We start from the raw sequence: 71,769 nt of genomic DNA, 5'->3' as shown, positions 1-71,769 counted from the left end.
CCTAATGTTGACTCTGGCAGGACTTGGGATGGTCCTCTGCGTATCTGAGTTCCGGCTCCCTATACCAAAGCCTCCGAGTCTCTGAGACCCAGATGTTGTCGTCATCCCGCCCTGGGTGGGATGATTCTGTTCTAGGGTCCAGGGTCCCTCCCACCTCCCTCATGTTCCTGACCTTGAGCCCTGGCAGGTCCTGGGATCCTTTCTCTTTTGACACAAGGCCAGACTCCTCAGATCAAGGCCTCACTGCCCTGAGTCCTCTGCAAGAAGTTAGTGTACTTCACATCCGGTACTAAGCCCGGCAATTCCAAAGCCTGACGGCAGGGGCTGAAATGGATTCATAGTGTCCTTTAGCCTTGCCTTAGCCATACTTTGACCGGGTCTGGGCCTCCTGTGCTCTATGAACCTGAGTCTTCAATCCTCAGACTAAGGGTCTGACTCTCCGAGTTCCCTGAGGAGGTGGGTCGAGGGGAGGTGCAGTTTTCAACATACAAACAGAAAACCCAACTTCAGGAATTCCTGTGTCATTCACCTTATACTGTTAAACCCCAAATCTAGATACTATACCTACTATGATCACCCCTAAGATTTTAAACAAAGCTAAGATAACCAGTTGAGCAACTCTATTCATTAAAGACAGCCTAAAGGCAATGATTTCAACCTTGAAAAAAGAAAGCTGGGGAGAACCACATGGACAGTGGAAAAAGGGGGGTGAGATGGAAAATTTTTCTGCTAGTAGCCAAGATGTGAATGGTTTTCAAGGTGCATAAGAGAAACCGGTACTAGGGAAGCAGGATGATTCACATCTCCACAGAGACAGTCACATTACCTTGAAAAGATTTTAGGTAAATCTATGAAAACTAGCTAATGGTGAAGGATGAGAAAGAACAATGAACCACTGAAATGGGTGGCCTAGGGAAACGTTTCGAGAAAGCATCATCTCCCTACCATGTGACCCCTCAGAATTGAACATGTGGTCCATAAGTTTGAGAAGGCTTAGGAGTGCTAAAGAAATGCCCCCTTTCTCTTACCGAAGCATCTTGGCCACCTCACCCTTCCCCATGGAAGTGTCAGGATGGTGCTTTATGATGTCTAAGTTTCTCTCCCAGAGCTACCATTAGCTGGAGGAGAGGCTTCTTGATTAATTAAAGCCTAGGGGGTGTGGTCCCTCATTGTCCTAGAGAAAAGCATATGTACAGGAGGCCTGGGGTAGGGACCTGGGAAATTTTGACATGGTGAAGATGACCAGGAAACCACAAACTCCTAGCACAGCTATGCAACAACCATTCACCAAAAGAAGGTAAAGGAGGAAGAAGCCCTGTTAACCCAGGTCCAGTGTCCAGGATGAAAGGACCACACCCAAACTTCTCCTCCTCTTCTTTATTGGCATATGCTCAAGACACCCTGGTCTTGCCTAGCAGATTCCATCCTCAACCCATACTTTTTCTCATGAAGACTTCTTTCCCTTTCATCCCAGCCATTTCCACACAAACCAATGTCCTTCTGTGCTCACTCTGTTGTCCTTCCAGGTACTAAAGACATCCATGGGTGTGAAAAGACGTCTTTAAGGGAGTTCAAGGAAAGGAGCCTTTCCAAAAATTCCTACCCCTTCAAGAAAACCTCCGAAAGCTATAAAGCCAACAATATGTGGCCATTATCACAGGCCAAATGAACTGAAAAAAAAAAAAATCCAGAAAAAGACTAAGACAATGTAGAAAAATTCACCACCTCAAGTGGTAACTTGGGCAGCCAGTCACTTCAGAGCAAGGCGAAAGACCTCAGAACTTTCTATGAAGTCTCCGAAGTCTGGCCCCCAACAGAAATGCTGACAGTGTGGAAGCCAAATTTTATACCTACAGGGTACACCAATAGTGATGATTAAAATAAAATTGATAAGAGGTTCACTTTCTGTGTAAGCATAATCTGCAGACAATTTTTATTAAATTTATTGGGATAACATCTACATTTAAAAGACCAGGGGCCATCACGTTCTAAAGGACCAGATGGATGACCCGTCACTAGGTGGGAGAGAGGGGGCGCAGGGGGGGAGTGCAACAGGGCGGGGCGAGGCAGGCGTTGCAAAGTTGTTAGTCTCTGGCCAAGGCCGGGTGGAGGCCTAACAACCTCGCCACTGCCTCAGCGGCTACGGATCAGGCCTGGAGAAAGGCCTGGAGAGAGAGAGGCAGGGCCTAATCAGCAACCACCATGGCTGCTGGTGAGGCCCAGAGAGAGAGAGGCAAGGGCTTATCAGCAGCTACACGAAGGCTGCGGATCAGGCCCGAAGGGAGACCTGGAGGCAGAGGCAGGCAGAGGGGTTAGGGGCAATCAGGCAGGCAGGCAGAGGCAGTTAGGGGTGATCAGGCAGGCAGGCAGGTAAGCAGTTAGGAGCCAGCGGTCCCAGATTGCAAGAAGGATGTCTGAACGTTGGTTTAGGGATCAGGCCTAAACCAGCAGTTGGACATTCCCTGAGGAGTCCCAGATTGGAGAGGATGCAGGCTGGGCAGAGGGAACTCCCCTCTCCTCCCTGTGCACAAATATCGTGCACTGGGCCTCTAGTTCAGCTATAAAAAGGAAGGAAATTCTGACACGTGCTACAACATGGATGAACCACGAGGACATTATGCTCAGTGAAATAAACCAGACACGAAAGAACAAATACTATGTGATCCTACTTATATAATGTCTGTAGAGGAGTCAGAACCATAGAGACAGAAAGTAGAGGTAGGAGACAGGGTCTGGGACAGAGGGATGGGAAGTTATTGTTTAATGGTGACAGAGTTTCAGTTTGGAAAGAGAAATGATTCCTAGAGACCTAGTATGCAGCATAAGACATATAGTAAACAAAACTGTATTATATACTTACATTTTTAAAAGAAGACCAATCTTTAAAAAAAGGGAAGGGTAATCTTAGATTATATGTTCTTATCACACACAAAATAGAAGGAAAGAGGAAAATTTGTAGAGATGATGGTTAATCTGATAACATTGATTATGGTGACAGTTTTACAGGTGTTTGCTTATCTTTAAATTCCTTGAGATATATACATTAAATTGTTTAGTTTTTTATTTTAAAATTACAGTTGACATTCAATATTATTTTAGAGACCCAGTGCATGACATTTGTGCACCGGGGGTTGGGGTGGGGGGAGCCCTCAGCCTGGCCTGTGCCTTTTCCCAGTCCCAGAGCCCTCTGGGGATGTCTGACTGAGGGCCTAGGCCTGCAGTCGGACATCCTTAGCGCTGCCACAGAGGTAGCCTTCAGCCCAGCTTCTGGCTGAGCAGCATTCCCCCTGTGGGAGCGCACTGACCACCAGGGGGCAGCTCCTGCATTGAGCATTTGCTCACTGGTGGTCAGTATGCATCAGAGTGACCAGCTGTTCCACTGTTCAGTCATTTTGCATATTACCCTTTTATTATATAGGATTAGTTTTAGGTGTATAGCATAGTCATTAGATATTTATACAATTTATGAAGTGATCGCCCCAAAAATTCTAGTATCCACTTGGTACCATAATTATAGTACATAGGTATTACAATATTATTGACTATATTCCCTATGCTGTTATGTCAGTCATGCCTCAATAAACAAATAAATATAGGATGTTTTAACCACTAAAAATAAATTGATTTCACAATCCTTTCAAATTTCATGATACTGGAATTGTTTTATTCCTTTTGCTTAGTAATTTTCATTTTGGGAAGAGTGTATGAAAATATATTTTATTCTAAAAATTTCTTTGGTCAAACAGACGTTGCCTAAGATTATGTATGATCTTAAATAAGTGTGATATGTTTTAAAAAAAATGTGTAACCACACAGGCCAGTGTGTTCAGTGGTTAGAGTGTTGACCCTCCATCTAAAGGATCGTGGGTTTGATTCCCAGTCAAGGGCACCTACCTGAAATGCAAGTTCAATCCCCAGCTCTGGTCGGGGCACATGCTGAGGCAACCAATTGATGTGTCTCTCTCATATCTATGTTTCTCTCTCTTTCTCCCTCTTTATCCTTCCCTCTACTCACTCTAAAAATCAGTGGAAAAAAATATTCTGGGGTGTGGATTAACAACAACAAAATGTCTAATCAAAATCTCAATTGGACCAGTGCGTGGAGAACCGCCTGTAGGGGGTGCGAGTGGATACAGAAAGACCATTCTAGAGGCTTTGGAACAGAAAAAGACTGAACAGCATGAGATTTTGATAGATTAAATTTATAAATTAAAGTATCTCTGGAAGTGTCCAAAAGGATAGGAATAAGGTGGGGTCATTTCCCTACTAAGAAGAAGAAGAGACTGGAATGAGAAAAAGGAATAATTGAAAACAAGGCAAGGAGGGCGGGAAATGCAAGTTGGAAGAGAAGAAACAATCAGAAAGCACAAAATCAATCCATACATATCAATAATTGAAATTAACTGATCATCTAAATCTACACTGTTCCATACAGTGGCCGCGAGCCTATGTGGTCATGGAGTACCTGAAATGTGAATGGTCTGAACTTTGAAGTTTTAACATTTTGGATATGTTGTTAAACAAAACATATTATTAAATTTAATTTCAACATTTTTAAAAACCTTTTGGCTGCTAGGAAATTTCAAATTACAGAGATGGCTCACAGTACAATCCTGTTGGACAGCATTGGTCTAAAAACTCAAATGAAAAGACAAATATTGTCATGCTGGATAAAAAAATTTAGAATCCAGTAACATGTTTACATCTATCCCAATGATAAAGAGGTAATATGCAAATTGACCATCACTCCAACACACAAGATGGCCACCCCCATGTGGACACAAGCTGGCCGCCACAAGATGGCCATCATGGAGGGCAGTTGTGGGCCATCAGGCCTGCAGGGGAGGGCAATTAGGAGTGACCATGCCGGCAGAGGAGCGCAGTTGGGGCGACCAGGCCTGCAGGGGAGGGAAGTTGGGGGGACCAGGCCTGCAGGAGAAGGAAGTTGGGGGGGGTCCAGGCTTGCAGGGTAGGGCAGTAGGGGGAAACCAGGCATCCAGGGGAGGGCATTGGGGGCGACCAGACAAGCAGGGTGGGCAGTTAGGGACAACCAGGCCTGCAGGGGGGAGTAAATGGGGGGACCAGGCCTGCAGGGGAAGGCAGTTAGGGGTGACCAGTCCTGCAGTGGAGGGCAGTTAGGGGCAATCGTGCTGGCAGGGGAGCAGTTAGGCGTCGATCAGGCTGGCAGGGCAGTGGTTAGGGAGTGATCAGGCAGGCAGAATCGGTTATTGGTAATCAGGCAGGCAGTCAGGTGAGCAGTTGTGAGCCAGCAGTCCTGGATTATGAGAGGGATGTGGGCCTAAACGGGCAGTCAGTCATCCCTCAAGAGGTCCCAGATTAGAGAGGGTGCAGGCTGGGCTGAGGGACACACATACCCCCCTTCCTGCTGTGCACAAATTTCGTGCACTGGGCTTCTAGTATATATATAAAGAGCCAGGGTCAGGCTTGACCAAAACCAGAAGGCAGTGCTGGGTTGCCGTGGCCCAGTTACCCAGCACTGACTGCCAAGGGAGGGTGTTGATCCAGCCCTGAGAGAGGACTGTAGAAAGAGAGAAGCAGGGTCTGATCTGCAGCCTCCTTCTCAGCTGTTGATCAACTGTTGCCTCTCTCTTTCTCTGCCAGCTTGGTCAGCAGCCTGCCTCTGTTTCTCTCCAGACTCCTGGGGCTGCAGATCACACCCCACCTCTTTTATCAGGCTCAGTGATAGGCTCAGAGATACTGACTGGCATAGAAACCGACCAATCAGAATCAAATCTGGGTGAATTTCCAAAAGCTGCATAGGAGGGGGAGCTTTTGATGTTGACTGTCATAGGAAACGACCAATCAGAACCAAATCTGGGTGAAGTGCCAGGAGCCAATGGCTGCCTAGGAGGCAGAGCTTTTGATGCTGACTGGCATAGGAACTGACCAATCAGAACCAAATCTGGGTGAAGTGCCAGGAGCCTATGACTGCCTAGGAGGTGGAGATTTCTTATAAATTTATAAATATATATTTTTTATTATTTAAAATATTACAAATAGTAGTACACATGTCTCATTTTTCCCTCCATTGACCTTCCCCTGGTCTCCCCTACCCCCTGGCACATGCCCTCACCCCATCCCCAGTGTCTTGTGTCTTTTGGCCATGCTTATATGAATGCGTACAAGTCCTTCAGTTGATCTCTTACCCTCCCAACTCCCCGCAACACTCCTGAGCCTTCCTGCTGTAATTTGAAAGTCTGTTTGATGCTTTTCTACCTCTGTATCCAACTTTTTGTTCATCAGGTTATAAAGTTCTTTATTATCCATAAATGAATGAGATCATGTGGTATTTTTCTTTCACTGCCTGGCTTATTTCACTTAGCATAATGCTCTCCAGATCCATCCATGCTGCTGCAAATGGTAAGAATTCCTCCTTCTTTATAGCAGTGTAGTATTCCATTGTGTAGATGTACCATAGTTTTCAAGTCCACTCATCTGCTGATGGGCATTTAGGCTGTTTGCAAATCTTAACTATTGTAAACTGTGCTGCTATGAACATAGGGGTGCATACATCCTTTCTGACTGGTGTTTCTGTTTTCTTGGGATATATTCCTAGAAGTGGTATTACTGGGTCAACTGGCTGTTCCATTTTTAAATTTGAGGAAATGCCATACTGTTTTCCACAATGGCTGCACCAGAGTGCATTCCCACCAGCAGTGAGGAAGGGTTCTTTTTTCTCCACATCCTCTCCAGCACCTGTCATTTGTTGATTTGTTGATGATAGATAGCTATTCTGACAGGTGTGAGATGGTACATCATTGTCGTTTTGATTTGCATCTCTCAGATGATCAGTGACTTTGAGCGTGTTTTCATGTGTCTCTAGGCTTTCTGAATGTCCTCTTTAGAAAAGTGTCTATTTAGGTCTTTTGCCCATTTTTTGATTGGGTAGTTTATCTTCCTTTTGTTAAGTTGTATGAGTTCCCTGTAAATGTTGGAGATTAAACACTTACCGGAGATAACATTGGCAAATATGTTCTCCCATGCAGTGGGCTTTCTTGTTGTTTTCTTGATGGTTTCTCTTGCTGTGCAGAAGCTTTTTCTTTTGATGTAGTCCCATTTGTTGGATTTTTTTTAGTCTCTCTTGCCCTAGGTTCTTTGTCTATAAAGATATTGCTATGACATATGTCTGCAATTTTGCTGCCTGTGGAGTCTTGTAGGATTTTTATGGTTTCCATTCTTATGTTCAAGTCCTTTAGCCATTTTGAGTTAGTTTTTGTGTATGGTGTAAGTTGGTGATCTAGTTTCATTTTTTTTGCATGTATCTGACTAAATTTCCCAGCACCATTTATTAAAGAGGCTGTTTTGACTCCATTGTATGGTCTTGCCTCTTTTGTCAAAAATTAATTGAGCATAATGGCTTGGGTCAATTTCTGGGTTCTTTATTCTGTCCCATTGGTCCATATGTCTGTTCTTGTGCCAGTACTAGGCAGTTTTGAGAACTGTGGCTTGGTAATATAGTTCCAGTATTGTGATACCTTCAACTTTGTTCTTTTTTCTCAGGATAGCTGTGGATATATGGGGTCTTTATTATTATAATTATTCCAGATGAATTTTTGAAGAGTTTGTTCTAGATCTTTGAAATATGCCATTGGTATTTTAATAGGTATTGCATTGAATCTATAGATTGCTTTAGGTAATATGGACATTTTAATGATGTTGATTCTATCAATCCATGAACATGGTATGTTCTTCCATTTGTTTATATCTTACTCTATCTCTTTTTTTAATGTCCTGTAGTTTTCAAAGTACAGGTCCTTTAAGTCCTTGGTTAAGTTTATTGCTAGGTATCTTAATTTTTTTGGTGCAATGGCAAATGGGATTGTTTTTGTTTTTTCATTTCTATTTTTGTGAGTTCATTATTGGTGTATAAAAAGGCCATAGATTTCTGGGCATTAATTTTGTATCCTGATACATTGCCAAATTCATTTATTAGGTCTAGTAGTTTTTTGATGGAACCTTTGGTATTTTCTATGTATAGTATCATGTCATCTGCAAATAAGGACAGTATTACTTCTTCTTTTCCAATTTGGATGCCTTTTATTTCTTCTTCTTGTCTGATCGCTATGGCTAGTACTTCTAATACTATGTCAAACAGGAGTGGTGAAAGTGGGCATCCCTGTCTTGTTCCTCTTCTTAGGAGAAATGAGTTTAGTTTTTGCCCATTGAGACTGATTTTGGCTGTAGTTTTGACATATAAGGCTTTTATTATGTTGAGGTATGATCCCTCTATCCCCACTTTGCTGAGAGTTTTTATCAAGAAAGGGTGTTGGATTTTGTCAAATGCTTTTTCTGCATCAATTGATATGATTATGTGATTTTTGTCTCTCAGTTTGTTTATATGATGTGTCACATTTATTGATTTGTGGATATTGTACCATCTTTGCATACCCAGAATAAATCCCACTTGGTCATGGTATACAATCTTTCTAATGTACTGCTTAATCCATTTTGCTAGAATTTTGTTGAGGATTTTAGCATCTATATTCACCAAGGATATTGGCCTGTAGTTCTCTTTTTTGTGTGGTATCTTTATCTAGTTTTGGGATTAGGGTAATGCTGGCTTCATAGAAAGAGCTTGGAAGTGTCCCTTCCTCTTGAATTTTTTGGAATAGTCTGAGGAGGATAGGTTTTAGTTCTTCTTTGAATGCTTGCTAGAACTCCCCTGTAAAGCTGTCCGGACCAGGACTTGTTTGCTGGAAGATTTTTAATCACTGTTTCAATTTCTTCAGAAGTTACTGACCGATTCAGATTTTTTTATCCTTCTTGGTTGAGTTTTTGGAGCTTGTATTTTTCTAGGAATATGTCCACTTCATCTAGGTTGTTCATTTTGTTGGAAAAGAGTTGTTCATACTCCTTTTTCATAATCATTTGTATTTCTGTGGGGTCGGTTGTTATTTCACATCTTTCATTTCTGATTTTGTTTATTTGGGTCCTCTCTCTTTGCTTCCCTGTGAGCCTGGCTAGAGGTTCATCAATCTTGTTTATCCTTTCAAAGAACCAGCTCCTGGTTTTGTTAATCTATTGTATTATTGGTTGTTTTTTTTTTTTTTTTTTTTGTCTCTATTTCATTTATCTCCACTCTGATCTCTATTATTTCCTTTCTTCTGCTTATGCTGGGCTTTTCTTGTTGCTTTCTTTCTAACTTTTGAGTTGTAGAGTTAGGTAATTTATGACCATTGTTTCTTGGGTTTTTTGTTTGTTTGTTTGTTTTTTGCTGTAGCCTTGTAGAGCTATGAAAATCCCTCTTAAGATTGCTTTCATCGTGTCCCATAGATTTTGGATTGTTGTGTTTTCATTGTTTGTTGACATGATGCGTTCTATTTCTTCTTTGATCTCCTCTGGTAACCCAGTCATTGTTTAATAGTGTGCTGTTTAGTCTCCAGGTGTTTGATTTATTTTATTGTTTTTAATGTATTTGATTTCTAGTTTTATGCCATTGTGAACTGAGAAGATGCTTGATATGATTTCTATCTTCTTGAATTTGAAGAGACTTTGCCTGTGACCCAATATATGGTCTATCTTTGAAAATGTCCCATGAGCACTTGTGAAGAGTGTATATTCTGTGGCTTTGGGGTGAAACGTTCAGAAGATGTCAATTAATTCCATTTGATCTAGTGAGTCATTTAGGATTGATGTTTCTTTGCTGATTTTTTGTTTAGAGGATTTGTCCAATGATGATAGTGGGGTATTAAAATCACCTACTATGACTGTATTGCAGTCAATCTCTCCCTTGATAGCCTCCAGAAGTTTTTAATGTATTTGGGTGATCCTGTATTGGGTGTGTATATGTCTACCAGAGTTATTTCTTCTTGTTGGATTGCTCTCTTTAGTATTATGAAGTGACTTTCCTTATCTCTTGTTATGTCCTTCACTTTGAGATCTAATTTGTCAAATATAAGTATTGCTACCCCAGCTTTATTTTCATTTCCATTTGCCTGAAAAACATTTTTCCATCACTTCACCATCAGTCTGTGTGATTTTTTTTTTTTTCCTGAGGTGGGTTTCCTGTAGACAGCAGATATATGGATCATGTTTTCTTACCCACTCAGCTACCCTAGGTCTTTTGATTGGGGCATTTAATCCATTTACATTTAAAGTTATTATTGATAGGGACTTGTTTGTCACCATTTTTTTTTTCTCTTTACGCCTGTGTTCCTTCTTTGCTTTGTATTTCTTCTTTTCACAGCAGACCCTTTAGCATTTCTTGCATTGCTGGTTTAATGGTAATAAACTCCCATAGTTCTTTTTTGTCTGTGAATCTCCTGATTTCCCCTCAATTTTGATTGATAGCCTTACTGGGTACAGTATTCTTGGATTCAGACCCTTTCTTTGCATGACTTTGTATATTTCATTCCATTCCCTTCTGGCTTGATGTGTTTCTGTTGATAAATCAGTCACTAGTCTGATGGGGGATCCTTTGAGGTAACTTTCTGTCTCTCTCTGTCCACTTTTAAGATTCTTTCTTTGTTGTTGGTGTTAACGAATTTAATTATAATGAGCCTTGGCATCGGTCTTTTGGAGTTTATTTTGTTTGGGACTCTGTGAGCTTCTTGGATTTGTGTGAGGTTTTTCTTCCCTATATCAGGGAAGTTTTCTGTCATTATTTCTTTAAACAGGTTTTCTATTCCTTGCTCAGTTTCCTCTCCTTCTGGCTCCCCTATTTGTAGATGTTGTTTCGGTTCGTGTTCTCCCAAAGTTCCCTTTGGCTCTCCTCCTATTTTTTAAGTTTTTTCCCTAGATGCTGCTCTACTTGGGTATTTTTTTCTACCTTGTCTTCTAGCTCACTGCTGTGGTCCTCTGCTTCTTCTAGTCTACGGTTGATGCTTTCTATTGAGTTCTTTATAGCAGCGATGTCATTTTTCATTTCTTCTTGGTTCTTCTTCATTTCCTTTTGGTTCTTACACATATTGTTGAATTTGTCTTCCATTCTTTTCAGTGACCTTATGACCATTTATCTAAATTCTTTCTCTGACATATTCCTTGCCTCCATTTTGTTTACTTCCTTTTTTGGTGATGCCTCCTTTTCTTTCATATGTGGGCTGTTTCTTTGTCTCCCCATGATCTCTCTTCTCCGGATGTCTGGTTATGTAGCTCTCTCTCTCCTTTCCATTAGAAGGTGCAGAGCTTCTCCAAATCCCCGTATTCACGCTGCTTGAGATCTGGTGTTCCTGGGTTCACAACCATTCCCTGGGTATTGTTGTTGTAGATTTCTGGGATGTATAGGCTTCCGATAACAGCCACTCTCCCTTTAAAGATGGAGTGGTCCTCCCCTGAAGTCAGCAGTGGCTTTTGAAAGTCAAAGTGTTCCTGGTGTTATCCATTGGATTACCTAGACATATTTGCAGTGTATCTAATTCTTTTTATCCCACTCTCTCCAGCATACACTCTGTCAAGTTCATTCTCCCAGCCCTGGGACCATTTCCTCATCACTTCTTTTCATCTTTTCCTCCTTCAAGAACTAGCACAAATCTAGGAGGTGGAGCTTTTGACACTGACTAGCATAGAAATTGACAAATCAAAACCTTATCTGGGTGAAGTGGCAGGAGCCAATGTCTGCCTAGGAGGCAGAGCTTTTGATGCTGACTGGCATTGAAATCAACCAATCAGAACCTAATCTGGGACCGCTTTGACAGTATTGTACATATGGCTGGCAATCAGTCCAGATATAGGGATTATGTGTTTTTGTCTGCCAAGAGCATCTCCTCCTGCTGAAAAAGGCTCCCCCCAACCATTTAAGCAATCCTATCCTATATAATCCATTGACTTCCTTCCAGACAAAGCCATCTTGGTAGGGGCCGAGTTAGAGGCCTTTAGAGGCAATCAGGTCTTCAGGGGAGTTTAGTTGGGGGCAATATCAGGCCAGCAGGGGACGGCCATTGGGGGGTGAGACCAGGCTGGCAGGGGAGGGCATTGGGGGTGACCAGGCTGGAAGAGGAGAGAACTTGGGGTAGAGATCATGCCGGCAGGGGAGGTAGTTGGGGGCAATTGGGCTGGCAGGAGAGCAGTTAGGCATTGATCAGGCTCGTAGGGGCGTGGTTAGGGGGTGATCATGATGGCAGGCAGAAGTTGTTAAGGGAAATCAGGCAGGCAGTCAGGCGAGTGGTTGGGAGCCAGCAGTTCTGGATTATGAGAGGGATGTGGGCCTAAATGGGCTGTCGGACATCCCTAAAGGGGTCCCAGTTTGGAGAGGGCGCAGGCTGAGCTGAGAGACACCCCCTCTAATGCACAAATTTCATGCACTGAGCCTCCAGTTTAAATATAAACAGTGCAACAAGTTGCCAATTGAAGGGTGTAAATAGCCAGAAAGAACATTGGATTAACCCTGTTAGTATCAGACAACGTAGACTTTAATGTGGAAAGCATTACTAGAGATAGCTAAGTCTCTGTCATAAAAATATAACAATTCTAAATGTGTATGGACTTAAAAACATAGTCTAACAATCAATGAAGGGGAAAAAAGACAGAACTACTCAAACATGCGATGGTAAGAGCTGAGATGTGCTATTGGTGTAAAATGCTGTGTAGAATTTGAAGACATGGAATGGGGGGAAATGAAAAGAATGTAAAATACTACCCTGGCCAGATGGCTCAATTGGGTGGAGCGTCATCCTATGGACCAAAAGGTTTCAGGATTGATCCCCCAATGGGGCACATACAGGAGGCAACTGATGGATGTTTCTCTCACCTCTCCTAATCAATTAAATGAAAACACATATCTTCAGGTGAGGATTTTTAAAAAACACACAATGTAAAGTATCTTTCATTAGATAATGATAGCAACAAAGAGAGATATTTTTAAAGCATCCCTCTTGAGCTTGATAGCTTAAGCAGACAAAAAAGCAAAGATACTGATTTCAACAATATATGAACAAGCTTGATCTCTTGGTCTCATACATGAAACATGCACAGACCCAGTGCAAAATACGCAATAAAGAAGGCTTGGGGAGCTGTTAGGAATGTAAAATAGTGCAGCCTCAATGAAACACAGCATGGTGATTCCTCAAAAAATTGAAAATAGAATTATTATATGATCCAGAAATTCCACTTCTGGTTCAATATCCAGAAGAATGGAAAGCAGGGATTCAAAGTGATATTTGCATGCCCATGTTCAGAGCAGGATTATTCACAACAGCATAAAAGTGAAAATCTTTTCTTCAAGAAGACAAGAAGCAAGGTCTTGTAGGCTCCTTGATAACATGACCACCAGAGCTATTAGTAAGTGCTATGGACTGAATGTGTGTGTCCCTCAACATTCATATTTGGGAGTCCTATCCCCATTCCCCCCAGTGTGATGGTATCTGGAAGTGGAACTTTTGGGATAATATTAGGTCATGAAGGTAAAATCCTAGAGATGGGATTAGGGACCTTATAAGATGACACTCCAGAGAGATTCTCTCTCCCATGTGAGCACACAGTGAGCAGGTGCCATCTGCAAGCCAGGAAGAGAGCTCTCTCCAGAACCCCACCAAGCTGGCATCCTCATCTTGGCTTCCAGATCCCAGACTGTGGGAGATAAAGGTCTGTGGTTTAAACCATTCAGTCTAGGGTATGTTGTTCTAGTAGCCCGAATGGACTGACACATTAAGGCACCCATCATTTCTTGCGTGGTTGGTTGCAGTAGCTTTCCAGCTGAAGGTCTTGCTTTACCACCTGTCACCTTACAATTCAACCTCTATCCTCTAGTTAGTGTGACCTTCCTTAGTTATTTATATTTTATTGAGGTAAAATTCATATATCTTAAAACTAGCCATTGCAAAGCAGTTGCTCAGTGGCATTTAATACATTGACAATGTTGTGCAACTCTATCTAGTTCCAAGACATTTTCAATGCCCCCAAAGGAAACTCCAGAGCCATTAAGCAGTTACTTCCCATTCCCCAATCTTCCCAGCCCCAGGCAACCACTACTCTTTGTTCTTGCTCTATCTAATTACCTGTTCTGAATATTTCATAAAAATGGAAATATGCGATGTGTGGTCTTTGTTCACTGAGTATAAATGTTCTCAAGGTTCATCCACATCATAGTGAGTGTCAGTGCTTTGATCCTTTGTTATGGCTGAAGAGTATTCCATTGTGTGGAAGGACCACATTTATGAATCCATTCATCTGTTGATGTGCATTAAGTTGTTTCCACCTTTTGACTACTGTGCATTATGCTGTTGTGAGCCTGCATGCACTTATATTTGTCAGGATATCAGGTTTCAATTGTTTGGGGTACATAACTAGAATGGAAATGGCCTGCATTATATTTTTTAACATTTAAGGCACCTCTCATCTCCCCCCCTGTTTATATTTTTCAGTGGCCCTTCCAGTGTGGTTCAGTGGCTGAGCGTCGACCTATGAACCAGGAGGTCATGGTTCAATTTCCAGTCAAGGTCACATGCCCAGGTTGCAGGGTCCATCCCCAGTGGGGGTATGCTGGTGTTATCGGTCAATGATTCTCTCTCATCATTGATATATCTATCACTCTGTCTCCCTCTCCCTCCCTCTCTGAAATCAATAAAAATATATTTACAAAATTAAAAAATATATAAAATCTTCCAATGGCCTCCCATGGAGCTTATTAGTAAAAATAAGCAGGCCAAATCCAGTGGACCTCCTGCTTCTGTACAGCTACAGGAGCAGTTCAGGGATGGGACTTTAGTGAGCTGTAGAGACACAGCTGGGTGTTCTCCTCTGCCCCTAAATCCCACTCTGCCTCCTTGACCAGCAGCCCACACGTGACCACTGTCGATGCTCTGTGATGGTCACACTGATCACCCCAACATGTTGGAATGTCCTCTGTTTGTGACTGAGTGCGTGAATCTCATTCTGGGTGTGGGTGACTCAACATGTCACCTTGTGCCTGGCCAGTGATCCAGATGAGAGAGCTGGGCCTTTAAGGGACAGGCTGGCTGAGATCTGGAGCACAGAGAGAAACTGGCCTTGGAGGTCACCACCACTCTTGCCCCTGCTTAGATTGCCAAGCCTCAGATTGATCACTCCTCATCCAGAGAATATCGCCAGCAGTGGGCCTCAAGTCATGCTATCACTCCAGTGGCCCATCCCAAGCAAACAGGGCATGGCAGGGTGGAAGTGCCTGAATAATAGCATCCATTTTACCTCTCACCCCTCAAAGCCTGAGATATTGACTATCTTGCCCTTTAGAGAAAAAACTTGCCATCCCCTGAGCTTAGACACTAAGTGGGTGTCACTATCTTGAAGCCATTGTGACCTTGCTCACCTTGCAACAGGTATGTCAGGGCCTTTGCATGTATTGTTCCCTCTGCCTGAAACAGTCTTTCCCACGTCCTCCTTGTCATCTATGTCTTTACTCAAGAACCCCCTTCACAGAAGACTTCCCTGTCTATCTGCATTAGGCAGGGGTTTCTGTATCAGATTTATATCTATATTTAATCTGTACCATCTATCTATTTGTATACGGGGAGACAGAGAAACAGAGGTTTATTTTAAGGAGTTGGCTCATGCAATTGTGTGGCTCGGCAAGTTCGAAAACTCCAGTGGGCTTAAAATTTAATTGAGTTGATGCAGCATTTAGTCTGAAGGCTAGAAACTCAGGCAGAATTTCAACACTGCTGTCTTGAATTCCTTTTTCTTCAGGAAACCTGATATTTTTTGGTCTTCATCCCTTCAATTGATTGGGTGAGACACACCCACATTATCAAAGGTAAACTGGTTTTTCAAATATATGTATATTTATTTATTTATTTCAGAGAGAAAGGGAGGAGAAATAAATAGAAACATCAATGATGAGAATTATTGATCAGCTGCCTCCCGCACCCCCCTACTGGGAATTGAGCTGCATGTGTCTTGACTGGAATCAAGCTGTGACTTCCTGGTTCAAAGGGCAATGCCCAAGCACTGAGCCACACTGACTGGGCTAAGATAAACTGCTTTTAAAGTCAACTGACAATAGATGTAAATCCCGTTTTTAAAATACCTTCCTAGCTACATTTAGCTGGTGTTTCACCAAACAGCTGGTCTCCACGGCCTGGCTAAGTTCACACAGGACATGATCCATCCCTCATGTAAAGGACCTTTACTGGTGGCCCCATCACAGGCAGGCCTGCTCAGGTTGCCCTGCTCTCCTTTCCTCGCTGTCTGAAATCAACCCTCTGCTGTCTTCAGAATGTTCACAGCTTAGAACCATAGGTGTTCAAGCAACACCAAACCCCAGGTGTTAAAGAAATGAGGACAATGGACTCAGGGCAGGAGAAAGGGGAAAGAGGCAAGAAAAGAAATGAGAAGATGAACATCGGGGGAGCGGGCAGCAGGCCGATGTCAGCTGGGACACCTAGTGAGTGATGAGGGTCTTCCCTCCATAGAAGTCTCTGGCAAGTGGGGGCTGGAGGAAGCAGGGCTGGGCTGTGAATGTGTTCCCCCACAATCCTGGAACTGGGAGGTGGTTTCTAGGACCAGGGGCTCTAGGGCCAGGGGGCTGTGCTGGGGTGACTTCCAGGCTGTAGGGTTTTTTCCATGAAGACCTGATCCAGAACCCTGTGCTTGGGTCTCACCCTCAACAGTCTTCGAGGATCTAGAGCAGGCATCCTCAAACTACGGCCCGCGGGCCACATGCGGGTGTTTTTGCCATTTTGTTTTTTTACCTCAAAATAAGATATGCAGTGTGCATAGAAATTTGTTCATAGTTTTTTTAAAACTATAGTCCAGCCCTCCAACGGTCTGAGGGACAGTGAACTGGCCCCCTGTTTAAAAAGTTTGAGGACCCCTGGTCTAGAGACTAGATGAGGCCTTTGGAGTTCCAGTTTCACTTTGCAACCAGTAGTTCCACTCAGCCTGGTGGCTGTCATCCCCATCCCCCGCCTCTCAGTTCTGGTGATGCTGTGACCCCAACAGCCCCAGCACTCTCTCCTCAACTGCTGACTCTTGCCTTCCCCTCACTCACTCAGGATCCCCCAATGGAAATATCACCCTGCATGCCCCTTACTGCCCCCTCCTGGGCACAGCCTCCTCACTGGTTCCTACAGAAGCCTCTAGGAGTCTACTCAGGCCCATCTAGAAAGTGGTTACTGGAAGGGTGAGCCTAGAGAACAAAAGGGAATGCAGGTGAGAATGCCATTGGAGATAGTGAGCTGTGAATGAAGAATATGAGAACAGAGGAGGCTGCAGGTGAGGATGCAGGTGAGAAAGGAGAGGATACTATAAGATTATGATGCTGAAGAGGACATAGGTTAAGATGCAGAAGGTGCAGGTGAAAAGGCACGTAACTGAGTAGGTAGAATGTAGGTAAGGATGCTGATAAGAAGACAGGAAGAGATCCAGATTAGGATTTAAAGATGCAGGTGAGGTTCACGATGAGGATTCAGGGGGAAAGACAGGTGAAAATATAAGTAAAGATACAGGTAAGTTTACGGACAGACATGTAGGTGGGGGGCCAGGTGAGGATGCAAAAATGCAGGTGGTAGTAGTCAAGGATGCAGGGATGAGAGGAGGTACAGATTCCAATGAGAATGTGGAAAATATTCTGGATGCAGTAAGAAGTCAAGTAAGCAAGTAGGTGAGAACCCAGGTGAGGGGGCAGGGAGCTGCAGGTGAGGATGGTGAGGGCATCAGTGCACAGGAAAGAATGCAAGATTCTTGGGGATTTCAAGTAAGGATGGAGCTCAGATGCAGGTGAGGCAGCTAGGGACCATAACTGTCGCTTTCCCTCTGGCACAGACCTCCAGACTTTGGGAGATCACACGGAATACAACTTATGGATGAAAAAGAAAAAAAGGCCACATGCTAACCTGACTAGTTCAGGGAAGACCTGCATGGCAGTTTTGCAAACTCAAAGACGTAAAGTAGCCACATAGGATAGTCTGAAATGAAACCTTTAACTAAAAGCAGTTGATAGTGAATAGTCATGTCCTAGGCCAGTATAATCCCTGACAAAGGTCCATTTTTACCTTAAATGAGTCTATTGTCTTTTTACATCTACGATAATATATTATGGGAATGTCAAAATAATTTCCCTTTTCCCCGGCCTCCTGAAAGTATAAGCACCACTCTGCCGAGACCAGAAATTCCCTCATTGTTATGGAGTTAATTGTTGACTGTTAACTATCTTGCACCGACTTAAGTAAAAGAAGTGTTTGTCTATCATTTTACTTTTTATCCAATCCCAGAGGTTTCCCTGCTTTGCTTTCTCCCACCTCCCTTATCTATCACTCATGGATTTCATATAAACCACTTATGTCTCCTGCTTTGGCTGGAAAGTATACAACAAGGTGAAAAACGGCCATTTGCTGGAGCATTATCCCAATACCCAATACGATGAGATCCTGCTTCCCTGCAATTGTGGACAGTTTGGCTCAAATAAACTCACAAAAATTCTTTGCAGCTTTCAATGTTTTTATGTTAACAAACTGAAGCTTTATTAGGGGAGGGGCCCTAGGAGGGCTCAGTTGGGACAACCAAAGACGACCATGCTCTCTGTGAAGCTGGCCAGGTCCCTGCACAGCTTCTTGTTCTCATCGTCTTGGCACTCGTCTGCTTCAGGCCACAGCTCTACCCAGGTGTCCTTCCCAATGATGTACTTGATGCTGGGGAGGAGGGACACATGGCAGGTCAGGAAGGGGTCCTGGAAGGTGGGGTGGGGCAAATACACGCATGTGCAGAGTGGGCACTCACTTGGATTTCTCTCCCCACAGGTCCGAGGAGAGGCCCCACATGAGGTAGTGTTTCCCCTCCTGCATCTTCAGGGCTGCTCTGCACTTGACGTGGCTGATGAACCTGCGCTCCTGTTCAGGCTGCACCTCGTCGGTGCCTGGAGGGGAGAGAAGGACGCTGAGCTGGGGTGGAGGAGGCAGGAGAAGGGAGGGGAAGGCAGCAAGACAGAAGGCAGCCCAGGGCTGACCTGATTTGATGATCTGCTTGATGACCATTATGTACTCGTCAAAATCATCCGACAGCTCCTTTCTGAGCAGGCTGGTCTTGTACACTGTGGAAAAGGGGACAGGGGTGGGGGGCGTGTAGGAGGGCCAGCATGGGTCATGGGCAGGCTTGACAGCAGGGCAGCCTACCTTCAAGGTACCTGGGCACATGGCTTCCCAAGCAGCCACATGCAGCCACACAGGGTCATATAACCACCATCTCACATAGTCACCCACAGCCATGTGCACAGTTATAGCTGCCCACAACTCATCCCATACACAAGGACAGTTACTCCTGTCCACTGTCACCTGAAAGCACCATCTCCTACACACAGCCACATATGGTCACTCACAACCCCATCTCACACATAGTCACCTACTGCCATGCACAGAATTATAGCCACTCACAATTCATCATATACACAGGGACAGCTATGCCTATCCACTGTCACCATCTCACACAATCATAGCTATTTATAGCCACACTCTCACAGACACACACAACCACATCTACTCACAACCACATTTTTTCACACTCTTGCACATACCCAGCCTAGTCATAATCATGATTCCCCAGCAATCATGGCCTCTAGTAACACACACACTAGTCACCCACAACCATAGCCCGAAACACATGAACCTGTGGCCACTCACAGCCAGTCACACACACAACCATGACCACACCTGCCATCACATTGTCTCACCCACACAACCACAGCCACACACACCATCACTCACACACATTCACACTTGTACTTGTGTCTCTCCACCCCCTCCTCACCATAGTCCACTCCTGGCTCGCAGGCCTTGTCCAGCCGGTCTTCTGGGGTGACCTGGTCCTCTGAATGGTGCATGAAGCAGCTCTCTGCGGGGTGGGTGGGCAGGGGACATGATATAAGCTCCACTTCTCACCCAGGACCCACCACCCATGCGTGTGGTCAGCCCCAGGCCCATCCCTCTTGGTGTCCCCTGGGTGTGGGCTTTTGGGGCTGCTTACATCAACATTGTGGAAAGGGGTGGGGTGTAGGGGAAGGGTATCAAGTGGGCCTGGCCTGCCACTTCCTGGCTCCTGTGCACCCACCCTCAGCACAGCGGCATATTTCATTGTGGCAGATTTTGCTCAGCAGTCCATCTTCCTTCTCTGGGTGGTAGAACCGGGTACAAGTCTCATCTGTGGGCAGAGGGGGTGGGAGGTGTCAGAGAGCTAAGGCCTCCACCCAAGTTCATGCCTGTGGGGCTCAGGTTCCCAACTCCAGTCCCTCAGACCTGGAGATGCTAGGTCCTGGACCCTGGGACTCCCAGGTTCCCAATCACCAAACCCTGGGACCCCATCTTATAGAACCTTGGGACCCTCAGGCCCGAGGTTGGCTGCTCACCCAGGTTGTAATAGGAGTACACCTTGACTGCCCCTGGCTGGATAAGCCCCACATTAAAGTATTGGTGAACTTTGAAGGAAATACAGTCCTCTTGATCGTGTGAGATCTGGGAAAAGGAGGAGGTAAGTCAGTGGGGTGACATGGGAGAGAGTCTAGCATAAGGAGAAATGGGGGACCAAGGAGGGATCTGCGTGGAGAGTATGGGTGGGGTTGAGGAATGGCAAAGATTGAGCAGGTCAACAAATCTGTTTTCCTTTTCTCCAAGGCTCATGGCTAGATTATACTTCTCAGCCTCCCTTTCCATTTGGTGTGACCATGAATTTGAATTCTGGCCAATGAATTGCTATCTCTGCCCCTATAAACATCCCATGGTTATCAATACTGCACTGTGTATTTGAAAGCTGCTAAGATAGTAAATCTTAAAAAAATTTTTTTTATTGATTTCAGAAAGGAAGGGTGAAGAAGAGAGAGATAGAAACATCAATGATGAGAGAGCATCACTAATTGGCTGCCTCCTGCACACCCCACACGTGGGACTGAGCTCGCAACCTAGGCATGTACCCCTGACTGGAATTGAACCTGGGACCCTTCAGTCCCAGGCTGACACTCTTTCCACTGAGCCAAACTGGCCAGGGCATAAGATAGTAAATCTTAAAAGTTCTCTCCACACACACACACACACACATACACACACACACACACGTTATAACTGTGAGGTGGTATATGTGCTAACTAAACTTACTCATCCCATACACAAGGACAGTTACTCCTGTCCACTGTCACCTGCAAGCACCATCTACATATATCTAATCATTAGATTGTATACCTCAAACTTACACAGTGTTATATACCAATTATATCGCAATAAAGCTGGGAAAACAAATGAGAAAGAAAAAAGAAAGGAAGAAAAACAGACATGTATGTATATGTGATAGACATGTACTAGTATATTTGGAGGTAATTGCTAACAATTAATGAATCTGGGTAAAGGGTATATGGAACTTTTTATACTGTTCTACAGTTTCTCTGTAAAGTTGGAATTATATAAAAAAATTAAAAGTACAAAAATTAAAACACTTAAAAAACCCATCTCATGCACAACCAATCCTCTTTTCTTCTAGAAGGAATGGATCAAGCAGAGGACTCTAAGACAAAGACCAATAGAGAAGGAAAATGCCAGCCACATATGTGTCAAGGTCCCAATGGAAGCCTCACCTTGTTCAGGTAGATGATGAGGGTGTTCTTGTTGGAGAAGGCCTTGTTGTCCAACTCGAACTTCGAGATGTACCTGTCAGTGCCACTGCTCAGCTGGAGGAGGGAAGAGCTTGTGAAAATCCCTTCCTTCCCTCAGCCTCTTCCAGACCCCAGGCTCCTTCCCCCTAATCCTAGCCCCTGAGCCCAGGATTTTCACACCTGCTTGAGGTCAGCAGTGTCGGGAGCAAAGCCAGTCATCATGGATATATCCAGGATGGACATAATGGCATCATGGTCTCCCAGGTACCTGGATGGGGCACAGAGAGAGGGTTTGAGTCCCAGGTGGGACAAGGGGGTCTGATCAGTGACTGAGGATTCTGGTTCCCACACAGCAGCACAGAGGATGTCAGATCTTAGGAAACACCCCCCATAAGGGGAATAAAGGAAAGGTGTGTAATGGTTAAGGTGATGAACTGCTCAGCCTCTAAAGCCCAACTACATGGGTTCACATCCCAGCTCTATGTGACATTTGATGAGTCACTTCACCTCTTTTGGCCTCAGTTTTTCTAGAAAATGAAGACAAGAGTACAGCAGGTCTCGCTTTGCTTGATTCCATTATCACTGTCTCAGTAATACCAGTCCCTCAGCAACATGGTCTAATTCCAGTACCACAATATATTAATGACAAATCTAATTGCCAGCTCTTCAGTCCACCTATCACTAGGTGATGAGCATTACAATCAATGACCAATCATTCTTTCAAAGTCTGTCAGTGATGGGTCACTGAGCACCCATCATTCAAGCCACGTGTGTGGCTGTGTTACTTCCTTCTCTCTCGGTAAAAAAAACAACCATGTGAGATTTTACGAAAATGGAGAATTGAAAGGGAATCACCAGCAAAGATGAAAGTGCAGAACAGAAATGAGAGTGGTAACACCGGGAGTGAAATTTCAGCAGCACCTAAATGGAGCCAGAGAAGAAACAGCAGATGGAGGCAATGTGGACCTGCTGCCCTTGGAGAGATCATCATGGGGCCAGAGGCACTTAGTGAAGGCAAGGGCATCAACATCAATGAAGAAAGTGGCTGTGGCCAAAAATGATGTCCCGGAGGAAGTGACACTGACAAAACACTTCACCGTGAAGGAACTCTTAAATACCTGGTGACAACGAAAGCTCAGAGGATTACATGTGGGAAGTTGCCCTAAACTTAGAAGGGAACATGACACTTCACAGCGTCACAGAGCAGATGTGACTCCATATCGTAAGTGCTACAGAGAAGAAAGGAGGCACTGTTCAAACTGCAGGGCTTTGGATAAGTGCTTCACAAAAAATCAAAACCAACTTCAATCTCAATGTTCTGATGTTTTAAATTACAGTGTACTAAACAAATACTCGTCTCAACTATACTTTTCATTACTCTATACTTTTATAACTGGCAATATGAGAGTTTTCCATGTTGTGATAAAAAAAAAAAAAAGTAAGCCTGGCCAGTGTGGCTCAACCAGGAAGTCAAAGTTTGATTCCCAGTCAGGGCACAAGCCCTGGTTGAGGGCTCTATCCCCAGTAGGAGGCAGCCAATCAATTATTCTCATCATTGATGTTTATATCTCTCTCCCCCTCTCCCTTCCTCCCTGAAAGAAATAAAAATTTAAAAATAATAATAATGTAAAATTCCTGTAACACTTGTAATCTCCCTCGTTGATTATCAATATCACTTTTCATAGTCTCAGCTTATGTGGTCACAGCTAGTCTCACACCACCATGCCGTGCTGTCTACCTCCTGGAGGGTCAGCACAGCACTACGCACACAACACATTCCCAGAGAGTGGTAGGTACCTCGGATGTTATTTACAGGAAGTCTTGCTAGAGAGAGGGATGAGCGAGATGAACCCCAGTGACCCATCTCTTACCTGGCACAGATGTCGAGGTACATGGTGCGTGTGGCTTCCTGAGGCTTCTTTGCTAGAAACACAGAAGATAGAAGGATGGCGGGCTGGGTACTGATTCAGGAGCTGGGAAGACACTAGAATGGCAGTGTGGGAAGGTTGACAGATAGGGTCTTTATTCCTTCTACCTTCAGGGGCTGGTCGCAGGGTAACACTGAGGCTGAACTTATTGCAAGTGGTTCTGCCTTTGATCTTGGCGTGGTACGATGTCACCACCTGGAGAGATGGGAGGAGAGATGAGGTGTCAGCAAACTTGACTTGGGAAGGAGATGGTCCCTCTGGGGCAGCGGGGCTGAGAGAAGGTGGTGAGCAGGTGTGGGCTCTGGTCCTTACCGACAAGGTGCCTTGTCCTTTCCCTTTAGCTGTTAATGTGAAGTTCTCATTTTCCTTGGTCTGCAGGGAGTGGGGAGAGAAGAGAAGGTATTTGGAGCCAAGCCTTCCCCCGGCTGCAATGGTCACCAGCCCTCCCTCCTGCCTCCTGCAGACTCTGACTGGCATGGAGGATGAGAGCGAGGAGGGTTTGGCCAAGTATCTGTACCGTTTCTGATCTCAGGAGGCTAGCGGATTCCCAGAGGATGCGGTGTGTGACTGCAGAGCTGCGGCTGGGCAGGTTAATGGACACATCCAGATTCAGATCCTCATGGTCAGGGACATCCCTCTGGTATTGGGCCAAGGCTTGGAACACCATGAAAGTGGCCTAGAACCCATGAGAGAAAAAGAAGGTCATTTGAGAGACTAAGAAAGCAGTCAGAACCTCTTGGGGAATGAAAAGTTTCAGCTTCGAGCTGGGACACTGAGACTGTGGCCTAAAATGCACCAGAGGGGGTGAGGATAAGAATGGGGGTTGTTATATACTGAGGACATGTTCTAGAACTCTCTCAGTGAGAAAGGCTCAGTCTAGGGCTTGCTGACACTAAGACTGTGACCTAGAAGGGACCAGAGGGCACAACACTAAGACTGGGAGTCATGAGACACTGAGGAAATCTAGAATTCTCCAAGGGACAGAGGCTTACACCAGAGTGTGGAGACACTGAGCATGTCTAGATACACAAGAAAGTGCAGGCGTAAGACTGGAGGTCTAATATGCCTAGCCCATGGACACTGGCAATAATGTAGAGAACACTTGGGGGTGGGTATGGGCTGGGAGGAGAAGGGAAATGGGGGTGGGGGGATATATGTGTAATCCTATCAACAATAAAAATATATTAAAAAATAAATACAATTAAAACATGCCAACAGCTGCTACCAAAAAAATAAAAAAATTAACTGAAGTTCTAGCATCACTGAAAATGTCGTCTAGACCCATCCAGAGAATAGTCTAACAAAGGGGTTTAGAGACACTGAGAATGTATCTAGAGTCCATTTGTTAGTAAATAATAAAATTGGAACCTGGGAACACTGAGCATATAATGTAGAATCTAAAAGTGACACTGAGCCCTGGTCAGGTGGCTCAGTTGGTTGGATCATTGTCTCATGCATCAAAAGGTTGCAGATTCCACCCCAGTTCAGGATACTTACGGGAAGCAATCCATTGATATTTCTCTCTCACATCAATGTGTTGTTTTTTTCTCTCTCCCTTCCTCTCTCTCTCAACCAATAAACATCATTGGATGAGGATGTTTTTAAAAAATCTGAGAATACCACCAGAGAGAAAGGGGATCAAACTGAAGCCTGAGGTTGCTAGACTTGAGGTTACTGAAACTATGGACTAGAACCCAGCTGGAAGAGAGCAGACTTTGATAATACTCTAGAAAACTGAGAACATGGTCTAGAACCCACAGTAAGACAAGGTAACAATGGCAGTCTCATGGAACTGAGTGCATGGTCGAAACCCGCCAGAGGGAGAGATGGACTTCATGATTCCCTATAATAATTGAGAATTGGTCTAGAACCCACCAGAGGAACAGGATAAGATGGGAGGCCTGGTGGAACTGAAAACATGATCTAGAACCCATCAGAGAGAGGCTCACCCCTGAACCTGGGCATTGAGAACATCATCTGGACACCCGGAGGGAAAGGGAGTCTCAAAATGCAGCTTGAGGCATCCAGAATTTAGTCTAGAATCCATAGACAGATTTGTAACAAAAACCTGATTTCTCAACTTCATTCCAATCAACTGCCTCTCTTGGTCTCAGCATCTTATCAGGGAGGCCAGTCAGGCCAGAGGAGGTAAGGATGCATTTGCCTGGGGGATGTGGGACCACTTGCCTGGGTGGAGCCATAGCCACCTCCGTAGTATCTCTGCTCATTGAGCCAGCGCACGACAGGAGGTACAGAGTCAAAGTCTTTGAGCAGCAGCAGAGCCAACAGGGCATAGGATGTGGCCTCCACACTGTGGAGCCTTTGGCCAGGCTCCTCCCAGCGGTTCTTATCTACAAGAGAGAACACCAGCCCCCATGCTCACTCTCTGTCCAGCCTGGAAGTAGTTCAGAGAAAGCTCAGAAAAGAAGACTTGTACGAGACCTCTTGGTGCTCAGGTATCCTGGCCCACATTTGTGGCTTTCAGTCTGCTGGTTCCTGCCTTACTCTCTTCCCTCATCAACCTCACTCTTTCATTTGAATTCTGAACTGCAGCCCCTCTGACCTATGGGAGCAGATTCCCTAAGTTTGCCATGCTTATTCTTATTTCTGAGACTTTGCATATCCTGTTCTCCTGTCTTGAAGCACCTTTTCCTCCACCTACCCCTGGTTATTCTTATCCACCCGCACAATGCGGCTTCAATGGCACCCAAGACAGAGTGAGACCCTTCCTTCTGCCTCTTAAAGCATCCTGTGCTTCTCCTGTCCCAGCACTATGACGCTCTACAGAAATCTATTAACTCATTTCTTTCCTCAACTGGAACGTGGGGCCATGATGGCAGGGGCTGTGCCATATTCACTGTGATGTCCCAAGTGCCTAAGAAAGTACTCATGACAGAGACTGTCTCCAAGAACCATTCCCTTCTCTTCCTGGGCACAGAGTTGGACTACATCTCCCAGAGGCCTTTGCAGGTAGGTCTGGCCACATAATTGAGCTCTGGCTAATGAAATGTGTAGGGCCATTGATGGGGCCCCTTCCATGGCTGGTCTACCTCCCTTGCACAGTCTTCCTGACTGTTTCCCCTTCTGCTTTAAGAGAAGGGATTTCGAGGCCCTGAGGTGGCAGAGACATGAGAAGATAGAGCCTGGATCCCTGCATCACTGTATAGAGGAGGGCTGTCCACCAACTTGGGACCCCCACACTGCGCTGTTTCTTATACAGCAAGACACCAACTTCTCTGTGTGAAACTACTTCAGTACACACTCAGATATGTTACAGAGGTGAGCATAAACCTGATAAGGTGTCATCACTTGAATCAGTGACTAAGTGCTCACGAGGTGCTACTTATTGTGCTAAAATTCCTACGTCATTCTCTTATCTAATCCTAATAACCCTTGAAATAATGGTAATGTTATTAATAATACTAAAGGCAATAACAACATCAGTGACAGATCTCTTACTATGTGCTAGACCTTCTACCCGCATTGCTCATTTAATCTTCCCACCAATCTTGTGATGTCGGTATCGTTTTATACACAATGTCCATAGAGGTTAAGTGGATTGTAGAAGATCACACAGTGAGAATGTAGATGAGGGTGATTTGATTTTGAACTTGAATCTGTCTGATGTCAGAGCCCATGTCCTTGCTCCTGTGTCATAGCAAGTACTCAAAAATACTTGTTGAATCATGCAATGGACCTTTTGTGTCACTTACAATGAGGACTTTTCACACCCAGACCCACTCATCCCAGATAAGCTTGGAACCATGCGACCCCATTTAAGATGGCTACCCTCAACCCAAGCCACGTATCTCTCTTTACCCCGCTAGGCTGCCTCTCACCTGTGGCTGCTTTCAGAAATGTGTCGAGGAGAGGGCCCTCCAGCTTGCCCAACTGGGCCAGGGCATAGCCAGCAATGGCCACAGCATATGGTCTCTTCAAGTTCCTGTAGTGTGCTTGAAGGAAGTCTCCGGCCTTATTGATGCTGCCCCCAAGGCTCTATGAGAAAAAGATTGGGTACTCTGGTCAGGTGGGCACTGCTGTCCCAGAGAGCTGGCAAGGATCACATAATCACCACTTCCTGGGCACAATGTTTCTGGCTTGGTACATATTTGTCTTGGATCTGTCTATTTTTAAGCGTTCCTCAGACAGTTTAGCCACTGTGCACTGCTCTGTTACTGAGTACCTATCATGTTCCTGGTGCCTTCTGTATGCCAATGGTGTGCTAGTAAATCCTATCTAATAAAAGAGTAATATGCAAATTGACTATCACTCCAACACACAAGATGGCTGCCCCCATGTGGTCAAAGATGGCTGCCCCCATGTGGACACAAGATGGCCACCACAAGATGGCCAGCAGGGGAGGGCAGGTGGGAGGGACCAAGCCTGCAAGGGAGGGCAGCTGGGGGGGGACCAGGCCTGTAGGGGAGGGCAGTTAGAGGTGACCAGGCTTGCAGGGGAGGGCAGTTAGGGGCAATCAGGCTGGCAGGGGAGCAATCAGGCATCAATCAGGCTGGCAGGTTAGTGGGTAGGGGGTGATCAGGCTGGCAGGCAGAAGTGGTTAGGGGCAATCATGAAGGCAGGCAGGCAAGCTGTTGGGAGCCAGCAGACCTGGATTGTGAGAGGGATGTCCAACTGCCCATTTAGGCCCGATCCTACAGGCAGTCGGACATCCCTTGTGGGGCCCCAGATTGGAGAGGTTGCAGGCTGGGCTGAGTGACACCCACCCCCTCGTGCACGAATTTCATGCACCAGGCTTCTAGTATTTAATAACCAGTTGTCTAGTCAGTGCAGGGGTGAGGGTTCTGGGAGCTGGTTTATCGATTGCCAATAACTGTGGTGTAAATACTTCCACCATGGACAATTTCAAGCTACCAATGTGACATACCTTAACACAGAGTGGAAAAGAGATGGCCCAAATAAGCACCCAGGGTTAGCACACCACTGGGTCCACCTATTATCTAATCATCTTCATCACTGTAGCTAACACATGTGTCAGTCACATATCCACTCATTTTATCTCAAAATCCTATGAGGTCGGTTTATTTTCATCATCATCTCTACTGCACAGAGGAGAATACTGAGACCCATGAGATGAGGTGCAGAGGCAGATATGCTTTGTAGAGTTTGCTGATTTTTATAGTGTAAATACATCCATGGCTGATTTCAGCCTACCAGCATGGAGTCACTGGCTGTAGAACTGGGAAGAGATTATAAAGTATGTCCACCATATAGGTAAGACAGACACAAATAACCTCAAGTGCATGGATAATGATAAAAGGTAGTAAAATAAGAAGTGATGAATTTTTAGTGTTTATTACCTTTGTTGTTGTTGTTTTTTCTTAATTGATTTGCCTCACCCTGTGTCTTTATATAATGTAGCTTACACGTGTGTTACATCTAGAACTCAGAGAGTCCTAAAAAATACAAAAATTATTATACCCATTTTACACACTGAGTTTCAGTAATGGGATGTCCCTAAAGGCAATGATCTAAATGTATGACCCAGTGCCCTAGAGCTGTCTCTTTTCTATCATAATATCTTTCAATTCTGCAAGGATTGAAACAAGGTTCCTCTGGCCTTAAAGGTCACAGCCTTTCTCTTCTCCCTCTCTTTTCTGGGGTCCTGAGGAGGGAGAAGCAGCTGGTGAAGTTGGGATCCTGGAGTTCCCCACTTGGAAAGCTAAAGGTCAAACAAACCACTCTCAAAACCCCAGGACTAAGCAGATGCCTCAATTATAGAACCTCCACGATGGCTGTGCCTAGGGAGGAGAGGACGGGGGTGGGGTGGGGCGGAAACACTTACGTTGACCTGTCCCTCGCAAATGTCTTTAGCCTCCTGCAGCGCGATGAGAATGAAGGCTGTGAGGGTCACATCTTTCTCCTCAGCATCATTCAAGCCACCCTAGAATGTGGAGCAGGAAGTAAGGATGGGGTCACCTGTGTGCCCCTCATTCCAACCACCCCCCTGTAGGATCAGTGGGGCAGGGCAGGGCAGGGGTGGATCTCTCCACAGTGTCTCACAGGAGGGCCATACTCTAGAAGTCATTCACTCACTCACTCATTCTGTAAATGTTGCTGGTGTTGTGGGTAAGATGGCTCCAGCCCTCATGGAGCTCCCCATCTTATGGGAGGCAGGCATGAGCCAACCAGCTCATCAACAGATATATCATTACTAACTGATGAGTGCTGGGCAGTGAGAATGGATAGTGGGGGTGTGTCTATGTTAGGGAAGTTGGAAAGGTGTCTCTGAGGGATGACAGGTGGAGCCACAATCTGAAGAGTGAGTAGGACTCAACTCTCAAAGAGGGCAGTGGGAACATGCCAGGCAGTGGGAACAGCATGTGCAAAGGCCCTGTGCCCGGGAGCAAGGCGCCAGGCAGTACAGATGGAGTGTGGAGAGGGAAGTTTGTGAGGCCGTGGTTCGCTCATTTGAGCACACGTCAGCATTACCTGGAGTCAGGGCTTATTAAAACCCCAATTCCTAGGCCCCACCCCCAAAGTTTCTGATTTGTGCATCTGGGATCCAGCCCAAGAATGTCCATTTCTAACAAACTTGCAGCTGATGCTGATGCTGTTGGCCTGGAGACCAGAGTTTGAGAACCACAATTCTAAGGACTTCCCAAGTGTTTTTCAAAGCAATGGGGGCCTAGGGAACTTTCATTTTGCACTGGACTCTGAGGTCTCTGGTTTTTGCAAAGAAGTGACTATCGTGGCTCCTTTATTTCTCTGTCCATCCCACGCTGGGGATTGGGGAAATGGCAGACGGAGCCTGTCTCCTGTCCATGCTGGGGCACTCAGGCACTCCTCTCCCCCAGCCTGCCCTGAATCCCGGCCTCTTACAGTCATTGCTGGTTGTCCCACGGGCGAATCCTCCTGGAAGACTCCATCAGGCTTCTGCTTCTCCAGGATCAGCCACTTGACAGCCCCACAGATGACTTGGGAGTCGATGGCGATGAGGTTGGTGGCCAGAGAGAAGACCTTGACCACGTAGGCTGTCAGCCTGGGGGTGGGCACAGAGCATGAGCCAACTGGCTCTGGATCCAGAGACTGCCATCCCAGCCAAACAAGGAGCAGAGAGGGGCGGGCCTGCTCAGGTGTGCCTTGTTTCCCGTGTCAGGTCTCAGGATCCAATGTTGCTTGTAGGCAGTGCTTAGTGACTGCCTCAGCTAGTGGGAACCTTGACTTTGATGGAGGAGGGGTACAGAGGCACAGGGCAGTGTGGGGGAGGCCAGCCTATATCACCACAGGCCAGGACCCAGGCCCTGCTGTGGGTATGCAGGGCCAAGGATGGGCAGGCTCACCAGGTGCTGGACTTCACATGAAGGAAGGCCGCAAAGGCATTGTTGGGTTGTCTGTAGGTCAGTTGCCGCGTGTACCCTGCAAGGAAGAGAAAAGCGTCACTGGAGGAGCGAGGGCTGAGTGGAGGCAGTGGCTGGTGTGAATATGCCAGGAAGGAGAGAGGCTTAGAGAGGGAACAAAGATTCTGTGAAAGGGAAGGTGAGGTTCAGAGAGGAAAGAGAGGGCTCAGGACCAGGAGGAATGTCTGGAGGGGAGGGGAGCTTATTGGGTGGAGGGACACTGAAAGGGTGCAGGGATCAGAGAGAGGAGAGGTAAGTGCTTCTCAGAGGAGAGGGGGTTCAGAGAGAGAAGGGCTCTCAGGGGGGTTCAGCGGGAGAAGGAACTCCGAGGGACCAGGGTCTCAAAGAGGGGAGAGCAGGAGGTCTCAGAGAAGGGGTGGGGTCTCAAGACGGGGTGGGGCTTCAAGGGGGTGAGCCCAAGAGGAGAAAAGAGCTCATAGAGGGGCCTCAGAGTTGGGGCCTCCAACAGGGGAAGGGGACATACCCTTCTTGATGAGTTCCAGGGCCTTCTGCCGCTTGTCAAGGCCAAACTTGTCCCACTGCTCGGTGTGGTCCAGGTAGTGCACCGCGATGACCGTGGGCGTCATGTGGATCATGTTCTGCTCTCCACAGCCCCCGGGTGTCACAATGAGGTGCCCCAGCCGCTGCGCATCGATGGCGTCCTCTGCCATCTGGGCCACTGGGGTCCCTGCAGCCAGGAGGAAGGATGGCGTTCAGGCAAGGAGACCCACTGTGGGGTGAAGAGGGCCGGGGCTGCGCCAGCCTTCCCAGGCTCCAACCAGCCAGGGCCAAAGAGTCAGGGAGTCAGGGACAGCTGGCGGCTGGAGGCATGTGACTGCGGGGGGCCAGGGCGGTTGTCCCCGGGTCCTCATGCTCCACCAGTGGTAACATAATTCCAGGATCAATGGTCATGAATACGTCTATCATGCTTAATGCCATTTGCCAAGCTCCCTTCTAAGAGAACACTATATAGTATCTCGTTTAACTTCCACAACAACCCTTCGAAACAGGCACCACTATTTGCCTTCATCACAGATCAGGAAACTAAGAGTCTCTACCCCAAATCTAAGAGCTCAGAGGTTGCAAGGTGCTTTGCTAGCTCCTTCCTGTGCCTTCTCGCCCCAGTCCTCTATCCTGGGCAATTAGTTCCAGAATTTCTGTTCTTGAACTCTACCATTTCTCATTTAAGTTTCTTTACCAGCAGAAGCTAAGAACTTCCTGGAGCCTTCTGCGAACACACCAAGAAGGGGCGGTTCCAGCACACGAGGAGAGAAGCGCCATGATTCAATATTCCCGGAAGTCGATGGAACCGGGCACCTTTTTGGGGTCATGGCTCCCACACCTTCCCGGACCCCATGTGTTGGACCAAGGGCATCTCACCCTGCAGGAGGATCTTGGTTTCAGACTCTGTGTCAGGGACTTGGTCACTGAGGTCTGCAGCCTTGACCTCCACTCGCTGCACACCGTCTGTGGTGGAATGGGAGACACCCTTGGCACCAGCCTCCTTTCACCAGACCCTGCACACCACCCAGGCCTCACCCCCACTCCTGCGCTGACTCACTCTGGCCCAGGTGTTGTGGATCCAGTGTCCTAACGGCCACAGTTTTGTTCATTCTGATTCCTTCAGGCTGGACAGTGTTGAGGGAAGGGGGAGTTGGGTGAATAAAAGGACAGACAGAGACACAGCTGGTCAGCAGGGCACTGTTCTGGGGATTACTGTAGCCTAGATGGCATCTGCCAGTCTTAGCTGTGTGACTGGGAGCCAGTTACTTAACCTCTCTGTGTCTCAGCTTCCTTCCTTTTAGGGAGGAGGCAATACAAGCACCTACCTCAGACCGTGGTATGATTTAATAACAATATTGTCAATTAATAATAATAAAACAACAAAGCCTTTAGAAACCTTCCTATGTGCCTAGAAGCTTTCTTTATTCTGGTTAACTCATTTAATCTTTATAATAAGGTACCACTATTATTATTCCCATTTTAAAGGTGGGATAACTGGCCCGGGTCAGTATGGTTCAGCTGGTTGGCCATTGCCCTATACACAGAAAGATTGCCGGTTTGATTCCAGATCAGGGCACATGCCCAGTTTTTGGGCTTGATCCCGGTAGAAGGCATGCAGGAAGCAGCCGATGGATGTAGCACGCTCACATTAATGTTTCTCTCTCTCTCTCTCTCTCTCTCTCCCTCTCTCTCTCTCTCTCTCTCTCTCTCTCTCTCTCTCTCTCTCTCCTTTGCTCTCTCTCTCAAACTCAACAAAAAGTCTTAAAACAAAACAAAACACATAAACTTATAATGAAGGGGCCAGAGCCACACAGCCAGTAGAATAGAACTGGAATATGAGCCTGGTAGTCTGGCTCTAGGTCTGTTTTCAACCCAGTGCCTCTCAATGGGTTAAATAAAATTTTAAAAAATTTAAAAAAATTAAATTAAAAATATAATGCAATAATTAATTTAAAATAAGTGAAATAAAATAAATACAAAAGGAAACACATTAAATTAAAATTTTAATCAATTAATTAATACTTGTTTTAATCCCTACCTGAGGATATTTTTATTGATTTTTAGACAGAGAGGAAAGGAGAGAAAGAGAGATATTGATGTGAGAGAGAAACTTTGGTTGCCTCTGGTATGCACCCTGACTGGGGATAGAACTTGCAACCTGGGTATCTGCCCTGACCAGGAATCGAACACACAACCCTTCGGTGCATGAGATGATGCTCTATCAGGGGTCCTCAAACTTTTAAAACATGGGGCCAGTTCACTGTCCCTCAGAGAGAAGGAGGGGAGTCGGAGAGTGTGGCACACATTCCACATATGCGCACTGCGGGCCGGGGATAAGTCGGCTGCTAAGCCGGACAGGCAGCGGCGACAAAAACACCCAGCAGGCCGGATAAATGTCCTTGGTGGGCCGCATGTGGCCCGCGGGCCGTAGTTTGAGGACTCCTGTAACTACATGGGCCAGGGCTAAAATTAATTTTTTAAACAAATGATTTAAATAAATCATAAAATAAATGACTGTGGACCGAAGATGGCGACCGGCAGGAAGGTAGGGAGAGAGAGAGTGTGAGTGAGGAACCCACAGAGGAGAGTGTAGACGTGTGTGGTGTGTGTGTGTATGAGCTAGGGTCAGTTAGATTCTGCAGGTCTTCCAAGGGGCTGCCTAACCGGGCAGTCCTAGACGGCGGATCCCCGCGCACAAAGCGGACACTTCTCGGCGGCTGGTGCGGACGCGGAGACCACACCATCTTGAGAAACAGAGCTGCCTGAGACTCGGATCCTGGCTTCTGACACAAACCAGGACACTGCAGCCACTGGGGACAGAGAACTGCTATCACAGCTTCAGACCAACAAACAACAAGAATCCAGACTTCCCGGCAGAATTCCATGAGTCAAAGAGCCTATCCCCCTTCCCGCAGGCGCGCAGACAGCGCCATTTTAACTGATAGACCCGCCCCTCGCCCAAGCCGCAGAACTTTGCACAGGGACTCGCTCCCCCTCAGGGAATTTGGCGCGCACGCGGGACAGAAGCAGCTCCCTGTTGGGGAAATCTGTCAGTGCACACAGAGGGCTCCCCTTCGGAGAATTAGGGGGAATTTGGCTTGCGGGTCACAGCTCCCCTTTCGGGGAATCTTAGTGCTTGCACAGAGGGGCTTCCCCTTTGGGGAATTTGGCGCGCAGGACGGACTCCGCCCCCCTTCCAGGACTCCGGTAGAGTGCACGGAGCCAGCTCACCTTCAGGAAATTAAGAGTTGCGCCCTAGCCGATTTGGCTCAGTAGAGAGAGCACACACAGGACACAGCTCCACTTCAGGGAATTTGGCACGCCGGACACAGCTGCCTGGGATCCCTGACTCACAGCGCATTCACACTAAGAGCCAGCGACCCCAATTGTTGGTGCATGCACACACAGGGACCCTGATTCTCAACGAGAAACCACACAAGGCAACAGAGACTCTGACACTCGAGTCTTGGTGCAGAAACAGGGAAACTCTGACTCCTGGCACATGCTAAGGATCTCATTTTCGGCACATACCAACAATGTGGTGCAGACAGGGCCCCTGATTCTAAGTGTGCACACGAGACCACACGGAACACTGGGGACACTGACCCTGGGCAAGTCTGGTTCCCACCAACCAAAGGCAGCCACACGTCCTAGTGTCAGAGCACTTCAGTGAAACTCGGGTGGAGCGAAGTCCCCACAGCACACGACCCAGGTCCACGCAAATGGAAGCTTGAGCTTTCTGGTGATAGCCAGAATGGGGAAACAAAATAACTCACAGAGGAAAGAAAATGTGGAGTCGCCAAGAAAGGAAATCAGTGAAACTGAAGCTTGCGACATGACCGAAAAGGAGTTTAGAGTAATGGTCATGGAATTTATACATCGGATGGATGAGAAAATCAACAACTTATGCAAGAATCAGGAAGAAATGAAAAGTGATATAGCTACAATCAAAAACACCATGGAAAGTTTCAACAGCAGACTACAAGAAGCAGAGGACCGAATTAGTGAGTTAGAAGATCAGGTACAGAAACAAGCTCAATCTGAACAGCAATTGGAGAAAAGAATTAAAAAGCAGGAGGAAAGCCTAAGGGAGCTTTGGGACAAAATGAAACGAAGTAACATACGTGTAATAGGGCTGCCAGAAGGACAAGAAGAGCAGCAGGGATTAGAAAATCTATTTGAAGAAATAATGACAGAAAACTTCCCGGATATGGGAAAGATAAAAGTTACACAAGTACAGAGAGTCCCAAGCAGGATCAATCCCAAAAGACCCACACCAAGACATGTCATAATTTCAATGGCAAATATAAATGATAAAGAGAGAATCTTAAAGGCGGCAAGAGAGAGACAGAGAGTTACCTACAAAGGAACACCCATCAGATTGTCAAATGATTACTCAACAGAAACACAACAAGCTAGAAGTGAATGGAAGGAGGTATACAAAGTGTTGCAAAGCAAAGGACTGAATCCAAGAATACTATATCCAGCAAGACTATCAATCAAAATTGAAGGGGAAATCAGGAGCTTTGCAGTCAAAAAAAGGCTCAAGGAGTTTATCACCACCAAACCAGCAATGCAAGAATTGCTAAAGGGAATACTGTAAAAAGAAGAAATAAACAGGTAAGAAGGAATACAGACACAAAAATAGATATGACTACAAACAAATACCTTTCAGTAATAACTTTAAATGTAAACAGACTAAATGCTCCAATCAAAAGATATCGAGTAGCTGAATGGATAAAAAAACACGACCCATATATATGCTGTCTACAAGAGACCCACCTCAGAACAAGAGACTCACACAGATTGAAAGTGAAGGGATGGAAAAATATCTTTCAGGCAAATGGAGATGAAAAAAAAGCTGGGGTAGCAATACTTATATCTGACAAAATAGACCTCAAAGTAAATGCCATAACAAGAGATAAAGAAGGCCACTTCATAATACTAAAGGGAGAAATCCAACAAGAAGAAATAATTCTGGTAAACATATATGCTCCCAATATAGGAGCACCCAAATACATAAAAAAACTCCTGGAGGATTTCAAGGGAAAGATTAATAGCATAACAATCATAGTAGATTTTAATACCCCACTATCACCACTGGACAAATCCTCTAAACAAAAAATCAGCAAAGAAACAGCAATCCTAAATGAATCACTAGACCAGATGGAATTAATTGACATCTTCAGAACATTTCACCCCAAAGCCACAGAATATACATTCTTCTCATGTGCACATGGGTCATTTTCAAAGATAGACCATATGCTGGGTCACAGGCAAAGTCTCTTCAAATTCAAGAAGATAGAAATTATATCAAGCATCTTCTCAGATCACAGTGGCATAAAACTGGAAATCAACTACAATAAATACAATCCAAAGAAATCAAACACGTGGAGACTAAACAGCATGCTATTAAACAAGGACTGGGTCACCAGAGAGATCAAGGAAGAAATAAAAAACATCATGGCAACAAATGACAATGAAAACACAACAATCCAAAATCTATGGGACACAGTGAAAGCAGTCTTGAGAGGGAAGTTCATAGCTCTACAAGCCTATTGCAAAAAAACAAGAAACAACGGTAATAAATTACTTAACCCTACAACTCAAAGAGCTAGAAAAAGAGCAGCAAGAAAAGCCCAGTGTAACCAGAAGGAAGGAAATAACAAAGATCAGAGCGGAGATAAATGACATAGAGACCAAAGAAACAATACAAAAGATCAACAAAACCAAGAGCTGGTTCTTTGAAAGGATAAACAAGATTGATGGACCTCTAGCCAGGCTCACCAAGAAGCAAAGAGAGAGGACCCAAATAAACAAAATCAGAAATGGAAGAGGTGAAATAACAACAGACCCCGCTGAGCTACAAAGGATTGTTACAAAATACTACGAACAACTCTATTCCAACAAACTAGACAACCTGGAGGAAATGGACATATTCCTAGAAAAATATAACCTTCCAAAAATCAATCAAGAAGAATCTAAAGAGCTCAATAGGCCAATAACTATGGACGAAATTGAAGCAGTCATCAAAAAGCTTCCGGCAAACAAAAGCCTGGGGCCTGATGGCTTCACAGGAGAGTTTTACCAAACATTCAAGGAAGAATTAAAACCTATCCTCCTCAGACTATTCCAAAAAATTCAAGAAGAAGGAACACTTCCAAGCTCCTTCTCTGAAGCCAGCATCACCCTAATACCAAAACCAGATAAAGACAACACAATGAAAGAGAATTACAGACCAATATCCCTCATGAACATAGATGCCAAAATCCTCAACAAAATTCTAGCAAATCGGCTCCAGCAGTACATCAGAAAGATCATACACCATGACCAAGTAGGATTTATCCCAGGAATGCAAGGATGGTACAATATCCGCAAATCAATAAACGTGATACATCACATAAACAAATTGAGAGATAAAAATCACATAGTCATATCAATTGATGCAGAAAAAGCATTTGACAAAATCCAACACCCTTTCTTGATAAAAACTCTCAACAAGGTGGGAATAGAAGGCTCATACCTCAACATAATAAAAGCTATATATGATAAACCCACAGCAAACATCATACTCAATGGACAAAAACTAAAAACATTTCCCCTAAGAACAGGAACAAGACAGGGATGCCCACTCTCACTACTCCTGTTTGACATAGTACTGGAAGTATTAGCCATTGCAATTAGACAAGAAGAAGAAATAAAAGGCATCCAAATTGGAAAAGAACAAGTAAAGCTGTCTTTATTTGCAGACGACATGATATTGTACATAAAAAATTCGAAAGACTCCGTCAAAAAACTAATAGACTTAATAAATTAATTCGGCAATGTAGCAGGATACAAAATTAACGCCAAGAAATCTATGGCCTTTCTATACACCAATAGTGAACTTACAGACAGAGAGACTAAAAAGGCAATCCCATTTACCATCGCACCAAAAAAATTAAGATACCTAGGAATAAACTTAACTAAGGAGGTAAAAGACCTATACACGGAAAACTACAGGACACTGAAAAAAGAGTTAGAGGAAGATGTAAACAGATGGAAGAACATACCATATTCTGGATTGGTAGAATCAACATCATTAAAATGTCCATACTACCCAAAGCAATCTATAGATTCAATGCACTCCCCATTAAAATACCAATGGCATATTTCACAGACCTTGAAAGAACTCTCCAAAAATTCATCTGGAATAAAAAAAGACCCCGAATAGCCACAGCAATCCTGAGAAAGAAGAATAAAGTAGGAGGGATCTCAATACCAGATTTCAAGCTGTATTACAAAGCCACTGTTCTCAAAACAGCCTGGTACTGGCACAAGAACAGACATATAGATCAATGGAACAGAATAGAGAATCCAGATATTGACCCAAACCACTATGCTCAATTAATATTTGACAAAGGAAGCATGAACATACAATGGAGTCAAGACAGTCTCTTCAATAAATGGTGTTGGGAAAATTGGACAGATACATGCAAAAAAATGAAGCTTGATCACCAACTTATGCCATACACAAAAATAAACTCAAAATGGATACAGGACTTAAACATAAGACGGGAAACCATAAAAATACTAGAGCAATCCACAGGCAGCAAAATCTCAGACATATGCCAAAAGAAATTCTTCACTGACACTGCCCCTAGGGCAATGGAAGCTAAAGAGAAAATTAACAAATGGGACTACATCAAAATAAAAAGCTTTTTCACAGCAAAAGAAACCATCAACAAAACAACAAGAAGGCCTACTGCATGGGAGAACATATTTGCAAATGGCATCACTGATAAAAGTTTAATCTCCAACATCTACAGGCAGCTTATACAACTTAATAAAAGGAAGATAAACGATCCAATAAAAAAATGGGCAACGGACCTAAATAGAATCTTTTCAAAAGAAGACAGAAGGAAGGCCAAGAGACACATGAAAACATGCTCAACATCACTAATTATCCGAGAGATGCAAATCGAAACAACAATGTGGTACCATCTCACACCTGTCAGAATGGCTATCATCAACAAATCAACAAACGACAAGTGTTGGCGAGGATGCGGAGATAAAGGAACCCTCGTGCACTGCTGGTGGGAATGCAGACTGGTGCAGCCACTGTGGAGAACAGTATGGAGTTTCCTCAAAAAACTGAAAATGGAACTCCCATTTGACCCAGTAATCCCACTCCTGGGAATATATCCGAAGAAACTAGAAACACCAATCAGAAAGGATATATGCACCCCTATGTTCATAGCAGCACAATTCACCATAGCTAAGATTTGGAAACAGCCTAGGTGCCCGTCAGCAGATGACTGGATCAGAAAACTGTGGTACATCTACACAATGGAATACTATGCTGCCATAAAAAAGAAGGAATTCTCATCATTTGCAGCAACCTGGATGGAATTGGAGAACATTATGTTAAGTGAAATAAGCCAGTCAATGAAAGAAAAATACCACATGATCTCACTCATTTATGGATAATAAAGAACATTATAAATTTGAACAAAAAGATAGATACAGAGACAGTAAAGCATCAAACAGACTGTCAAATTACAGGGGGAAAGTTAGGGAGAGGTGGGGGAGATAAGAGATCAATCAAAGGACTTGTATGCATGCATATAAGCATAACCAACGGATGCAAAACTCTGGGGGGGGGGTGAGGGCATATATGGGAGTGGGGTGGGGGGTGGCAATGGTAAGATATGTACACATATAATACCTTAATAAAAAAAATTGAAAAAAATAAAATAAACAACTGTGATTAATACTTAGCAGTGTATGGGGCTATCTTAATTAGCATCAAACACCCAACTCAAGTTCTCAGATGTCTGTTTACTATGGATACACCTTTTGGCCTTCCAGAACCCATTCTCCTTTCACCTGGTAATAAATCCCAGATTTCCCTTTGCAGACTTTCTTCCCAAAGTGTGCTGGTAAATATTTAAATCCAGCTGTCCAGGAAGAAAAAATCCTGATTTTCAGGGCTACCAATTTCCTTGGTGTAAATATCCCCACCGTGATGGATTTCAAGCTACCAGAGTTAATGAATACAGAATTGCGAAGAGCTGGCCACACAGGTTTCTGCACTATGTGGTTTTTCTTTCCCACCAGTGCCTATGCTGGGCCATATTGGGACCCAAAGCAAAAGAAAAAATGTGTGCCCCTAAATATACACTGAGTGGCCAGATTATTATGACCACCCCATCAGTACTTCGTTGGGCCACCTTTTCCCTTCAATACTGCAGTGATTCTTCTTGGCATTGACTCCACGAGATGTTGAAAGGTGATGCGAGGAATCTGACACCATGCCTGATGAAGAGCACTGTCCAGTTCTGTGAGATTTGATGGTTGTACTCATGCATGTGGTGTGCTTGCTTTCATGCTGTTTCCGCCAAATTCTCACTCTGCCATCTGCATGATGCAACTGGAAACGTGATTCATCAGACCACATGACTTTTTTCCAATGCTCAACTATCCAATCCTTGTGTTCTTCTTCGAATTGGAGACGCTTTATCTTGGTAACTGCAGACAGCAAAGGTGTTCGAACAGGCCTTCGGCTTCCATAGCCCATACGATGCAGTGTACGGCTAATTTGCCTACAAACGTCAGATGGTCATAATAATCTGGCCACTCAGTGTATACTTTGATGTATTTTTAAATGGTAATATTATTCCAGAACATTGAAGCAGGGGTCCTCAAACTATGTCCCGCGGGCCACACGCGGCCCACCAAGGACATGTATCCGGCCCTGCCGGGTGTTTTTGCCACCGCTGCCTGTCCTGCTTAGCAGCCGACTTGTCCTGGGCCCATATGTGTGGAATGTGCGCCGCACTCTCCGACTCCCCTCCTTCTCTCTGAGGGAAAGTGAACTGGCCCTCTGTTTAAAAAGTTTGAGGACCCCTGCATTAAAGTAATTGAAAAAAAAAGAAAGAAAAAAAAAAAAAGAAATTTGCATCCCTTAAAGCCAGAAATGAAAAAGTATAACAAATTCTGGTTTGGGTGTGAATAAAACATTTCAACATAAAATCACACTTTTAGTTTTAACATATTTGTATTTCACTGATTCAAGGCTTTTCACAACTACTTAACAATTTGAGGGAAAATTGATCATTAAAATAAAATCCACAGGTTCGTCTGTGGGGGTACTCACTGTTCCTTCTACTTTGCGCTCCAAAATGGCTTTGCTAGACACTGTCAGATTCTGTCTCTATTTAAAACTTTGATATTTTGTTCATCACAGATATTTTTGGCATTAATTTTGATTTCTTAAACTATTGCATTAAAATATTAGTGATCTGATGCTATAAATGCAGCTGCTGAGCACAGACACAAGGCCCCGCAGTCCTCACTGAGAGGGCCGAGTCCTGGGAGAGAAGAAATTCTTCAGCTCAAGTCCGCGTCTCCTAGTGGTGACCTTGCACAAACTACTATCTCCTCTGTACCTGTTTCTGTGTAAAATGAATTGCACCATGTCCCAGGCACCTTCTATACAGGTAGAACCTACCACGCCCTGGGGCTAGCCCTTCTGAGATGTATTATTTCTTCAGAAAATGATTGGCCAGCACAACCATTCTGAGAATGAGGCCAAGCATCTGGCAGACACATTTAGATTAATCTATTAACATGGCAGGTATTTATTGATCACCTACTTTGTGCAAGAAATGTGAGAGCTGAGGTTTTTGCCTTCAGAGAGCCAACATCTTGGTGGCTGGATCAGGTCTTTATAACTGAGACAGTGCTTTACATAAATTTAGCTGTAATTACATAATTGCATGTGTACCCATTTTTACTGAGTGCAGTTTATTAAAACTGCTCAAGTTCTAAGTCATAAGATGGGAGTAAAGTGAGGAGAGAGAGAACAATATGGTTCTACACATCTTCACATCAATGTCTGTGAGGTGCTGCACATTGGTTAGCTGGCGGCTGGCGGGAGATTGTGAAGCAGAGAGTGGCATTGAAAGGTCATGGCCACGTCAAATGGTCATGGCCACATTTCTTAGCATCTTGTTAACTCACTCATCCTTGTCTGAACTGGGCTCTGCTTTCTCACATAAGAACAGTTTTCCCACCCAGCACTAGAAGAATATTAAATCCTGTCAGCATTATGAGGCTTTTATTGGATGCCAAATATCTTCATATAAACCGAACACATGGATCAATTATAAAATAGAGAGAATCCCCAGGTGAAAATGGAAGAAGAAAAAAGGGAACCAGGAATGTTAGAATTCAAAGGTGCCCCCCCATCTAGGTCAAAAGGCTGAGTGCCCTAATGAGGCACGCACTTCAGCTACCTCTCAGCTGGGCCCACCCCACCCTCCAACTGTCCTCTCAGCACCCCCAGGTGGGTCCTGGCCTGGAGAGAGCATGTAAGCCTCGTAAATGTTATTAAAGTATTTTACTTTAAAATTATAAAAATAAGTAAATAAATAAAATATTAATGATCTTGTTTTGCTTTAAAATATTAGAAAAGATGACAAAAGCATTTTATTAATGATTCTATCTGTTATTATATTTGAAAGTCTTCCAAACTGTGAGTAAAAGTAGGAATGTAACTGTTAATATATATTGTGAGGCAAAATGTCTCAGGTAATGGAACATTTGAGATCTTTTTCCCTAGCACATGTCGTGAATTTGGCTTAAATAAGTTCATAAAAATTCAACAACAACAAAATCACAGGTAAAAACAGAACCTTCCTGCCTGGTCGCTGTAACTCAGTGTTTGAGCCTCTACCCATGAATCAGGAGGTCAGGGTTTCATTCTAGGTCTGTGTTGCAGGCTGGATCCCCAGTAGAGGTTGTGCAAGAGGCAGCCAATTGATGATTCTCTCTCATCAATGTTTCTAACTTTCTCTCCCTCTTCCTTCCTTTCTCTGAAATCAATAAAAACATATATTTAAAAAAGTAGAACTTTCTTATATTCTAGCATCATATATTATTGCTTTATAAAATTTGGTTGTGAAATATCTTTCCCCAAAATTTTTAAAGTCAAGGAGATTAAAAATGGTGATGGAGTAAGTGGATGCTGCACAGACACGCTCCCAGGACCAAACTGGAATTACAAGTATAATACAGAAAAACTTCCTGAATAATCAACAAAAGAATTGCTAGAGAGAATCCTGATAACCGAGGACAGAAAGTGGAGACTGCATAGAGACTAGTAGGAGGGGCAGAGGTGCAAAAGGGCTGGCTGTGTTCCTACAGAAAGCAACTGAAGTTCCAGATAAATATCTCAACTCTGGGGGGTGGCCACTGAGAACTCTGGAGTCTAATCCCTAAGCTGTGCTGCCAAACAGAGAGCACCAGAACTAAGAAGAGGAGCCACACAACACCGGGCTGTGAAAAGCAGTGGTTTTGCTATCTGCCGGGGAGAGGTGGCTGAAATGCAGCCACCTTTGTAAAGGGGCAACACACAAAATTGCCTGTGGAGCCACTCACCTTGTGCTCCAGCAGAGGGAGGGCAGAGTGGACTGGAGCTATGAGAGCAGAAGCTAGGATTGGGGGCACTGGGATTAGAGGCCAGAAGGCAGATACCCTGATTTCCTGTGCAGAATTGTTCCCTCACACTGCAGAGATCTTCTTTCTCACGCAGAAATTTGCCATACAGCCAGCCTTGCCTGGAGGGAAGACAGTTGACCCACCCTATTAGAAAACACCTTCTCCAATGTGTGGCATTTCTGAGGTCCATTAAGAGGCTGAGAATAACAAGTAGCCTATAAGTAGAAGCAATTGCCCCGCCCTGTTGGAAAAAACACTCACCATGCCTGTAAACAATTGCCTGAGGGCCAGTGAGGACAGAATCCTATCAGTCTATTGGCAGTGGTAGTCTATGGAGGCTTTGAGTCTTTGCCTGATCTAATTAGTCAGAAACAGCTTTTGACACTGTCCTGCACTAGAGATTGAGAGGCATAGCAAATCTACCTAATACATAGTCACAAACCCAAACAGGCAGCCAAAATGAGGACACAAAGAAACAACACCCAAATGAAAGAACAAGAGAATTCTCCAGAAGAAGAGATAAATGAAATGGAGATAAGAAATTTATCTGATACAGAACTGGATAGTTCAGAAAATCAATGGTAAAGATGCTCAACAGCATAAGAGAAGACATAGTAACTATGAAAACAGAAATAAAGAATGACATAGCACAAATAAAGGACACATTGGAAGGCATACACAGCAGATTAGGGGAAGCTGAGAATCACATCAGTGAATTAGAAGACAGGGTAGAAAAAAATCACTCAGAGAGCCAAATAGAAAAAAATAATAAAAAACAGGAGGACAACATAAGCTGATAAAGGGTTAATCAAAATATATAAGGAACTCATACAACTTAACAAAAGGAAGATAAACACTCCAATTAAAAAATGAGTAAATGAACTAAATAGACACTTTTCCAAAGTGGACATACAGATGACCAAGAGACATATGAAAAATGTTCAAAGTCACTGATAATCAGAGAGATGAAAATTAAAACAACAATGAGGCATCACCTGAAACGTGTCAGAATGGCTACCATCAACAAATCAACCAATGACAGGTGCTGGCCAGGATGTGGAGAAAAGGGAACCCTAGTACATTGCTGGTGGGAATGAAGACTGGTGCAGCCATTATGAAAAACAGTATGGAGTTTCCTTTAAAAAATTAAATATGGAACTGCCATTTGACCCAGTGATCCCATTTCTAGGAATGTACCCTAAGAGACCCAAAACACGAATCAGAAAGAATGTATGCACCCCCATGTTCATAGCAGCACAATTTACAATAGCTAAGATCTGGAAACAGCCCAAGTGCCCATCTGTAGATGAGTGGATAAAAAAGCTGTGGTACATTTACATCATGGAATACTATGCAGCAGTAACAAAGAAGAATCTCTTACCCTTTGAGACAGCATGGAGGGACCTGAAGAGTATCATGCTAAGTGAAATAAGTCAGTCAGAAAAATACAAGTATCACATGATGTCACTCATATGTGGAATCTAAGTAACAAAATCAACTGATGAACAGAGGGGATCCAGAGATTGGAAGCATGGATGAGAATGTGGAGTCTTGGAGGAAAGGTGTGGGAGGGTGGGTGGGTGGGAAGTAACCTATCAAAGACCTTGTATGCATATATGCATGGCCTTGTATGCATATATGCATGGCCCAAAGACCTTGTATGCATATATGCATGGTCCATGGACACAGACAGTGGGGTGGTGAAGTCCTGGGGCAGGGCATGGGGGCGGTCTGGATGTGGTCAATGGGCGAAAAAAGGAGACATATGTACACTTTCAACAATAAGGAATTATTATTTTTTTTAAAGCTGAGGTACATTTATACCATGGAATACTAGGCAACATTAAAAATAAGAGTCTTTTATCCTTTGAGACTAGCATGGAGGGACCTGGAGAGCATGATGCTAAGTGAATTCAGTCAGTCAGGGAAAGACAAGTATCATATGATCTCACTCATATATGGAATCTAATTAAGAAAATAAACTGATGAAAGGAGTGGATTCAGAGACAAAGAAGCATGGAAAAAAGTGCAGAATCTTTGAGGGAAAGCAGGGGGAGTGTGGGAGATTGGGAGGTAATCAATCAAAGACCTTGTATGCATATATGCATAACCCATGGACTCAGATGGTGTGAGGGGTTGGGGGGTCTTGAATGGGTCGATGGGGGAAAAACGGGACATATGTAATACTTTCAACAATGAAGATTTTAAAAAATAAAAAAAAATAATTTTAAAAGTCAAGGCAAAACTCTTATACTGAAATGTGTTAAAATTGTATTTGATATTAAAATATATTTTAAGGAAAACAAGTTTTTATCATTATTGCTGAGGTTTGGGGCACACCCTTAGAACTTTATGCGCAGAAGAATGTCTCCCCTGCCTCACACGGCCCTGCTTTCACACCTCTGGACTCCTAACTTTCCTAAGCTGAACACGGACAGTATTAGTGTCTCAGAGCCTGGGGCTCGAAACTGAGTTGACAGCACAGGGAGAGCAAGAGTCCCTCCTGAAGGACAAGAGGCAGCAGGTGCCCCAAGGACTCACCACGACCTTCAGGGTCTTCTTTACACCGTCGGTGATGAAGTACCGATAGACAGTGGCCTTGACCTCTACCTCCTGCAGGCCGACTGTCAGGGGCACAATGACATAAGGCACCGCCAGCGAGGACTTGGGAGGGATGGATACAGTCTGCAGGTGACGCTTCTTGGCAGTGGCCAAGCTGCAGAAGGCTGGATTGTAGAGCATTTCTACTCTCACCTGCCGGGGAGAGAGTATCAAGCCAGGGGCATGCGCCATGGTCCCCTTTCCAGGTCTCCCCTCGTGCCTCTCCTGCTCCACGGACCCACCGTGAGTGTATCTGCTTCCCGGTAGTTGTAGAGGACGGCTCGGATCTCCACCTGCTCGTTACGAACCACAGAGTAGGGCAGCCGCAGGTCGATGAAGAAATCTTGCACCACCGTCACCTCATAGGGGTCAGCCACACAGATGCCTGCCCAGGGGAACAGAACATGAGTGTCAGGGGTAGGGGATGGGCAGGGTGGACAGGGTCCAAGTTCAGCCCGAAGTTCCTGCCTCTCAAGGCTTACCCCTGACATGGGAGCTGTCCCGAGCTCAGCTTGTTTTGGTAGAAGCCCATAGACTAGAGAATGTTGATGGTGATGAATTACAAATGATAGTGGTAGCTGGGAGTTGCCAGGATTTAGTGAATTCTTTGGAATTTTACTCAGAGATAGAGATGGAGGAGGAAAGTGAGTCAGCCTCACTGAAGGGTCCATCTGTGCTCCCCAAAATGGTAGCCCCAAGCCAATGTGGTCACTGGGAGTTGGAAAGGTGGCTAGCTTGAAAGGGAATTGGATTTCTACTTTTATTTCAGTTTAGTTAACTCAGATTTAAACTTCCAAACTAGTTCTTGTGTATATACTGAAATCATATATTGTCCAAGGGTGACTTTTATGGAATGTAAATTATATCTCGATTTAAAAATGCCCATGGACACAAACAATAAAGGCCTGGAAGTGACGGGTGAGGGATGGAGGGGGTCAATGGGGAAAATACAAACAAACAAAGGGGACATCTGTAACATTTTCAGCAATAAAGATAATTTTTTTTAAAATGGTGCGTGGCCCTGGCCAGTGTGGCTCAGTTTGTTGGGTATCGTCCTGTGCACCAAAATGTTGCCAGTTCAATTCTGGTCAGTGCACGTGCCCATTTGAGGGCTTCCATCCCAGTGGGGGGCATGTGTAGACCGCCAATTGATGTTTCACTCTCACATCCCACTCTTTCTCTCCTTCTCCCTTCCTCTCTCTCTAGAAATTGATTTAAAAAATCTTAAAAAACACACAATAAAAATGATGCTTGATTTAGTGATTGGAAAACTTTTATCAGTATGATTGGAACAACTTGAATATGTCAATCTGCTTTTTCAACTGCAAATTTTTTGAATCCTAAAATAGAGGTCAAAATGTTTCCAATGAAAAGCTCACATCCTGAGAATCAAGATGGCGGCACAGGTAAACACCTGTACTTGCTGCCTCTCACAACCACATCAAAATTATAACTAAAAGACAGAAAAACTATCATCCAGAACCGCGGGAAAGCTGGCTAAGTGGAAGTTCTACAACTAGAAGTAAAGAAGAAAGCGCATTGAGACTGATAGGATGTGCGGAGGTGCGTACAGAAAGGGCTGGCAACTGGGTGTGCTGCTTTTTTTTTTTAATCAGGAGAGAGATACAAGCTCCTGATTGCTCTGAACTCTAGTTCTGGGTGAGACTCTGGGGACCCAGACACATACGGAGAGAAACTGGACTGTCTGGCATCAGGCCGGAACGCGAGGGCAGCTTTCTTTCAGAAGGAAGGTGCTCACAGTGGTCATTGCTCCTGCACCAGGTGCAGGGTTGACTGGCAGCCATTGCTGTTTGCTCTACCCTGGTGAGTCCCTGAGATCCTGCCCCACCCAATTTTCAACCCCACCCAAGCTGTGTGCAGTGGCTTTTGCATATGAATGGCCTGTCCTTTTTTCAGCCTAACACCTGTCAAACAGGCAGCAACTGAGTCAGGGAGCCCCAAAGCTACCAAAAGAAGGCCCAAGGCCCAGCAGCAGCAGCCTGCCTTGCTTCACAGCTAGGCCTCATCTGGGCACTTCCAAACCCAATACAAAGAGGAGGAATCTGCAGATCTCTCTGTAGCTCCTGCTGGGCAGCCCCAGGCAGTGGCTGACTTTGCACCTCCTTAGAGATCCAAGAGCCAGTGTACCCAGTGGTCAGTGTGAGACCATACCAGATTACAACTCTTCACATCCATAAGTGACACACTCAAGGGGCAGACTCAGTGAGCACCAAAGCCCCAGTGAAGCAAGTCTTGCCCCATAAGGGTGTCTCCTGCACAGCAGTTCTCTGATTGACCCAACTGGTCCTCACAGCCAATTGGCCTGGAGGTCAATTCTTCCCAGTGATACAAACAGCAATCAAGGCTTAACTACGACAAGACTGTGCACACAGCCCACAAAGGGGTGCACCAAGAGTGTCCACCTCAGGTGATTGGGGAGGCTGAACCACTGGGCTCTATAGGACACCTACCACACAAGGCCACTCTATCAACACAGGAAAGCAGCCAAAATGCAGAGACAAACAAACATGTCACAAATGGAAGAAAACAAAATACTGGATATAGAGTTCAAAACCACAGTTAGAAGGTTACTCAAGAATCTTCTAAAAACCTCTGAGGAACTTAGTGAAACCTTCAGTGATCTTAGTGAGAATGCCCCCCAAAATGGAAAAGGACCAGTCAGAAATTAAGCATACACTGACTGAAATAAAGAATAATATACAGAGACTCAACAGTAGACTAGAGGATCCTAAGAATCAAGTCAAAGATTTAAAATACAAGGAAGCAAAAACACCCAACTGGAAGAGAAAGAAGAAAAAAGAATCCAAAATTATGAAGATAGTGTAAAAAGCCTTTGAGATAACTTCAAGCGTACCAACATCCAAATTATGGGTGTGCCAGAAGAAGAGAGAGAACAAAATATTGAAAACCTATTTGAAGAAATAATGACAGAAAACTTCCCCTACCTGGTGAAAAAAATAGACTTACAAGTCCAGGAAGCGCACAGAACCCCAAACAAAAGGAATCCAAAGAGGACCACACCAAGATACATCATAATTAAAATGCTAAGAGCAAAAGACAAAGAGAGAATATTAAAAGCAGCAAGAGAAAAACAGTTAATTATCTACAAGGGAGCACCCATATGACTGTCAGCTGATTTCTCAACAGAAACTATGCAGGACAGATGGGAGTGGCAAGAAATATTCAAAGTGATGAATAGCAAGAACCTACAAGCAAGATTACTCTACCCAGCAAAGCTATCATTTAGAGTTGAAGGTCAGATAAAGAACTTCACAGACAAGAAAAAGCTAAAGGAGTTTATCACCACCAAACCAGTATTATATGAAATGCTGAATGGTATTCTTTAAGAAAAGGAAGAAGAAAAAGGTAAAGATAAAAAATTATGAATAACAAAGTGACAACAAATACATATCTATCAACAAGTGAATCTAAAAATCAAATGAATAAAAAATCTGCTGAAACCGGTTTAGCTCAGTGGATAGAGCATTGGCCTGCAGACTGAAGGGTCCCAGGTTCGATTGTGGTCAAGGGCATGTACCTTGGTTGCGGGCACATCCCCAGTGGGAGGTGTGCAGGAGGCAGCTGATCGATGTTTCTAACTCTCTCTCCCTCTCCCTTCCTCTCTGTAAAAAATCAATAAAGCATATTAAAAAAAATCTGATGAACAGAATAATCTGGTGAATGTAATAGAATCAGAAGAATGGAAAGGGAATAGACTTACAATTCTTGGGGGGAAGGTAGTGTGAGGGGTGAGGGAAGAGATTGGACAAAAATCTTACACAAATGGAGGAGGACAGTGGGGAGGCGAGGGCCTGGGATGGGGTGGGAACCGGGTGGAGGGGAGCTATGGGGGGAAAAAGAGGAACATCTGTAATAATATGAACAATAAAGATTAAAAAAAAAAGAAAGAAAAAAAGAAAAACTCACATCCTAATTGAGATGCACTCTAAGTATAAAAGGCATACCAGATTCAAAGGCTTACAAATAGAAGTAAAATAAGTCATTAAAAATTTTGATATCTTGCCTGGCCAATGTTGCTCAGTGGTTGAATGTCAACCCATGAACCAGGAAATCATGGTTGCATTCCCAGTCAGGGTACATGCCCAGGTTGCAGGCTCAATTCCAGTATGGGGCGTGCAGGAGGCAGCCAATTGATGATTTTCTCTCATCAATGTTTCTAACTCTCTCTCCCTCTCCCTTCCTCTCTCTGAAATTATTGAAAACAAATTTCTTATAAATATGGCTTAAAAATAAATAAACAAATATTTTGATATCTTAATAGTTTATGCTTAAATAGTAAAGAATTTATTATCATAATATTATTATTAGTGTGATAGTGGTTTTGCAAACTTTTATAAAATGTGGGAATGATAACATTTTGGATATATTTGGGTGAAATAAAAAGTATTTCTGAAATCGGATTCATCATACTCTTTTTTTCATGGGGCTACCAGAAATATAAAATAACACACCAGCCCACATTACATGTTTCCTTCCTTCCTTCCTTCCTTTCTTCCTTCCTTCCTTCCTTCCTTTTTTTCAAGGCACTATTATAAGGGCTTTACATGTATTAACTCATAACAATCCTCCCAACAATGCTTTGAGTACGTGCTATTTCTATCATGTCCATTTTATGGAGGAGCACAGAGAGGTTGAGTAACTTGATTAAGGCCACACAGTGGCTTGTGCTGAGTCATACTGGAGTCCCAGGCAAAAGGAAACTATGTGCCCCTGTGTAAATGATTTAATTTGAGATCATCTCTTGTTCAAGAGAAATTGCCATAGCTCTGGCCAGTGTGGCTCAGTTGGTAGAGCATTGTCCCATGCACTGAAATTCCATTCCAGGTCAGGGCACATGCCCAGGTTAGGAGCTCCATCCCCATAGCTGTTTTTCTCTTATGAATCTCAATCTCTCTTTCTCCCCGCCCTTTCTAAAAAAAATAAAAACATATTTTTCTTAAATAAGAGAAACTGACAGAAAATGTCAATTCCTTCAATTAAAAATGAGATCAGCAAAGAAGCATATTTTTAAAATCTTGAAGTCAGGAAAGTAAAATGATACTAAAGTGTAATGAACAAAATGAGAATACAGCCTAAGAAAGTCTGGCTCTATTATAAATAAAATATTTACACTTAATATTGTGAGTTTGAATACACCTGCCTTTTAATGTTTTAATATTGTTTGAGAAATTTTACCTTTAAAGTATCCTATCTAATAAAAGAGTGATATGCAAATTGACCATCACTCCAACACACAAGATGGCTGGCCCCATGTGGTCAAAGATGGCTGCCCCCATGTGGACACAAGATGGCCACCACAAGATGGCCAACAAGGGAGGGCAGTTGGAAGGGACCAGGCCTGCAAGGGAGGGCAGTTGGGGGTGATCAAGCCTGCAGGGGAGGGCAGTTAGGGGTGACCAGGCCAGCAGAGGAGGGAAGTTGGGGGCAACCAGGCCTGCAGGGGAGAGCAATTGGGGGGACCAGGCCTGCAGGGGAGGGCAGTTGGGGGTGACCAGGCCTGTAGGGGAGGGCAGTTAGGGGTGGCCAGACCTGCAGGGAAGGGCAATTAGGTGCAATCAGGCTGGCAGGGGAGGGCAGTTAGGGGTGACCACGCCTGCAGGGGAGGGCAGTTAGGGGCAATCAGGCTGGCAGGGGAGCAATTAGGCATCAATCAGGCTGGCAGGTGAGTGGTTAGGGGATGATCAGGCTGGAAGGCAGAAGCAGTTAGGGGCAATCAGGAAGGCAGGCAGGCGAGCAGTTGCGAGCCAGCAGTCCTGGATTGTGAGAGGGATGTCTGACTGCCCGTTTAGGCCTGGTCCTAAACGGGCAGTCGGACATCCCTCAAGGGGTCCCAGATTGGAGAGGGTGAAGGCTGGGCTGAGGGACACCCCTCCTCCCCCGTGCACGAATTTCATGCACCGGGCCTCTAGTACATAAAATATTCATATGGGTCACATTTTTTCTCTTGTCTCAAACTCCTTTGTGGTTTGTCATGGCTCTGGTCTCTGTTTAAAATATGGATATTTTGTTCATCATAGATTTTTTTTTTTGTACTCACTTTTATTTTGAAAACTGTTGCAGTGGGATATTATTTATCTTGATGACCGACTTTTTGGCACCCACTTATATTTTGCACTAAATGTTGTGGCCTTCCTTCCCTCACCCCTCCCAGCCCTGCTGTAAACCATTTCCATTTAGCTAGAGCTCCTCAGGTCTCACCCCAGCTGTGGGTGACCGGGGACAGGTCCACCTTTGTCATACTTCACAATCTGACCACCGATGTTTCAATTCCCCATTTCATCCTGCTTCCTCCTTTTTTCTTAATCACTTAACCCACTATTTTGTCAACTGCACCTCCTTAAAAGTTTTTGTGGTTGCAAATTATTCTGTATGATACTACAATGGTAGATAAAACATTAGACTAAACCCATAGAATGTACATCAAGAGTGAATTCCTACTGTCAGCCATGAACTTGGGGGCTTCATGATTGATTGTAACAAATGCACCACTCTGGTGGGGGATGTTGACAGTGCTGTGCATGGGAGGGGTGATGGCAGAGGGTATATAGGAAACCTCTGTACTTTTTGCTCAACTTTTTAATAGAATATTTTTGTTTTTGTTCATCTTCACCCAAGGATATTTTTTCCCATTGATTTTTAGAGGGAATGGAAGGAAGAAGGAGAGACAGAGAGAAACATTGTTGTGAGAGAGACATATTCATTGGTTGCCTACAGCACAGGCCCCAGTCGCCTGAAGCCTGGATATATGCCCTGGCCAGGAATCTAACCCACCACCTTTGTCTGTTCAATTTTGCTGTTAAACTAAAACTGCTCTAAAAATAAAATCAATTTAAAAAATAAAAAGCACTGCCCAGCTGGCGTGGTTCAGTGGTTGAGCATCAACCCATGCACTACGAGGTTACTGGTTCGATTCCCAAGGAGAGCACATTCCTGGGTTTGAGCTCAGTCCCCAGCAGGGGGCATCCAGGAGGCAGCCAGCTGATGTTGATGTTTCTCTCTCATCGATGTTTCTGGTCTCTCTCTCTTCCTCTCTCTCTAAAAAATCAAGAACATATTTTAAAAAATAAAATAATAAGCACTGACACCCACATCTAGACTCTGATGCACCCACCCCCCATCCCCCCCCACCCCCAGTAAAAGGGGGCAGAGCTTCAGCCACTATAGAGCAGAGGAGCTTTGGGATGGATGAGAAACAAAAAATGCCCGGGGCCCTGGGGCTGCTAAACCACCATCTCACCTTTCCTGTCGGACAAGCTCACAGCCATGATCTCCCAGGTGGTGATGGAGTCTTTCAGAAACACCTTTATGGTCTTGGAGGAGATTCTAGATGGAGGAGAAATGGGGGCCTTAGGAGAAGATGTGGTGGAGGGGAGAGCAGGTAATGAGGGGCCCCAAGGGGAAGGTTGGAGGGCGCAGGTGTGGGCACCTCTTGGTTTTTCCAGGTTGGGTTGTGGAGTTGCACTATGATCCCAGAAAACAGAGGAGGTTGGGGTGCACGCAAATTAAATGTTCTGGTCCTGAGTGTGAGTAGGAAGTGCCTGGGGGTGGGTTGGAATGAGGGGTGCCCAGCCTTACCCATTTTTCTCTGGCTCCTTTAACTCCTCAATTGTCCACAGCCAACTCTCAGGGAACTGGCTTCTGGAAACGATGTCTTCTTCTGGAATGATCTCCTCATCCAGATCACCTGGGCAGGTAGGGGGCAATCTGGGTTAAGAGCAGACCCACTTCCCCTGTCTTTTGCTCACGTGCGTTGGGAATCTTTGTGAAGGGATGCGAGCTTTCCAGCTAAAAGAATTTAGAAATATTTCTCCACTTTGACAACAGCTGCCTTTGAGAGGTGGCTGCTAAGCCCCACCTCCCCAAAGTACACATGTTCACAAAAATCATGTGTTACCACATAAGGCATCCATCCAAATCTGTTATCTTAAAGGCTAAGTGATATTGATCTTTGGGAACAGCTCTCTTGACTTAAATTTTAAAAAGATGTTAAAAAAAACCATAAAATGAGTAAAGAGGAACTTTGCAATGGAGAAACAGGGCAGACACCACCTAATCAAGGATCAAGATTCACATCACCAATGATAGAAAAAGTCAATGTGATAGAGGAGACCTACAACCTGATAGATAGTGTACCCGAATTAATCTGAAAAGTAATTATATTATTTTAAATCTTAGAACACATATACTTATGTGCATACGGGATTAAGTTTCTTAAATGTATACTAGAGGACTGGTGCATGGATTTGTGCACATTGAAAGGAAATTAATTAGAAGAAATATTTAGAGGCCAGGGAGGGACCATGGGAGGTTGGTTCCAGACCATGTCCAGCCCATCTCACCCAGTCCTGATTGGCCAAACCCCAGCAGCAAGCTAACCTACCGGTCAGAGCATCTGCCCCCTGGTGTTCAGTGCACATCATAGTGACTGGTCGAACGGTCGAATGGTGGGACACTTACCATATTAGGCTTTTATATATATAGATAGGGGGCTAAGTTTTTCTTAAAGTTTTCTTTTCAAGGCCTGCAAAGTGATTGAGGAGGTGACTCAGCTGTGAATCCAGCAAGCAGAACTGATAGGTATGGTCAGGCCAACCCACCAGGAGTCAAAACATCATCATCTCATCAACATCATCTCATTGCCTGATGACTGATTACAATAGCTGAAGTCTATGGACCCCCAGGCCTGTTCAGAGCTGCATCCTGTACCCCAACCCCCTTCCCACTTATGCCCTTGAAAAATCTGTTTCCCTGAATACTTTTCTTACAGAGCCATAAACCATACATAACTCCCAAAAGGGCGGCTGACTGCAGACACCAGCCAGGACCCCTCAGCTCCCCTTTACCACCGTCATAGGGAGGACTGCAAAAGCCCGGGAACCAGAAACAAAGAATGTAATGCCTTTTATAAAGAGCCCACTACAATCAGCGCTCAGCTTTAGGAACCAATTCCCCTGAGCCACAGCACAGGTGCTCCTGCAATAAAGTGCATTTTCTCAATCTTCTGAGTGCCTGGTTCTCAGTCTTCTCAATGCCTGGAAATTTTGCCATAACAAATGCTACCTGCTTCCAGATCAGAGGCATCAAGGAGGGCACAATATCTCCTCTGGGACAGCCCTACCCAAAATGCAAAACCCGAATGTGAGCAGGAGAAACATCAGGCAGACTCAGGGGGCTGAACAACTTTCAAATGATCTGGCCTGTGTACCTCCTGTACATGAAGAACGTGAGAGTCACAGAATGAGCGAAGAGCCGCTGGGGGTTGGGCAGATACAAGGAGGCTAAAGAGACACAGCCAGACACACCAATGCAATGTGTGACTCTGAACTGGGTCCTTTTCCTAGAGAGAACTAAAAAATTTAAAAAGTGGCAACGTTTGAGTGGAGTCTGAATTAGATGGTGGGAAGGAATCCACAGTAATGTCCTGATGCTGAGCATTGTGCTGTGGTGTTTAGGAGAATATCTTTGCTGCCAAAAAATTCACACTAAACTATTCAGAATGATGGGGGCATCAAACAACTCGGGGTGGGGTGGGGGGGCGAGAAGGGGGGAGAAGGGAGAATTTAACCCGCACAAGTTTGTCTGTAAGTTAAAGGCTGTTTAAAGAAAACAAGATCATTATTTTTGCGTTGGTCGGCCAGCCAGCCACTGGGCAAGTTTCCCAATCTTCCTTAGGTTTTAAGCAAAAGCATCTTTTTTGTTACGTTTCATCCTGTAATTGATAATGTAATTTCCCAAGTCGCTCACACCTGCCTTTGTTCTTGGAAGCAAATTTGATCCACTCATTTCCCACCCCAGTGACAGGTACCTACCCCTCCCACCACCAGCCCTCAGGCAGGGCCCCCCAGGCCACAGCACTCACTCGGGAAGCAGTCCCGGCTGAGCTCCAGCCGCAGCTGGGTGATGTAGTTGCAGCAGTCCAGGAAGGCGTCCACGCAGGCCTTGTCCTGGAGGATGAACTGCGCCCTGCGCTGGCACGGGTACTGCATGGGGTTCTCCCGCATACCGTCCTCACAGCACTTGCGCAGCTCCTTGCTGGGGTACTCACCCGCTGTGAGAACACACACCCCAGGCAAGTCCCCACAGGGCCTCACAGGGAGGAACTGCCCAGGTCCAGGCCTTGTCCTCCTCCCGCTTTGCTGGGATCTCAGTGGACAGGGTGCAAGGGTGGGGGAGGCGGATGAGGGCTCCCACCTTTGCCCATCCTCTTCTCCATGAGCTGCACAGAGCGGCGTCGCCGGGTGGCTGGTTTCGGGCATGCCAAATCTGAGGGGCGGGTGGACAGAACAAGATGGGTCAAACACTGACTGCCTGTCCTTGGTTTACTCCTCACAGTAGCTGCGAGGGGGGAGTGTTATTGCTCCCATTTAACAGATGTAGACACGGAGGCTCAGAGAGGAGAGTGATTTGCTAGTTGGTGGTAGAGGCAGGACTTGAAACCAGGGTCCCGGATCCTATCTCGGAGGTAGAAGTGCTGCCCCTCCCTGGGTGTCCACTGGCCGACTCCTCACCTGACCGCTGCTCGGTCTGCAGGCCTTTGCTGGTCTGGAAGGCCAGCCCGGCATCCGTAAAGACGCCTGCATAGTTCTTTCCACTGCCCGGCGTGCAGCCAATGTCTGCCTTCTCCACTGTGTCCCAGATCTGCAGGTTGGGGAGGGGGTCGAGGGCAGGCTGAGGTCAGGCCAGCAGGGCGTAGGTCACCACACCAACACATCCACCCAACCTCACCACCTTCCGCATGCCGGGCCCCAGACACTCCACAGTCGGTGATCAGAGTGTGCTGCGGTGGGATGCAGAGCTGTGTCCATCACCATGACTGTCCCCAACATAGACCCTGTCCATCCACATTTCCATCTGCAACTTGAACTTCAACCCATCCCCATGTCTGTGTCCATTTTGACCTCTGCACTCAACCCACACTCAACCTCATGTCACTGGTTCTTCCCAGCGCCATTCCCACCTCAACCCAACACCTTCTCTTTGCCTCTGCCATCTTTTACCCAACCTCAGTGACATGGGGACATACCTTTTTCTGAGTCAACCTGTTCTTCTTATTCAGCACAAACACGCCCTTGTCCACGGCCACCAGCCCCACTCGAGCCCCTTGGTTACCCTCGATCTTGAGCGATATCTGTTGTCCAGGTAGATGCTGATGCTTGTCCTCCTTCATGGCACTTTTCACCACCAGCTGTGAGGAGGTGGGAGGGGTAGGAGGGAGAAGTCAGCCCAGCGGGGCCCCAGTATTGGTCAGTAGAATACAGAAGGGATCCTGGACTGGTCCCGAAGGAGAGAAAGGTGGAGACAGAGAAGAAAGAGGACGCACAAAACCAGGATTGGGTAGAAAGTCAAGGAAAGAGAGAATTGGGAGCAAGAGAGATACTGAGACTAAAACAGGGAAGAAAACAAGATGGAAAAGGGGAAGAGAGAGGCAGGAACTCTACAAGCAGGGGAGAAAAATGGGTTCAGAAAATCAGAGAGAGGCAGAGACAGAGAAAGCCTTGGCAGGGCTGAGAGTCACATGATGGGCACAGAGACTCAGCAACGCTTACCGTGCCCACACACGAATCCTTGACATCCACCCACACGGAATCAGCCACCACCTCCCTCTGGCCTCCTTTGTTCAGCGTGTAATAGGCCACCAGGCGGAAGGAAGGAATAAACTCTGTCGTGATGGTCAGAGGCAGCACCACCAGGAACTGGCCGGCTGCTCGCACCTGGCGTCCCACCTTCAACAGCTTCCCCTTGTTCATGACCTTGGGAGACAGGTTGGCATAAGGATCAGGACAGTGGGAGGGAGGATGGGAGATATGGAATGAGGTAGGGTTCTGAAGGCCTGGAGAAGCGAGGAGGGGGGAGACCTGGGGTTCTAGGAAGCCACGCACCAGGTAGGTGAAGTACCGGACATTGGCATCCTGTCCGGGGTCCATTTGCAGGAAAAAGTGGACATTGAGCTTGTCCCCTGGCTTGAGCTCCGTGGCGGGCACGGAGAGGTGCAGGTAGTTGTTGGAGTTGCCCATCGTACTGTAGGGTAGGGCCTGCATTTGATTGGTAGCCTGTCGCCCCTCCGGGAGGCCCTCCTTCATTGTGCGGACCTGAGCAGGGAGACAGGGAGGCATGCTGCCTACCTGGGATGTCCATGACCTAACCCCTGGCATCTGGGAATATGGCAGCTTGTGTGACAAGAGGGACTTTGCAGATGGGATGGAGCTAAGGATCTGGACACGGGCAGACTATTCTAGGTTACCCAGGCACGCTAATGTCATCACAAGGGTCCTTATAAGACATCCATGCAGATGACAGGAGGCCCTGTGTAAATGGCAGGAGGACCCTCTACCCAGACGGCAGGACTCCAATGTGCAGACAAGACTCCTCTATGTGAATGAAACATCTCCATGTGAATGGCATGACCCACTTATGCAAATGAAAGGACCCCCGCTATGCACATGACAAGACCCCTTTGTGCAATCATTAGAAGCCCGCTGTACCAATAAAGTCCTCGGTTTCCCTGTGGTGGGGTCCTGCTGGTGCAGACTCACAGTGATCAACAGGGGCTTCTGGCTCTTGTGTGTGTTGATGGTTAGCTTAGCCAGGCCATCATCCCGGGTCACAGAAATCTCTTGGTTGGAGTCCTTAATTGCCACAGGGATGCGGCCGGCTGGGGAGCCATCGGGGTTCGTCACATACACCTGTGGGTGCAGGGAAAGGTGGAGCGGTTTCAGAAGGCTCAGAGACATGGCCAGTGCTCAGGAGTGGGGTGCAACCTTGCCCTGGGTCTCACCATGAGGTCAAAGGGCATGGCGGGCTTGAAGAACCTGGGCGTCTTGGTGAAGTGGATCTGGTAGGGGGAGGTCACGATGGGGATCCCGCTGCGCTCCGCCTCCACCATGTCGCTGCCTGAGGGGGCCAGCTGTGAGGGTGGGCTACTGGGCCACCCTTCAGGGCCAGGCTTCCCCCAAATTGGACCCTGCTGCCTTCATATCAGACCTCCCTCCTCAGACGGGGCCTCTATCATAGGACTGATCCCACCTTCATTCCGGGCCTCCTCTCTCAGTTGGGCCTCCCCTCTCACACCAGACTGCGTGGTGGTACTGAGCCTCCACCTTTGGCCCAGGCCTCACCTGAGTGTAGGATGACGGTGACAGACACATACAATGACTTTCCCACTAGGGCATCTTCTCGCGGGGGCTGCGGGGCCGCACTCAGCAGGACCTCTCGGCTCAGCACAGCTTCTCCAGTGCCATCCTCTATCTGGGACAGGGAATGAGGCTCAGAGTGTGTGTGTGTGGTGGGGGGGACTCAGTGGGGAGAGGATTCAGAGAGTGAGAGGGAAGGGTTCAGAGTAGAGGAAGCTCTGGGGGCCCTTGGTAGGTACCAGAACACGGGTGAGTGACTGGGACAGTGAAATCCTCTGGTCACCATCCTGGACCCCAAAGATGACGAAGGCCGTTCCATCCACATTCTTCCCATACAAGAACCTGTGCAGAGAGGAGAGTCTCAGATTCTCCCGCCTGAAAAGCTGAGTCTCCCACCCCAAACTTCCACTGGCCACAGAGAGGACCCAGAATGCCTAGCCCCTCACCTCACCCTCACCAGGCCCTCACCTGGCCCCTCATTTTTTCTTTCACCTGACCCCTCACCTGGACCATCACTTGGTCTCTCACCTGGCCCCTCACCTGACTCCTCACATGGTCCCTATCTGACCCTCACCTGATGCTCACTTGAACCCTCTCCTGGTCTCTCACCTGGCCCCTCACCTGGTCCTCACCTGACCCCTCTCCTGGTCTCTCACCTGGCCCCTCACCTGGTCCTCACCTGACCCCTCTCCTGGTCTCTCACCTGGCCCCTCACCTGGTCCTCACCTGACCCCTCACCTGGCCCCTCACCTGGCTGTAATGGTGACCTCCAGGCCCTTAGGGTCATCAATGTAGTAGAATTTCTCTGCAGGCTCCACTTGGACCTCAAAACTAGGCAGCACTGGAGTGGGGGAACAGCACTGGTGAGGAGCCAGCACTGAACCCAGCATTATGGGGCCCACATCCTGACTCCCTCCTTCTCTTACCATATTCCTTCACCTCAAACTCAGCGGAGAAGACCTGCTCTGGCGAATCTTCATAGTGGGCTCGTATCTTCCACTGCCCCATGCTGTGGGGAAGGCAGGTGAGTGACCTGTTCAGACCTGGCAGCCCCCGACTCCTTCTGGGATAGGGAAGCCCCAAACCCACTCCCGGAGGGCCTGACGTACTTGACCAGCTCCGGGATATTCCAAGACTGGGGCAAGATGCCAATGTGGTTTTGAGAAGAGAGGAGGTCCTGCTTGATGGGAATGCCTTCGGGCGTCTGTAGATAGACAGGGAGGGGTGTGGTTCTTCAGAGCAGGCTTAGCCCCTTGGCCCTCTCCTTCTCTGTGTCTGGACACTCTCTCTGCCATGTCTACAGCAGCAGCGGCTAAGAACGTGGACCAGAGTTGGTCAGCCTGCATTCAGTGGTCAGCCCACTGTGCCACCTACAAGCTGTGTGACCTTCAGCAAGTTACTGAACTTCTCTGTGCTCAATGTGCACACCTAAAAATAGGAGGTAAATACAGCCCCTCTGGCGTGAGACAGCGTTCATGTAAGCAGGAGCTCATCATTATGAGTGGCCCCCTGATATTAAGAATCACTAGACTGTATTACCTCCTTTTGTGCAGGGCTCTGGGCTGAGAATTTGATTTGTGCTAAGCCATACACAATTGCTCTGTTCAACCTTCTCCTCTGCAAGAATAGCAATCTCCTGTACACATATTATTTCATTTCAGTCAACAGTTAAACATCGGGAGACACCACATAGAAATCTGGTTCTCTGGCTTCTCCTGGAAACCAGGGTAACTGTGGATAATGCCCTCCTGTTGGCACAGGTGACATTTTGCTTCTTCCTTTCTCCCTCCCTGCCTCCTTTCTTCCATCACTTTGTATTAAGCCCCCTATGTGCCAAGCACTTTGTTGAATTCAGGAATAAGGCCCTGAACAAACAGATAAAAACTCCTTCCTGTAGGGAATTGAGGTTCACAGAGGTAGGTGGAGGAGGCAATTATCCTATATAATAGAGGCTGATATGCAAATAGTCCCCTTGGGAGTTCGACTTTTTGCTATAACATGTGCTGACCACCAGGGGGAGGCATGGAATGAAGGCAGGCCCTGGCTGGCAGCAGAGGAAGGAAAGCCCTGATTAACCCTGATCGCCAGCCAGGCCTAGGGACCCTACCCGTGCATGAATTTAACTATGCCTCTAATTAAATGAATAAATCCAATTTACAGGATGCCAAAATGATGGCAGGAAGAGAGTGGAGTGCATGTGTGAATGCAAGGGGGTTGCAAATTTACAGGTGCTCAGAAAGGTCTCACTGTAACATTGGGTCATTGGTGACATTTGAGCAAAGTCTTGAAGGAGATAAAGGGCAAGTAGTATGCATATTTGCAGGAAGATTGTTTTCTGGGCAGAAGGAACAACCAGTGTAAAGGCCCTGGGGCAGGAGACTCTGCCTCATGTGTCAGAGGAACAGGGAAGAGGCCTGTGTGGCTGGAGCAGTGTGAGTGAGGGGAAGAGAGGGAGGAGGTGAGGGCGGGAAGTGGACAGGGGAGGTCACTCAGTGCCTTGTAGGTCACTGGAGGTTTTGAGCTTTTATCTGGAAGGTGGGAGGAGTCCTGGAGGCTGTGAGCAGAGGTGGGGCTGGACCTGCCTCAGGTGCTCACAGGCGCCTCCTGGGCCCGTAGGCAGAACAGACTACTACACAGCATTATGGAATTACTCCAATCTTCAGAAGAGAAAACTTAGGCTCTGGACAGTGAGTGACTGGGCCGGAGTCACAGGGACCAGGGGTTTATCTGGAGGTGAAATTCACAGGTGCAAGCATTGCCCCATGCCGGCTCCCCGGATCCCTGCCCACCTATAGGCCTCTGTGTTTGTGCCTCTCTCTATTTCTTGGCTTTAAGGTCTTTCCTAGTGTCTCTTTCTCTGTCTCAAACTCTTAGTCTCTCCTTGAGTCTCTGCCCCCAAGTGTGTCTGGGGTCCCAGCTGCCTGGTACCTCAATGCTGACGATAACCTTCTGGTTTGCAGGCAGCAGCTCATTGTCCACAGTGAAGATCCGATAGAGGACTGGGAGGTGGCGGGAGAGAAAGGGACAGCTCAGTGAGGACCTGCCCCTCCCGATGACCCAGCCCCAGCCCTCGGAGCCAGCCACCAGCCCTTACCCGTGGAGCCTGGGGTGTAGATGGTCTTGTCCGTCTGGATGAAGAGATACCCGCTCTGAAAGCTGACTAGCACCACCTTCTCCACTGGCACATTTCCAAAGACCGCCTGGACTGTCACAAACTTGTTCCCCTTCTGTGATTTTAACTCCTTGCTGGCCGGGATCTAGGCATGGATGGGAGAGGGCATGAGGAGGGGTCTGCCCCAGGGCCCCTTGCCCACCGTCCAACCTCTGGGCCTTTGGCGGGTCCACACCTGCCCCTCCTCACAACAGAGCCTGCCCCTCACTCCTGCCTGGTCTCTCTGGTTGGCCAGGGTTTGGGGAGGGGGAGTACTCAGCAAGGGGGCAAGGGCACGAGACAGGCTAGGAGTAAGAGAGAGCAATGGAAAGGGGAATCAGAGAGGGGCCTCAGAGGATGGAGGGCTCAGTAGTAGAGGGGGCTCAGAAAGGGGAGGAGACTCAGAGAGGAGAGGGGCTTGAAGGAAGAGAGGGCTTGGAGGGGAAAGGGCTCCAAAAGGAGGGGCACAGACATTGTTGGCTTGGAAGGGAAGGGGCTCAGGGTGAGGGAGGGCCTTAGAAGGGGCGGGGCCAATAAAAGGAGGAACCCAAATGGGGAGGAGAATTAAAGAGGGGAAAGGCTGCCTTGGCTGCTGTGGCTCAGTTGGTTTGAACGTGGACCTGTGCACCAAAAGGTCACTGGGTTTAACTGCTGATCAGGGCACATACCCGGGTTTCGGGTTTGATTCCCCAGCCAGGGTGTGTACTGGAGGCAACTGAGCATGTTTTTTCTCTCACATCGATGTCTCTCTCTCTCTCTCTCTCTCTCTCTCTCTCTCTCTCTCTCTCTCTCTCCCTCTCTCTCCCTCCCTCTCCCTCTCCCTCTCCATTCCTTTCAGTGAAAACATATTCGCAGGAGGATTAAAAACAAAAAAAGGGGAAGAGCTGAGGAAGGGACTGGGCTCATAGGCCAAGCGCTGGAATGGGGAGAAGACCCATAGGGGGCGGGGCATCCGCGAGGCGGCTCCAGTGAGCACCCACCTTGATGGTGACGGTGCTCAGGTATCCATTGGCGCTGTTCAGAATGGTGTCCTTGCTGGACAGCACCTGCTTCTTGGCTGGGAAGTCGTGTACTGTAACCTTGACAGGAATGTTACCTGTCCCATCGTGGGCCTCCAGCACCACCGTCTCCTCGTTCTCCAGCCGCAGGATGTTGGGGGTGATTATGGAGAACCTGTGGGAGGAGTGCACAGGGTCGTCCCAGGGACCTGACATTCCAGCCCGCACAGGGGTCTCCCCAGTCCCTGGTCCTGGAGGGGAGCCAGTGACCAGCAATGGCTCAGGAGCTGTAGGTCTCATCAACCCCCTAAACTCCAACCAGAACCAGCAAGTCCTCCAATTTTCTAGACTTGCAAAAACACAGTTGGGGATCCCACATATGTACTCATGAAGCCTTAATCCCTAAATCTTTACACATCGCAATTTTCTAAACAACCAGACCCTCGGGTACCCCAACTTTACATACCCAAACTCAAATGGACCAAATCTTTAAACCCCAAATCCTTGAAGACCCCAAGCCTCTACCTAAACCTTTATCACTCAGGCCTATAAATACAACTACATCCACCCTTCCTCTGATATAACCCCACGCCACAGCTCTACACACACTGAAACCCATAAATCCTAAAACTACAAACTCCCAAATCATGTAAAGTCAAACCACCACATCCATAGAATCCCCAAACACCATATGCACCCTAAACCTACAGACCCCCAGAGTCATAAACATCCACACCCCCTCTGCACAATGCCTGAATTTCACAACCAACCAACCAACCAACCAACCCATAAACTCTCAAAGTCACAGGCAGCCCCATTTATTAGCATTCCTCCCCACTAACTCCTCTTCCTCGGGCATAATGCACCCTGAATTCTACAAGGACCTGAACCCACAAATGCTCACTCCACCTCAGAGTTGCCTCGCTTGGGGTAGGGTCATGACTACTCACATGGGGTCCCCCAGGGCCAAGGGGAGACTGCTCAGCAGCAGCAGCAGGAGGCTGGGACCTGAGGCAGGCCCCATGGTACTGGGACAGTGGAGGGACAGAGGGACAGAGGGACTGAGGGTTGGAGGGAGAGGACAGGGAGGACTGAGCAGAGGCTGCTGGAGGCCTCCTTTTATCTGGCTCCCGCCTTTCCCCCACTCAGCCCAGCCCTCTGCTCCCCATGGCCTCTCCCCTCCCTGGGGTTGCCCCAGATTTCTCAATAACGTTTCCTAAGTTTTTTAATCCCCTGGGCCTGCAAGTCCTGGGGTAAATAACCTGAGGGCATGTCCTCCTCCAACAGGGGCGTAAGTGCCTCCTGCCCTGGCCTTCCTCAGGGACAAGACCGTGAGTGAACAGGGACCTTTCTCTGTTACACCCACATTGTAGTGGAGGAACTCTGAGGGCCAGAAACCCACCCCCCACGTCAGATCTGGGCCTGGCTCAGTCCAGATTTGTCCATGTACTTATTAACAAAACCCTTCCCAGCATTCCATATCCACACTGGTAGTTAAAGTCCTAGTTCCAGAGTCTTCCATGCTGGGGTAGGGTGGGGGGCAGAATCCACACAGACACTCCTAGCCCTCTAGAGTGTGATCTCATGTGGAGAAGAAAAACTGCTTCTTGGAGGGTCAGACAAGGTTTCTGCAGGGGCCTGATGCGGTGGGGGCCAAACATGGCGGGGATCTCCCTTTTCCGTGTCCCGCGCAGAAAGAGAGATGAACGAACCGGTTCTAAGGGGAGGCGGCCAGGGATTGAGAAATATTAGAAATAAAGAAAACAAGATGCAGAAATAGATTCATGAAGCTGGGAGCTGGGTGGATCTTTCTGTGCCTGGCTGAGGCCACAGAACAGATCCGGACTGCAAAGCTGAGGCTTTATTTATAATCAAGGACAAACAATTAACAATGTTCTTGTAAGTTTCACTTGTTTTGGCAGCACTTGCTGCCCCTCCCACAGCCCACTAGCTACCCAGGAAAGATCTAGGGATCAGTTATAGGATCAGGCTTAATTATGCTGGGAGGGGTCTGCCCTCCAAACGAACTTGTTTGTGATCCTGCCACAGGTCAGTCCGAGGCTTAACCCTATAACCGCTTCCTACAGTTTCTTGGTGGAGAAAATATTTCAGCTGGGCTTTGAAGTATACATAGGAGTTCACTGTCCAGGTGAGCATGTTTTATAGGGCAATAGGAGCATGGAGCTCCCTTTACCTACTCTGGTCAGAATGCCTGAATAGCTATGATGATTTAAAAAGTAATGTTTTTGTGGACCATAGCTATCTTTTGTATTTGTCTTATATCAAAATCCTCTTAGCATATTATTGTTAAAAAGTATATTTTTGTGTTAATAGATAATATATTAATATTATTTAACATCTAAAAGGTAGGAATATATATATATATATATATAAATAAATATATATACATATATATATCCTACCTAATAATAGAGCAATATGCAAATTGACCGCACCTTCGCTACGCCTAAGCCATGCCCACCAGCCAAGCCACGCCTACCAGCCAATCAGGAGCAAATATGCAAATAAACTCAACCAAGATGGCTACAACCACTGAGAGTGGGAGGGAGGCTTGGGTTTCCGCAGTAACAAAAGAAGCTATCCTGTTGCCGGCCTAAGCCTCCACTCAAGGCTACAAAGTTTCAATTATAGAAGGTGAATTAACTCCAACAGAAATCGCTGCTGGCCGCAGAGCGAGCAGCAGGCTTGGCTTTGCTCCAGGCTACAAAGTTTCAATTATAGAAGGTAAATAAATTCCAGATACCAGGGCCTCTTCTTGGGTCGCCAGGGGGCATGGCCAGCCTGCAAACCACCACAGGCCCCTCGCTCAGGCCGCCCCATGCCCCAAGGGAACCCCCACCCTTCAGGGAAAACCAGTCAGCCCCCACCCATGCACCAGGCCTCTATCCTATCTAATAAAAGAGTAATATGCAGATAAACCATCACTGCAACACACAATATAGCTGCCCCCATGTGGTCAAAGATCCTGCCCCCATGTGGACACAAGATGGCCACCACAAGATGGCCAGCAGGGAAGGGCAGTTGGGAGGGACCAGGCCTGCAAGGGAGGGCAGTTGGGGGCGATCAAGCCTGTAGGGGAGGGCAGTAAGGAGTGACCAAGCCAGCAGAAGAGGGAAGTTGGGGGCAAACAGGCTGGCTGGGGAGCAGTTAGGCATCAATCAGGCTGGCAGTGGAGTGGTTAGGGGGTGATCAGGCTGGCAGGCAGAAGCAGTTAGGGGCAATCAGGAAGGCAGGCAGGTGATCAGTTGGGAGCCAGCAGTCCTGGATTGTGAGATGGATGTCCGACTGCCTGTTTAGGCCCGATCTGGGATCGGGCCTAAACGGGCAGTTGGACATCCCTCGAGGGGTCCCAGATTGTAGAGGGTGCAGGCTGGGCTGAGGGACATGCGCCCCCTCCGTGCATGAATTTCGTGCACCGGGCCTCTAGTATATATATAATTTTCTTCCTGGGCCTGTTTTCTGCCATCCAGGTCCCAGACATGACCATGTAATAAAGAATCATGATTTCTTTCCACAGATATCTTTTGCATTTACAAATGTCCACATGTTGTCAGACCTAATATTGGCATGCTCTACATAGTGTCCCTGAGTCATACCTTGTTTCTTTATAAACAGCTAAAGACTGTTGATTACTAGTGCACAGAGAACTGTTTCTTAAAAGCACTACCTCACATTACATTGTGTGAAAGTCACCAGCCTCCAACTGATGGACAGACATTCTCAAATTGCAAACCATACTCTTGCCACTTAGATTAAAAATGGTGGTGGAGTAAGTGGATACTGCACTGACACGCTCTCAGGATGAAACTGGAATTGCAACGAAAATACAAAAAAATTCCTGCAAAATAAACAAAAAACTAATTGGAGCAAACCCTGATAACCAAGGATGGAAAGTAGAGACCACATAGAGACTGGTAGGAGGGTGGAGGCACAAAAGGGCTGGCCAGGCTTCTACAGACAGCAACTGAAGTTCTGCAGAGATATCTCAGCTTGGGGGGAGGGTCTAATCTCCAAGGTGGGCTGCCCAACAGAGTACCACAATTGAGAAGGGTATCTACAGAACATCTGGCTGTGAAAAGCAGTGGGGTTGCTCTGTGACAGAGAAAGAAGGCTGGAAATTCAGGCACACTCTTAAAGGGCCAATGCACAATATTCCCTGTAGAGCTACTCACCTTGTGCTCTGGAAGTGAAGGGCAGAGTGAACTGGAGCTGTGGGAGCAGAAGCCATGGTTGGGAGTTCTGAGTTTAGAGGTCAGAATGCAGACACCCAAGTTTTCTGTTCTGAGTCATTACCTTATGCTACAGAGGTCATCTTTCTCATACAGACAGCTGTTATCTCGGTGGTTTGGCATGGGGGAAACTATTGAAAAACACCTAGCCCCACAATGTGGTGTTTCTGAGACTCATTAAAAGAATGATAATAACAAGTATCCTCCAGGCAGAAGCAATTGCCCTACCCTGCTGGAAAAAACTCTCACTAAACCTGTAGACAATTGCCTGAGGGCTAGATAGTCTAGACTAAATCCAATCAGGCTGTAGGCAGAGGCTATCTCTGGAGGCTTTGAGTCTTTGCTTGATCTAATTAGTCAGAAACAGCTTTTGATACTGTTCTGCACTAAAGATTGAGAGCCATAGCAAATCTACCTAATATATAGCCACAAACCCAAATAGCCACCCAAAATGAGGATGCAAAGAAACAACACCCAAATGAAAGAACAAGAGAATTCTCCAGAAGAATAGATAAATGAAATGGAGATAAGAAATTTATCTAATACAGAACTGGATAGTTCAGAAAATCAATGGTAAAGATGCTCAACAGCATAAGAGAAGACATAATAACTATGAAAACAGAAATAAAGAATGACATAGCACAAATAAAGGACACATTGGAAGGCATATACAGCAGATTAGGGGAAGCTGAGAATCACATCAGTGAATTAGAAGACAGGGTAGAAAAAATTCACTCAATCAGAGAACCAAACAGAAAAAATAATGAAAAAATAGGAGGATTATATAAGGGGGCTGTGGGACAATGTGAAACATAACAATATTTGAATAGCAGGTGTGCCAGAGAGGCAGAAAGGGAGCAAGAGATAGAGAAATAATGTTTGAAGAAATAATGGCAGAATACTTCCCTACCTGGTAAAGAAAAAAGTCACACAATTCAGGCGGCACAGAGAATCCCAAGGAAGGAGAACCCAAACAGGCCCACGTCCGACACAACATAATTAAAATGCAAAAAAATTAAAGTCGAAGAGAGAATCTTAAAGGCAAAAAGAGAAAAGCAAACTGTTACCTACAAAAGATTCCCCATAAGGCTGACACCTGATTTCTCAGAAACTGTACAGGCCAGAGGGAATGGCATGAAGTGCTCATGGTAATGGGGAGCAAGGATCTGAAACCAAGATTCCTATAGTCAGCAAGGCTATCATTGAAAATAGATGCTGGAATAAAGAGCTTATCAGTCAAAAACATGGCCAGAGGAGTTCATCAACACCAAGCCAGCATTACAAGAAATGCTAAAGGGATATATATATATATATACATACTAGAGGCCCGGTGTACAAAATTTGTGCACAGGGTTGTGTGTCCCTCAGCCCAGCCTGCATCCTCTCCAATTTGGGACCCCTGGAGGGATGTCTGACTGCCCGTTTAGGCCCTATCCTAGTAGGATTGAGTCTAGACAGACAGTCAGTCAGACATCCCTCTCACAATCCAGGACTGCTGGCTCACAACTGCTCGCCTGCCTGCCTTCCTGATTGCCCCTAATCGCTTCTGCCTGCCAGCCTGATCACCCCCTAAGTACTCCCCTGACAGCCTGATTGATGCCTAACTTCTCCCCTGCAAGCTTGATTGCCCCTAACTGCCCTGCAGGCCTGGTCCCCTCCAACTGCTCTTCCCTGCAGGCCTGGTCCCCCCCAACTGCCCTTCCCTGCAGGCCTGGTCACCCCCAACTTCCCTCCTCTGCTGGCCTAGTCACCCCTAACTGCCCTCCCCTGCAGGCCTGGTCACCCCTAACTGCCCTCCCCTACAGGCCTGGTCCCTCCCTACTGCCCTCCCCTGCTGGCCATCTTGTGGCAGCCATCTTATGTCTACATGGGGCAGCCATCTTGTGTGTTGGAGTGATGGTCAATTTGCATATTACTCTTTTATTAGATAGGATTATTAGATAGGATATAGGCCTGGTGCATGGGTGGGGGCCAGCTGGTTTGCCCTGAAAGGTGTCCTGGATCAGGGTGGGGGTTCCCTTGTGGCATGGGGTGGCCTGGGCAAGGGGCCTGTGGTGATTTGAGGCTGGCCATGACCCCCGGCGATCCAAGTAGAGGCCCTGGTATCTGGGATTCATTTATATTCTATAATTGAAACTTTGTAGCCTGGAGCAGAGCCAAGCCTCCTGCTCGCTCCATGGCCGCAGCCATTTTTGTTGGGATTTATTAATCTTCTAGAATTGAAACTTTGTAGCCTTGAGTGGAGGCCTAGGCCTGCCAGGGTGTGTGGAAAGCTTGGCTTCCTCCATTGCCAGGGAAACCCAAGCCTCCTGCTGGCTCTGTGGCTGCAGCCATCTTGGTTGGATTAATTTGCATACTCGCTCCTGAGTGGATGGTGGGCGTGGCTTGTTGGTGTAGTGGAGGTATGGTCAATTTGCATATTACTCTTTTATTAGATAGGATATTAGAGGCCTGGTGCATGAATTCATGCATGGGTAGGGTCCAGCCAGCCTGGCCAGGGGGAAGGGATATGGGTGTTTGGCTGGCCTGCCTGCTGGTTGAACTCCTGGTCGAGAGGACAATTTGCATATTAGCCTTTTATTATATAGGATATACACTGAGTGGCCATATTATTATGCGTTCAGAGATCATAATAATCTGGCCACTCAGTGTACAAGGAACTCATACAACTTAACAGAAGGAAAATAAACAATCCAATTAAAAAGTGGGTGAATGACCTAAATAGACACTTTTCCAAAGTGGCCATACAGGTGATCAAGAGACATATAAAAATATTCAAAGTCACTGATCATCAGAGAGATGTAAATTAAAACGACAATGAGGCATCACGTCACACCTGTTTGAATGGCTACTATCAACAAATCAGCCAAAGGCAGGTGCTGGCGAGGATGTGGAGTACAGGGAGTCCTAGTACACTGCTGGTGGGAATGCAGACTGGTGCAGCCATGATGGAAAACAGTATGGAGTTTCCTCAAAAAATTAAATTTGGAACTGCCATTGGACCCAGTGATCCCACTTTTAGGAATATATCCCAAGAAACCAGAAACACCAATCAGAAAGAATGTATGCACCCTATGTTTGTAGCAGCACAATTTACAATAGCTAAGATCTGGAAACAAGTGCCCATAAAGTAGATGAGTGGATAAAAAAGCTGTGGTACTTTTATACCATGGGAAACTATGCAGCAGTAAAATAGAAGAATCTCTTACCCTTTGAGGCAGTATGGAGTGATCTGCATGTGAAATAAGTGAAATAAGTCAGTCAGAGAAAGACAAGTATCACATGACCTACTCATATGTGGAATCTAAATAACAAAATTAACTGATGAACAGAGGAGATCCAGAGACTGGAGCATGGAAGAGAGTGGGGAATCTTGGGAGGGTGGGAGGTAATCAACCAAAGACCTTGTATGCATATATGCATGGCCCATGGACACAGACAGTGGGGTAGAGGGGGCCTGGAGCGGGGGGTAGGGCAGGGTTGGGGTGTGGGAGAGCTAGAGGGGGTGAATGGGGAAAATAGGAGGACACATGTAATATTTTCAATAATAAAGATTTATTTTCAAAAACAAAACTAAAAGAAAAACAAACCATACTCTTGCCAGTGAGTTATGAACCTGTGTCACTTTCCATTTGTGTCACTTATTAGTGGTCTCAAGCCCCAGAGAACCACCCTGCATCTCAGCTTCCTCATGTAAAATGGGCGTATCACATTGCCCACTCTACGGGCGTGTTTTGTAAGGAAAGGAGATAACACAGATCAAAGTCTACAGACATTGGTAATCTTACTAGATAGAGCTGAATTCCCCTCTATAATTGTATTGAT

At 46.1% G+C, this 71,769-nt stretch overlaps 1 protein-coding gene across 1 annotated transcript; it reads right to left on the bottom strand.

Moving 5' to 3' along the window:
• Positions 1-18,395: 18,395 nt before the first annotated feature.
• On the bottom strand, positions 18,396-64,718 carry LOC114229623 (complement C3-like). Its single transcript, XM_054716905.1, has 41 exons — positions 64,645-64,718; positions 63,677-63,869; positions 62,640-62,802; positions 62,474-62,544; positions 60,655-60,749; positions 60,472-60,554; positions 60,296-60,386; positions 59,785-59,887; positions 59,531-59,660; positions 59,191-59,306; positions 58,949-59,098; positions 58,295-58,504; positions 57,962-58,165; positions 57,439-57,600; positions 56,924-57,053; positions 56,607-56,678; positions 56,275-56,463; positions 53,991-54,099; positions 53,653-53,738; positions 46,616-46,758; positions 46,314-46,526; positions 32,347-32,413; positions 32,166-32,252; positions 31,270-31,473; positions 30,729-30,804; positions 30,268-30,427; positions 29,231-29,329; positions 27,267-27,423; positions 25,615-25,778; positions 23,945-24,103; positions 23,740-23,799; positions 23,535-23,622; positions 23,371-23,422; positions 21,680-21,767; positions 21,482-21,574; positions 20,267-20,372; positions 19,972-20,061; positions 19,672-19,755; positions 18,875-18,958; positions 18,649-18,784; positions 18,396-18,560 (listed from the first exon to the last, which is right to left on the bottom strand). The coding sequence occupies exons 1-41, from the start codon at positions 64,716-64,718 to the stop codon at positions 18,419-18,421; spliced, it is 4,983 nt and encodes a 1,660-aa protein (XP_054572880.1). The 3' UTR covers positions 18,396-18,418.
• Between the last annotated feature and the right edge of the window lie 7,051 nt (positions 64,719-71,769).

Source organism: Eptesicus fuscus, chromosome 6 (assembly GCF_027574615.1).
Source record: "Eptesicus fuscus isolate TK198812 chromosome 6, DD_ASM_mEF_20220401, whole genome shotgun sequence".
Lineage (NCBI taxonomy): Eukaryota > Metazoa > Chordata > Mammalia > Chiroptera > Vespertilionidae > Eptesicus > Eptesicus fuscus.
The sequence above is the reverse complement of the archived record's forward strand: the minus strand, read 5'-3'. Positions and strand labels throughout refer to the sequence as shown.

Excerpts from the sequence above, each read along its gene's own strand:
- LOC114229623 (XM_054716905.1), bottom strand. The coding sequence starts at position 64,718 with ATGGGGCCTGCCTCAGGTCCCAGCCTCCTGCTGCTGCTGCTGAGCAGT. Across the intron at positions 20,373-21,481 it reads TCATCATCTACCTGAACAAG|ATCTCACACGATCAAGAGGA; the intron begins GTGAGGCTTCCA and ends TCCTTTTCCCAG. Across the intron at positions 18,785-18,874 it reads CAAGCAGATCATCAAATCAG|GCACCGACGAGGTGCAGCCT; the intron begins GTCAGCCCTGGG and ends TCTCCCCTCCAG.